This window comes from Bombyx mori, chromosome 8 (assembly GCF_030269925.1).
Source record: "Bombyx mori chromosome 8, ASM3026992v2".
Classification (NCBI taxonomy): domain Eukaryota; kingdom Metazoa; phylum Arthropoda; class Insecta; order Lepidoptera; family Bombycidae; genus Bombyx; species Bombyx mori.
In genome coordinates, this window is record NC_085114.1 from 7,685,088 (window position 1) to 7,757,176 (window position 72,089).

General features: G+C 39.3%; 1 protein-coding gene and 1 long non-coding RNA gene across 3 annotated transcripts; one reads left to right on the forward strand and one right to left on the reverse strand.

Annotated features, from left to right (window-relative positions):
• Positions 1–12,095: 12,095 nt before the first annotated feature.
• Positions 12,096–34,441, reverse strand: LOC119628826 (uncharacterized). Its single transcript, XM_062669582.1, has 3 exons — positions 34,330–34,441; positions 12,446–15,624; positions 12,096–12,230 (listed from the first exon to the last, which is right to left on the reverse strand). Exons 1-3 carry the CDS (start codon positions 34,439–34,441, stop codon positions 12,096–12,098), a joined length of 3,426 nt encoding a protein of 1,141 aa, XP_062525566.1.
• Positions 34,442–48,881: 14,440 nt separating this feature from the next.
• LOC134199253 (uncharacterized) lies at positions 48,882–64,672 on the forward strand. Of its 2 annotated transcripts, XR_009973670.1 has the most exons (4): positions 48,882–49,151; positions 49,497–49,599; positions 50,407–50,583; positions 64,611–64,672. It is a non-coding gene; the product is annotated as an uncharacterized LOC134199253 (long non-coding RNA). The 2 variants fall into 2 exon arrangements; XR_009973669.1 differs by lacking the exon at positions 64,611–64,672 and having other exon boundaries at positions 50,407–50,882.
• The last annotated feature ends 7,417 nt before the right edge of the window (positions 64,673–72,089 follow it).

Here is a 72,089-nt window from a genome sequence, read left to right on the forward strand (position 1 = left end):
TGAGGTACCTAAAAGCATCGTTAGTGGACCGGGAGGATCCGAAATGACGTGTTTTGGGCTTAAATTAATTTCTGCGTCGTTTTATAAATTAAATTTCTAGTAGGCTGAAAGCTAAACTAGAAAAATAATTAAAGTTTGCAAGACTATGATCATTACACTCTTAAACACTACACGTAATTAAGCCTAGTGAGTTTGTCTAAAACGTCATAGTTACACAGTTTTGAGAGACAATGTAGGGGAATAACACTTAAGTTTCAGCCATAATAGCTTACATAACTCAGCAGATCAGCTAATTAAAAACTGTCTAGAAACATTTCCAACGAAGCTTTTTACGCGTGAAGTTGAACAAAGCTCTGACAAACTTGATAAAAAATCTAATTTAGTTTTAAGTGTTCATAAAATATTGAAGTCTCGACCTGCTTGCGCGAGTTTCGCCTTGTCTTGGGATATTAAAAATTTCATATTCGGGTATATATTTAGTGAGTGCAAGACTTGAACAAAATAAAATTTATTAGATGCGCCACCGGAAAAAATATGTAAATTTAATAATAAAACCAGTCTACCGTCAGTCAGTACGCTAATTTTTAAGATACTTCCAGAGAATGTTCTGTTTTTTTAAATAAACAGATATTATATGACGTATATTCCTGGCAGCGCAGATTGTTCATTAATTTCTTGTTCGTTTTTCGGCTCGATGTAGCTGCATCCGTAGTTTTTTTACAAATGCAATACCCACATTACTCTCAAAGGCGGGTTGTATCACCGGATTGAATTCGTTTCCTGCTTTGAGGATTACAAAAATTGTCCTCTGACGACGGCACCGTATGAAAACGCTGGTTTTTAGATGGAAAAGATTTTTAGTTCTTATTATAATGTTTTCGACAAAATTGTTATAATAATTTACGTAGAATTCTAAACTATTTATTTTTTTGTATCTCCACTCTTACTGCTGTAAATAGGCTTACTTGATATATATGACTAAGGCTTACATCATAAAGTGAATTGTGTTGTTCACTTAAGAGATATAAAATTGAAGTTAACTCTTGTGATATCATTGTTCACTTCAAAAATCTTATTAATGATACAAAAAAAACCCGTGTGTGCAATTCACACGTGGTAGAAGTGAGATCTTAAAAATTTTTAGCTTCAAGATAATGAGACAAATGTAATATACATTTGTCTCATTATCTTGAAGCTAAAAATTTTTCGGGTAGAGGATAATTGTAGGTTTTAGTAAAGATCATAGTGATACAAAGCTTAGACAGATATTTATTCAGAATGTCTTAAGTGCGAATATTAGGCACGAAGCAGGGCACAAAGAGAACCACGAATATAACAAACACTGTATAATAGGAAGCATTTCATTTTCTTCTACTTTAAATCATATGAATTAAATTTTTTTTTTTATGATTGAAGGATTACTGGTGGCCCGGAGGCCTTTCCAGTTTCACCAGGACAGGTGGGCGAGCAAAGGCTCAGCCAGAAGGGGTGGGATTTGCTAACAGCTGCCCGAGCGCCTCCGAACGAGAGACCTAACAGCTCAAGAGCAGCTGCTTCGCGAATGAATCTACTACCGGATCGGAATCGCGACCCACTGAGAAGATCCGGCGAGAAACTCAGCAAGCTGATTCATGGGTTAGGATGAATTTATGTATCTGTATCATTTTACGGTAATTATTTCATTTCATCGGTTTTCGACAATGCTACAACAACGATGCTAAAGAAGTTTTCACTTCAAAAGCCTTGTTTAAAATAATTTTGCACCTACACAATTATCTAAGGATATTTGAATCAACATGCCATGTTGTGTCCATGACTAAAATATATTTTATAAATTAATTCTTTCAAGGTTAACAACGTTGTCGTGATGAGGAATTTCAGTGTTTGTAGAACTACAAATTCATAGGTTAAAATTTATTATTTACTAGATGACCCGGCAGACTTCGTAATGCTTCAATCTATAAATAAAAAACTTAAGCTTTTGTATAAAATAAACGTAAAACAAACAAAAGGAATCCGTCCGACGGGGACACATCAAAAGAAAAACAAAATTATTATTTTTATTTAATTCCGAGCATTTTCATATTTACCTTTTAAACCTTCTCTGGACTTCCACAAATAATTCAAGACCAAAATTAGCCAAATCGGTCCAGCCGTTCTCGAGTTTTAGCGAGACTAACGAACAGCAATTCATTTTTATATATTGAGATTATTTTGAAGCCTTTTCCCACTTGAACTGCAGGTCTGGGTCACGAAACGACTGAGAACGAGAATCTCAAGGAAAATTTGGAATATCTGTATACACTAGTGACAATTGAGTTCCTTTAGTTTTATTGTTGACGATTTATATTAAAACAAAGCGCTGTGCAATATGTATTAGAATTTGGCTATGACTTTAGTGACTCCTACGACTATGAGAATCATAAACTGTAGATGTTTCCGTAAAGTGGTTATTTTTAAAATGAGTAGTAATTACTTTGGGAGTGCTTAGACGACGAAAGGAAAGATCTTTCACCGAGCGGGTGATATTTGCTCGGTAGACCGACGGTCCAAATGTTGTTGTTCGGAACTTGTATATATGCAAGCTTATCTTGAAAATGTCGTAAGCGAGATTCAAGCATCTGTCAAATATCTTGTGTTCTGTGATTGCTACCGCCACAATCACTTAATTTTTCTGTTTTGATTGCTCTTATAATATAATCTGACAATACTGTGGTGCTTAAGAGGATAGCTTTAGTTTCTGTTTTGTTTGTGTACCTACATAATATTTTGTGTAATATTGTAAAGTCTCTTCGAACCGGTATCTCCCACGTCAATTTTGAATACTCATGCTCTTAGTTCTTAACTAGTGTCTTCATCACGCTCTGACACCTCGATTAAGAGACGGGAAATTATATATAGTTCTTTTAATAATGTTTGAAAAACATGTCTCTTGTAGTTTTTATATTTATTTTTTTATTGCTTAGATGGGTGGACGAGCTCACAACCCACCCGGTGTTAAGTGGTTTCTGAATCCTATAGACATCTACAACGTAAATGCGCCACCCAGCCTGAAATATAAGTTCTAAGGTCTCAAGTATAGTTATATAGCCCCACCCTTCAAACCGAAAAGCATTACTGTTTCACGGCAGAATAGGCAGGGTGGTGGTACCTACCCGTTCGGACTCACAAGAAGTCCTACCACCAGTAATTACGCAAATTATAATTTTGCGGGTTTGATTTTTATTACATGATACCGTGGAACTCAATCGTGAACGTTTGTCGAGTATTTACGTATTTCATTAGAAAAATTAGTACTCGCCTGGGATTCGAACACCGGCGCATCAATACGAATGCACCGGACGTCTTATCCTTTAGGCCACGACGACTTCAAAGTATGATGCAGTATGACGTAAGAGCCTGATATTTTTATTACATCCTGAAACAATATATTCTGCGGTTTGTATCTCATCAAAAATATCCGAAACTTACCACGTACTACACTTTTAAGGCCATGTTTTGTTAATTGCTTATATCTATAAAATTTTCATCAAATCTGTTCTTTATAGTTGATCATTTTGGATATATTACATTAAGAATGACCTAAATGTTGGTAGCTTTAAGACGCCCCACCGAACGTGGTCTCGCCTTGTCGCGGCGGTGGGGCTTAAGCGTGCACCCCGATACCGTGGAGCAGCGTTGTCTGCACAGGGGTGCCGTGAACAAAGAAGACTGCACACAGCGTTCCCTTTTCCCACCTTTGCTGGACAAAGGGTGCGTGAAGCGGGAGAGGGCTCCCTTCTGGAGACCTCTTGGATGCTAGGCCATGTCCCCGGCAGCCCTTTGGCTGTTAAAGGGGAAGGCCCTCCAGAGGAGGGTACCGGCACGCCGGCGTGGTCACGCCGTGGTCAGACGTGTGGGTCTGTCAGTAATGGTAGACCCCACGTGGATGAGAAGTGAACCGGAGGGCACTCCCTTCCGGTCGCTGGTTGCCATGTCCCCGGCTGCCTCTTGGCAGCTAAAGGGGAAGGCCCTCCAAAGGGGGGTACCGGTTTACCGGCGTGGCTTCGAAGAAGCATACCGTAATCCCTACCGAGTAGGGGACGGGGGTCGCTGCCTAGCAGGGGCCGCGAGGATGCGAACCTCTATAAAAAATGCCCTAATCCTAAGCCTGTGACGTGCCCGGTGATGGGATGAGTGGCTGGAGGGAGTCCAGTCGTGAGGGCCGTCCCAGGGGACCGACCCCTGGTTAAATATCAAAGGAAAAAATTAATGATGGCAAAGTTTGTAAAAAATTTACCCCAGGAGGGTACCACCTTAGGTGGAGAATCCCTCCGTGCTTCCACATTGGTGGAAGCATGCAGCCCCGCGTATTCTGGGGGGGGCAAAGCTTGCCATGACGAAGGGGGCTGTATGACGGGCAGCGGAAAACCCGTCGAACAGAGACACGCCAGCGCTGACTTGACGCACTCTGGGCTCGTCAGTGACAGCGAGGCGGCTGGCTCGAAAGAGACAACCGCCAAAAAGATAAGGCGGAAAAGGAAGACCCAGCGAGTTTCCTCACGCGAGGGGGGAGGGGAGCCAACGTCATCCTCTGGCGCAGATGCCCCGCCGGAGAAGGTACTGGTAGTCTCCGATGCGGCCTCTGCTGCGGAGGAGATGCCACCCCCGAAAGGAAGACCCGCCCGGAGGAGGGGCGCACCGTCACCGGCGCAGTCATCGGCGTCGATGTCTGTCGCCTCACTGGACGGGCGAACGACAGAGGAGGAAGAAGGCGGCCTTCAGGACCCTGCCTTGGTCATAGACAGGGCCATGAGGACCGTCAAATCATATGCGGCCAACGGCACTAAGACCAAAGCCGCTGGCCGTAAACTGCGAGAGGTGGTCTCGCAGGTCTCGAAGGTTCTGCCTTCGGTTGCTTCCGCCAATGACCAGGTGGTACAGCTGATGGCGGAAAATTCGAGGCTTCGAGTACTACTTCAAGCCCAACAGCAGCCTGATGATGAGGCTGCTGCTTCGAAGAGGACAGCGACAGCGACGGCGTCACCTGCGGTACCCCGGGCCACTGGGTTGCGGACTCCTCCGGCTCCTGTACCGATTGCGACGTCGTGTATCACTGGGGCCCCTCGGAGCCGCCGTTCCCCAGCGCTGACTGGCGACAGTTGGCCTGTGCTGCCACCACCGCGCGCGGCAGAGCAGCGTCCACGTCTCCCATCGCCGCGCACTAGGGAGATGACCGCTACCAAGAGGCAGCAGGCACTCGTGGGGCCACGGGAGCTGGCTGGAAACTTCAGCCTGGACGAGGTCATCACTCGCACCGTCCAGGTTGTATTGGAAAGGCTGGACGGCAGGCTGGCGGCCCTCGAGGCGCAACTCATTGCCCCGGCTGACGCACGGCGACCGGCACATGCAGCAGTGTTGGGTGCTCCAGCCGCCCACCCCGCCTCCGTACGGACTCCAGCCACTAGGTTGGGCCCGGGACGGGATAGAACAAAGCGGGGGGGCGGCGCCAACGCGAAACGCCCATCGCAAGCACCCCAGCCCCGTCCGCTGCCTCCGCCCCCATCCAACATGGACGAGGGGTGGAACGTGGTGGCCCGGCGGGGTGCCAAGAAGGTCCCACTGGCAGCTCCACAAGTGGGTGAAGCGCCGGCGGCCACGGCGGCTCAGGCTGCTCCCCAACAGGGTCGAGCGCCTGTAGCCGCCAAAAAGAAAAACAAGAAAACAAAGAAGCCACCGCGCGCGCCGCGGTCGGCGGCAGTGGTCCTAACGCTGCTGCCGGCTGCCAAAGCCAAGGGCATGACATACGGAGATGTCATTGCTCGGGCGCGCGCGGCAGTCGATCTGAATGAGATCGGGGCGGGGGAGGGTCTCCGCTCTAGGCAGACAGCCAATGGGGCCAAACTGCTAGAGTGTTCCGGTGCCGATAGTCCCGGCATCGCAGAGCGTCTGGCCGCAAGGCTCCGCGCGGTCCTGCCTGAAGAGGAGGTGCGGGTGCATAGGCCGGTCAAGATGGCCGAATTGAAAGTGACCGGCCTGGACGAATGCACCACCAGGGATGAGGTGGTGGCGGCCGTCGCTTCCCAAGGCAACTGTGCCCTGCAGAATATAACCGTAGGCGAGCTGCGTCCCGGTTATAGCGGGTCCAGCTCCGTGTGGGTACGTTGCCCGGTGGAGGCGGCCGTCGCCCTGGCTGCTCCTCCGCCTGGGAGACCTTTGGGGGATCCGGGTAGGTTGCGCGTGGGCTGGATAGCAGCCCACGTGCGCCTGCTAGAACCACGCGCCTGGCGGTGCCTAAAGTGCTTCAGCACTGGGCACTGCCTCGCCAGGTGCGTAAGTGCGGTTGACCGCAGCGGACTGTGTTTCCGCTGTGGTCAGCCTGGACACAAGGCGGCCGTGTGCTCGGCTGCGCCGCATTGCTTATTGTGTGCGGCGGCCGGACGCAGGGCTGACCACCGGACCGGGGGCAAGGCATGCCCCCCAGCCGGCAAAAACGCAATCAGAAATTGGCGCCGCCAAGCTAAGCGGCGCCAAAAGAAGCTGTCGGCCGGGGGAGCACCGGCCGGCACTTTGGCCCCCGCTGAGGCGTTCGCGCCCGATAGCGGGGACAATGGAGTAAGGGAGGGGGCGATGGATGTGGTCCAGTCTTAATGGATCACACCTATCGCTTCCTCCAAGGAAACTTGAACCACTCCGCCGGAGCTCAGGACATGCTGCTCCAGACTATGGCGGAGTGGTCAATTGACGTGGCTGTGGTCGCCGAGCCGTACTTCGTTCCCCCAGCAGACGACTGCTGGTTTGGGGACGTTGATGGCTTGGCGGCCATACATATAAGAAGATCCGCGATGATTCCCCCCCTGGCGATGGTGACCAGGGGTCCCGGGATCGTCGCGGTACAATTAGAAAATACCGTCGTGATCGGGGTGTACTTCTCTCCGAATCGGCCTACCGTCGAGTTCGAGCGGTTCCTGGACGGGCTAGAGGTGATCGCTCGTCACCTCTCTCCCCGTTCCGTGATACTGGCGGGGGACTTCAATGCGAAGTCTGTCTCTTGGGGTTCCCCATCTACGGACGCTCGTGGTAGGCTGTTGGAGGAGTGGGCGGTCGCGGCCGATCTCTGTATCGTTAACAGGGGCTCAGTCGCGACATGCGTGCGGTGGACAGGAGAGTCTATTGTGGACTTGACGTTCGCGAGCTCGTCCGTCGCACAGCGCATCCTCGGCTGGGGCGTGGTGGTGGGGGCGGAATCGTTGTCAGATCACCGGTATATCCGGTTCGATCTTTCCGCTCCCACGCCAACACCAGCCGCAGGCGCTCGCGGGGTTAACCCCCCGCGGAGTGCATCCCGGTCATTCCCTAGGTGGGCATTGAAGCTCCTGAAGAAGGAGCTCCTGGTGGAGGCCTCTATGGTGGCGGCGTGGACGCCCACGCGCCCACACCCTTTCGACGTGGAGGCCGAGGCCGAATGGTTCCGCGGCGCGATGCACCGCATATGCGATGCCTCGATGCCCCGGGTCGGCTCTCGGCATTGCGGACGGCGGCAGTCTCCCTGGTGGTCGCCTGAAATTGCGAGACTGCGCGCGGTCTCCATTCGGGCGAGCCGCCAATGCGCTAGACACCGCCGTCGCCGCCACCTGCGGCGCGACGACCCCGTCGCGTTTGCGGAGGAGGAAACCCGGCTGCACGGCGAATATCGCGCTGCGAAGGACGCCCTGCGGCTGGCCATCAGGCGGGCCAAGGAGCAGAACATGGAGAGACTCTTGGAGGCGCTCGAAGCGGATCCATGGGGGAGCCCGTACAGGTTAGTGCGCGGCAAGCTGCGCCCGTGGGCCCCCCCTATGACTGAGCGACTCCAGCCTCAACAGCTGCGGGACATCGTTTCGGCGTTGTTCCCGCAGGAGCGGGAGGGTTTTGTTCCCCCCGCTATGGGTGAGCCGTCGGACGCCATCGACGGTGAAGCCCCTGCTGAGGTGCCCCGTATTACTGGGGCAGAGCTCCGTGTGGCGGTTGTAAGGATGACTGCAAAGGACACGGCCCCCGGCCCGGACGGAGTCCATGGCCGGGTGCTGGCCTTGGCCCTCGATGCCCTAGGGGACCGGCTCCTGGAGCTATTTAATAGTTGCCTGGAGTCGGGACGGTTCCCGTTGCTCTGGCGGACGGGCAGACTTGTGTTGTTGCGGAAGGAGGGGCGCCCGGTGGATACAGCCGCCGGGTATCGTCCTATCGTACTGCTGGACGAGGCGGGAAAATTGCTGGAGCGTATTCTGGCTGCCCGCATCGTTCAGCACCTGGTCGGGGTTGGACCTGACCTGTCGGCGGAGCAGTTCGGCTTCCGGGAGGGCCGTTCGACCGTGGATGCAATACTTCGGGTGCGGGCCCTCTCGGACGAGGCTGTCTCACGGGGTGGGGTGGCGCTGGCGGTGTCTCTTGACATCGCCAACGCATTTAACACCCTGCCCTGGTCCGTGATAGGGGGGGCACTGGAGAGGCATGGAGTGCCCCTCTACCTCCGCCGGCTGGTTGGCTCCTATTTGGAGGCCAGGTCGGTCGAATGTACCGGGTACGGTGGGACCCTTCACCGTTTTCCGGTCGTGCGGGGTGTTCCGCAGGGGTCGGTTCTCGGACCCCTCTTGTGGAACATCGGGTACGACTGGGTGCTGAGGGGTGCCCTCCTCCCGGGCCTCCGCGTTATTTGTTACGCGGACGACACGTTGGTCGTGGCCCGGGGGGATGATTATAGAGAGTCTGCCCGTCTCGCCACAGCGGGGGTGGCCCTCGTTGTCGGGAGGATAAGGAGACTGGGCCTCGACGTGGCGCTCAGTAAATCCGAGGCCTTGTGGTTTCACGGGCCACGGAGAGCGCCACCTGTCGACGCCCACATCGTGGTTGGAGGCGTCCGAATAGGGGTCGGGGTGCAGTTGAGGTACCTCGGCCTCGTGTTGGACAGCCGGTGGGCTTTTCGTGCTCACTTTGCGGAGCTGGTCCCCCGATTGATGAGGACAGCCGGTTCTTTGAGCCGACTGCTCCCGAATATCGGGGGGCCGGATCAGGCTGTGCGCCGCCTCTACGCAGGGGTGGTGCGATCGATGGCCCTGTACGGTGCGCCTGTATGGGCTGAGCCACGCAACCGGGCCGCTATGGCTCGGTTCCTGCGCCGGCCGCAGCGCACCGTTGCTATCAGGGTCATCCGTGGATATCGCACCGTCTCCTTCGAGGCGGCGTGTGTGTTGGCGGGGACGCCGCCATGGGAGCTGGAGGCGGAGTCGCTCGCTGCCGACTATCGGTGGCGCAGCGAGCTTCGTGCTCTGGGCGTGGTGCGTCCCTCCAAAAGTGAGCTGCGGGCGCGGAAGGCCCATTCTCGGCGGTCCGTGCTCGAATCGTGGTCGAGGCGGTTGGCCAACCCCACGTGGGGTCTACGGACCGTTGAGGCGGTTTACCCAGTCTTTGATGACTGGGTGAATCGTGGCCGAGGACGCCTCACCTTCCGTCTGGTGCAGGTGCTGACTGGGCACGGATGCTTCGGAAAGTATCTGCACCGGATAGGAGCTGAGCCGACGACGAGGTGCCACCATTGTGGACACGACCTGGACACGGCGGAGCATACGCTCGCTGTCTGCCCCGCTTGGGAGGTGCAGCGCCGTGTCCTGGTCGCAAAGATAGGACCGGACTTGTCGCTGCCTGGCGTCGTGGCGTCGATGCTTGGCGGTGACGAGTCCTGGAAGGCTATGCTCGACTTCTGCGAGTGCACCATCTCGCAGAAGGAGGCGGCGGGGCGAGTGAGGCAAAGCTCTCCTCACTACGCAGAAACCCGCAGCCGCCGAGCAGGGGGTCGGGACCGGGGTCTCGTCCGTAACCCGGCCCCCTAAGAGCTTCGGGCTCCACCCGCTTTGTGCGGAGAGGAGCTTAGGCGTGGGGCGGCGTGGTAGGTCGCGTTCCCCCGACCGCTCCGGGGGAAGGTGTAGCGCGGCGCTATCAATCGGGCTCTTGGCCCGTCGACCGAGGGAACCGGCGGTCATGTTGCTGGCGGCCGCCGGTCCGGCGTCTGGGGGACGGCGGGATGGATGTAATGTGCTCTGCGTAAACCCTGTCCCGCCGTCTCAATAACTCCGACTGGGTTCCCACCCGGTCCGGGGTAGGGCGCCGGCTGTGAGCGGCAGGAGTTTTTAGTGAGGTTCGACTCCCACATACCCCACCTGCCGTGCGGGTGGGGATCCGGCGATTTTCTCCTGTGGAAAAAAAAAAAAAAAAGCTTTAAGACGTATAAAATAATTTTTAAAGTTAATTGTTGTAAAATCTTAATTTGTGATACGGTAGTTTAATATTTCAGACTGGAATATACGATTGCTTCACAGCAGAAATATACATTTGTATGGTTATAGACAATATAGACGCTTATAACTACACCTACGAACTTCCTACAAAATAGCCTTTTTTGTTTTCATTATTTCATAAAAATAATATAAAGTCATAGAGGTTAATATCATTTTTAATCATATACGGACAAACTATTTGTTTCATAATGATCTCGGGGTCAGACCTGGATATAAGGTCAACTTAATAGGTCGAATATAGCTGTATTTAAATTAATATAATTTTTATGTTAGAGCGTTTTTTAAAGTCTGCGCGCTTAGATACGACTAATCCTTTTATATATATATCTGTTATGGGTTTTAGTGCCTAGGGATACCTAGACTTCGCCCCCACACGTGTCACGTTCAAGTGGATGAGGGCATTCAATTTCTGATGTGTGGTGATCTACTTAAAACAACGTTAGTTATCTGTAATAAAAAAAAAATCCATAGTAAAAAGAAGTTGTTTTTTTTTAATATAATTTCTCAGAATAGATGCGTTATGGCGGGTTTCAAATATAATAATTTCGGTAATAAAAAAAAAGGTTCCAATAAATACGCTAGCACCTGAAACTGGTTAGTAAATAATGAGTAATTACTTATCATTACTTAAGTACAGATCACTTGAGAAAGATTCAATGTAAGTCATTCGTCGAAATCCGTCGCAAAATCTTATGTGCGCGAGATTAAGAACGAACAAGCACTCGATACAAATTATCCTTAGCATTAACGAGCCCTAATAAGTCTATTAGTTTTATACACGCGCCAAATTTTGTCATGGATTGGACAACAAAAAAATGTGTTGGATTGTTTAGAATCAGCAATTTTGAAAACAAGTTTATTGCAGACCACGTATATTTTTAAAGCGTATTTAAAACGACCATGATTGCAAGGTGAACTCTAAAGTTCACTATATAAGGTTCACATTATCTTAGTATAATGAAATTTTTTCCCTTAACATTACAAAGCCATTAGATAGATAAATAATCAAAATCGACAATATTCTTAAACTATGTGGTATTTATTAGCTTTTTTGCTAATCATCGAGGCTGTTTGTTAGATTGTCACTAACGAGTGTTAGATTGTCACTAAGATTTATATTATTTATTTAGTTTTATCATTGAATACCAGGCTGGTAAGGGTGTGGAAAAATTTATATAATTTATTATTATTTTGAATAGATAGGACTAAAACTCGTCATTAGTAAGTAAAAATAAATCGACTTTGAAACATGAGAAAAAGGTACTATACTAACCGCTATTATGGTAAGCATTTATCGGAAATTGGGCCATGGCTCGGCCTCATCCATGTGAACAAAAATACAGTGTGTTTATTAAAAATACGTTAGAATATAGGGTATCTGATTTTATTAAAATTTTAGGATAAATAGCGTAATTAGGGTGAAAATAAATAATAGTTTAAAAAAACTAACAAAATACGCTTTTATAGAATATCCAACTAAAAAATAGAAAATGAATGATGTAATTAAGGTTCAATTTGGTTTGCGTACTATCCGTAAAGAGAAACTGTGTGGTTGCAACGACATTTATTGTGCGACTGACTTAAATTTTGACAAGTAAAAATATCGTAATTAGCAAAGAGTATAAGGTTAGTAACAATATACCGCCCACCAAAGGACTACTAAGTTCTTTCTAAATCTATTGCACTAATTACAACCTCAAGGTGACTTCAAAACAATATTCTACAAAACGAAATAAAGGTTGCTTAAATACTAGACATCATAATACAATATGCTTAACTTGCGACTTAGTATAATATTGCTACAGTGACATTGGTAGAGAATCTTGACAAAATTACAAGATGACCTTTCACCGAGTGGAATCCACCGGCAAACGACATAATTTTGTTATTGATTTTGCCCTTAGGATCCAATATTTTGATCTGAGACAACATAGCATTAACTGAACCCCTCCATGTAGTGTCTTGATATGGGCATCAGCAACGATCAAGTGTACTAGGGTGTTGTTATTTCGAATAATAATTGGGTGTTTTCGGTCATCAGGTAAGTTAGTATGTTTAAGGCGACCGCCCACCCTGAGGATATGATTCTCATCCAGGTATGGGTTTAGCGATCGTAATTTACTTTTTCTTCTAACTTGTTTCTTATCTCTTAGCCGATCTATTTCTTCTTTGAATTCTTGTTGTACTAACTTAATGCATGTGATAAGCGCGTCTTCTAATTCTTGTGTAGTTATTTCCTTGCTCGTACTTAAATTACTTTTGTATCTTAGAAATCTTTTACAGTAAATAATAGTTTTTAGTAATTCTGGTAACGTATCAAAATCTTCAAACTGAGCGGTTAAAGGTTTTAGTTCTTCTGCATTGTGGTAAGTATTTAATTTTATTGTTTTCATTTCTAATTCTGTTTCTGTTATTCCTGGCTTACTGTATATTATTTCTTTTTTGCATAACCACTTGGGCCCTGTCCACCATAACTCTTTCTGTTTCAAGTCCGCCAGCAGCATGCCCCGCGACCCGATGTCTGCAGGATTCTCTTCCGAAGCTACATGGAACCATCGGTGTGTGTTTACATTTTCTACAATTTCTACGACCCGGTTCGCCACGAATGTCTTCCATCTATGAGGATCACCAGATAGCCATGCAAGAACAATTGATGAATCTGTCCATGCATAGATGTTAGAAGTAGGTATACGCATTGCATTTTCTATTTGCTTAAGTAACCTTGCTAATAACAGCGCCCCACATAACTCCAGGCGTGGTAGAGACACGGTACGGAGTGGTGCCACTCTAGTACGGGCAGCTAATAGATTGGTGAATACTGAACCATCTTCCCTCTTCACACGAATGTAAGCCACCGCGGCATAGGCTTTCATGGAAGCATCACTGAAACCATGAACCTCGATGTTTTCCATCTGTGTGCTTACTGTGTTTAGCCATCTTGGAATACCTATCTCTTTTACATGTTCAAAGTCTTCTCTAATTGTCAGCCAATCGTGTAACAGCGATTGGTTAATCTCGTCATCCCAGCCAATCGGTTCTAGCCATAGCCTTTGTATGAGTATCTTAGCCAAAATTAAGCTAGGGGCGATCCATCCCAGTGGGTCAAAAAGTCTTTGAATATCAGATAGTATGCCTCTCTTTGTAATACTGCTTGACTTTGCTGGTAAGTTAACCTTGTACTGAAACTGATCCGTGCCCAGGTTCCAGATCAAACCTAGAGCTTGTACTTTTCCATCCAATTTAAAATCCAACTGTGCTCGAGATGTCCTTTTGTTTGGTTCGATAGATTTCAAAAATTCAGCAGAATTGGATGACCATTTTGATAATACAAATCCACCTTTCTGTAGAATATTATCTACTTCTTGTGCTCTCTTTATGGTTTCAGGAGCACTGCTCTCCCCCGACATTAGATCGTCCATGTAAAAATCTTCTTTAATAATTCGAACAGCCATTGGATGATTTCGACCCTCATCGTCAGCTACCTGGTGAAGCGTTCTTACAGCCAGGTGAGGGGCCGCCGCTGTACCAAATGTAACACGAAGCATACGATATTCTTTAATCGGGTCTGAATCATTCTCTCTCCACAAAAGGCGTTGATATCGATCGGCGTCTTCTTCATAAAGTAATATTTGCAGGTACATCTTTTGTATATCACTTGCATAGCAAACACGATGTAATCTCGATCTCATAAGTATGTTCCTTAAGTCCTCTTGCAGTTGCGGACCTACAAGCAATTCATCGTTTAGAGAAACGCAGTTAGAGCCCTTCGCTGAAGCATCAAATACTACGCGTGTCTTAGAAGTTTCTCTGTCTGCGTGTACCACGGCGTGATGAGGTAAGTATACTGATTTTTTCTTGTTTATTTCATTCTTAGGTATTTCTTCCATGTAGTTAGCTTTTATGTATTCTTGCATGACCTTTGTATAATCTTCTTTCAGTTTAGTTTCTTTCTTAAATCTTCTTTCTAGTTGAAGTAACCTTTTTCTAGCTATTTCTTTCGTATTTCCTTCAGTCGAAATTGGATTATTTGTATTAAATGGCAGCCTTACTAGATATCTTCCTTCACTATTTCTCGTATGTGTTTTTTCATATATTGTTTCACATAGCTTTTCTTCCTTTGTTAATATTCTCTTTTTATCATTGTCAATTTCCCAGAGGGATTTCAACATATGATCTATATGGACTTGATGATGAAGGACCAGAAATGATTCATTTTCACGGTTATTATCGATTTCCCCGAAGAGGATCCACCCCAGGTTAGTTTCTTGGGCACACGGAGAACCTGGAGGGCCCTTAATAAGTGTTGGTTGCACAATCTGTGCATACTCTTTAACACCAAGAAGTAAGTCTATAGAACCTGGTTGGAAGTAGTCTGGATCTGCCAGGTTGAGTCCTTCTAGATGTGGCCAATGTGTGACAGTTACAGCTTTGGAGGGGATCTTCGTGGTCAACTGTTTACTCATAACATATGCTTGTATGTTGATTTCGAAGCTTGGATTCCAGCGGGAGCCAATCTTAAGTTGAACCATGTGATCAACGTTAGTCCTAGTAGATCCTACCCCGATGATACTTCCTCTTGCTGGTTGCCTGTTAAGTTTGAGCATTTGAGCCGCCTTCTCGCTTAAAAATGAAGCCTGCGAACCTTGGTCTACTAGCGCACGAAGAACAACGGTTTGGTTATGCTCGTTCCTCGCTAAAACCATCGCTGTGGCTAGTAGTGCTGTGCTTTGTTTAGTACTGTGATGTGACGCCACCATGCTATTTATAACCTCTTCTTTCTCTTCTACCCCGTGGTGAGATGCACTCGGTTGATTCCTTTCCTCAGTTTGTGCCGAGTCTTGATGGCGGTGGAGAAGAGTGTGATGTCGTCTTCTACATAGGCGACAGGACATTTGTAACTTACACTGGTAAGCAGAATGCCCAGGCACCAAACAGTTAAAACACAGATTTTTGGTCTTGACATAATCAGCTCTTTTTGTAGGTTGCAGTGTGGTAAAATTCTTACAATGACATAATGTATGCTTTTCTTTACAGAGCACGCAAGTTCTTTCATTTGGCTGTGACGTGGTAGCTGTGGCAGTGACTAAGTGTGAACGTTCTCTTACAGGTTTGTCACGGCTGCTACAAGTCCCTGACACGGACAATACAAGTTCTAAGGTACGGTATCTTGACTGCAGGAAATCTTTTAAATTCTCCCAAGTTGGTAGTTCGTCCTCTGATTTTGAATAAGCTGTCTGCTCCCATTCTTTGTGAGACTCCGGGTCCAACTTCTGTATCACAAGGAATATAATTATAGGATCCCAGGAGCTCGTAGCTATATTTAAATTTTCTAAATTATTCAAACAATCTGTCGTGACGTCTAATAAATTTTTTAATTGATTTGCAGACTGAGAACTAATTTTCTTCTGATTAAATAATTTCTTCAAAACTGAGTTAATTATTAATCTTTTATTTCCATACCTTGACTTCAAAATATTCCATGCTTTTTTATAATTGTTTTCCGTGACTTGAACAGGTTTTAATAATGTTTCTGCCTCGCAGCTGACTGTACTCTTAAGATAATGTAACTTTTGTACGTCACTTAAAGCCGGGTTCTTATCCACTAAGGAGGTAAATAGGTCTTGAAACGTAGGCCAATCTTCATAGTTTCCAGTGAATTTAGGTAATTCGATTCTCGGTAACCGAACAAGGTTTTCGGTATCCGCAATAATCTTAGAAATATTTGGTGAGGACGTTAAAGTACTCGGCGCGGCTGCTTGTGTGAAAGATTGCAAAAGATCTTTTAAATCGGCTAACAAGACGAGATACAAATCTTCGAACACGAAGTAATCTTCATTTTGAAAATATGGTAACTCTTGTCTTTGTTCTTTCGGTGTTATTTTTACCAATTGTAGATGCGTTTGCTTAAATGTAGTCCAATATTCTTCGATACATTTGATTCTTGCTTCTACATAACCTCTTGTCAATCTAGCTTTTGGACATTTCTTTAAATTAATTTGAGTTTTGTTTAAGAGCGCAGCGGTATCTTCTAAAACATTCAAAAGTTCATCCATAGTACCGTCCAACCAGAAAACGGAATAAAATTGTAATATTTATAAATTATTTGTCTTTAAATCACTGGAATGTGGTTTACGGCTTACTGGAAAACAATATTTTCACTGACCGGCGTCCATCTTCGATAGCTTGTACGTTCAAAAAAATCCGCTCGAATTTGACCAATATGAATGATGTAATTAAGGTTCAATTTGGTTTGCGTACTATCCGTAAAGAGAAACTGTGTGGTTGCAACGACATTTATTGTGCGACTGACTTAAATTTTGACAAGTAAAAATATCGTAATTAGCAAAGAGTATAAGGTTAGTAACAACAGAAAATAAATTTGAAATACAAATAGTGTAAGAAAAAAGGATTTTATTGTAAAAAAGCGTGGGGTGCTTTTCAGGATATTATCAAAATAGCTCTTCTACCCATATCTGTTCATAAAATATTTATAACTACTGATACCATGCACCCCACGCTTTTTTTACAATAAAATCATTTTTTTACCCTATTTTTAATTCAAATTTATTAAAATTTATTTTCAATATTTTTAGTTAGATTTTCTATAAAGCGTATTTTGTTAGTTTTTTAAACAATTTTTTTTTTCCATTTTTATTTAATATTAAATTATTATCGGTCCTCAATAAGTAAGTATACCAAATTTCGAGTTAATCCGACGTTTTAAAGGGGTCAAAATCATGTTCAAAGATTCCGTTACATACTAACATATTTTATATACGTCTGAAGCTAATAAAAACGTTTCAAAAGGGGAAGAACTGATTTAATATGTAGTAAGAAGATGCTCGTCTAGAACATACCCGTGAGTAGAGGGGAGCTTTCATTCGCCTTTACTAAACTTTTTCCTGAGGCACTGTCAAGTTCTACAAAATGATATTTCACCCTACAAATATATGTTCGACAACCCTAATTGGCACGTACAGCCGAGCCGCGTAATTCCATTAATGTCCAGAATACATCACGGTACACCTCCACTTTCCTAGATTTACTGCGAGCGCCAGACGAAAGGGCTAGGTCGACTCCGTAGGCTGCCTCGTTTATTAGCACGGTTATACGAGAGAAAAGATTTATTATGTTTTCTATAAGAATTTTCCTCCTTTCTGTGAAATGTGTATGTGAGGTCGTGACACTTCAGCTGAAATGTTGACAAGAATGTGGGTAACATAAATTACCTCCACGAAGATTTACTAAGAGATCCACTCGTGATAAACCTATTTGCGTTGAGATAAATTTATTATTGTAGCTGTGTAGAATTTAAGATGAAACATTATACAGAAATGTGGAAAAAATCTTTTTTCTTGATACGGATATTGTAATAATTCTATTTTTATTTTATTTCTAGTTACGTCATTGTTAATCATTCTATCTTATGTTAAATTAAGTACCTTTATATTTATTAAACATTTCAATTTACCGTATTGTAACCTCCATAAAGAGGACGGATAACAAATAATTCCAATAGGAAAATAGGGAAACCCTGGTTTGGCAATTGTTTTTTATGTGTAACTCACGACTTAACTATATAATAACTTTAATTTTAATGCTTGTTAAAACTTACAATTTGTTAATATTTTTAATATTTTTAACGTCAATGAGTTCTGCCCTTATTTATGAAATATAAATTATTTTACAATTTCACCCTATATTTTCTTTATATTTGTTATATAATATATAATATAAAGCACTAGTCTACGAAAAGTGCAATTATTAAATTGATTGATGTCTATACAAAATATAAAATATTCTTTAACAACAAAATATACTTAATTTAAGAAAGCATGCGTTCAATTTTACCTAAAAATAATCTAAATTGCTTTCAGATATCACATTTTAACAACGAACGATTTTAATATAAAAATAAAAACTAAAATAATATCGAATAACTCGACTATTAAAATCTTAGAGTGGATTTTCTTCAATGGAATTGTATTTCATTTTTATTATTATTATAGATAGGTAGCGAATGCCACCACCCAACTTCAGATACGTGTTTGAAGTATTTTTTCCATAACGGTTGTCAGGTATATTAAAGCAGGACGCCTGTTGACTTTGCAACAAAAACGAACCAACAATTTTGTAAATTCTGTAAGCGGATTATCGTTCTTCATTTATAAAAAACAATTTGATTCTGTATATAATAATATACATATATATACTTTATTGCTTTTGTAGGCAGACGAGCATACGGCCCACCTGATGGTAAGTGGTCACCGTCGCTCATGGACGTCAGCAATGCCAGGGGCAGAGCCAAGCCGCTGCCTACCATAAAGTACTCTCCGCAAGCCTCGTTTGAAGAAGGACATGTCATAGCGCTCGGAAAACACCGTGGAGGGGAGTTCATTCCAAGGTCGAATGGTACGTGGCAAAAAAGATCTTTGGATTGATTGATCTACATAACATAAGCGCACAAGAGACTTTTATACGATAAGTATTGAGACTTTAAGGCAATTTAAAATGTGATTTGATGTGAAATTGAGCATCAACATAGATGTAACAAGCGCACGCGAACGAAATAACGATCAGGGGAATACGCCCCTTATAGGATATGAAGTCGCCCTTCAGAACAAAAAAAATGAATTATTTTATAACATGTAGTTCACTTTGACGTCAAAAATGAAGGAAAGAACGGTGCTCGTTTAAAATAATTTCATTGAAGCATCGTATCTGCAGAGCAGAAAACGTATTTGGCATGAAATCTGTAGGTTCTTGAAATCGGATACCTTTATTATTATAAAGTTAAGGATTATTTACTAGATGGCACTACGTGGGAATGAGGCGTTCGCTCCTGGCCTTTTCATTTTTCATTATTATTATTATTATTATTATTATTATTTTAATTGTATTTTTTGACTTGTTTTTTCCTTTATTGTAAATATTTTTATTTATTAAAAAAAAAGGAAATATTTTGAGAAAAAACAAAAAACAAACAAAAAGCCCGCCGAGTTTGTTTCGCCGGTTCTTCTCAGGACTGTGGCTTTTTTTGGAACCGGTGGTAGAGTTAATATTGTTATTTTTATTTTGACATTCAACAAGTGTGTCATACTGACATCTAAGTTGAAATAAATGATTTTGAATTTGAATTTGAATTTATTCTAGAAAAAGTGTTTTACTAATTCTTTAATAACTTTTGCTTTTAATTTCTTTTTATATGACAATTTTTGAAGCAACCGTATTTCTAACATTGCTTAGAACCATAAATAAAAGCGTACAACAGATATCTGTTGTTTTAAATAGTTGATGTTGAAATTTATTTGTAGGAAAATTCGGAAAAAACAGAAAGCTATTTTCCATTTCATCTTTCACTAACTGTCAGTCGGGTAATCTTCTTATCCGTCCTTTTCTTTGTTTTGAAGTATTTCTAGGGTACGGTCTCGATAAAGGCTTTGTAGCCGGGGCTAAGGGTTGATAATCTATATCAGTTTGTGTGCGAGCAAAGGGATCGTTAAGATATCTTACATACATACGCAGATAATGTTCGAATGTTTTCATGGATTCGACCCAAACAGAGCAAAATTTAGTCTTATTGATTTCGTATTGCCATTTGCAATTTGTTCTTTTCACAGATTTCGCAGATAACAATGAATTGTACAATAACTTTATATAGAATACCTTTGACCTATGTGATAACGTAAAATCTGAGAAAAAGCTTCAATAAAATAGAGTAACTGTAGTAGTATCCTTAAAATCAAGTATTTTTTAGATAAACTAGAAATTTTCTAAAAACAATTTGGATTTTATATATTAAACATTATTTTTTGTGGTTCTAAATTCAAGCGTTCAAATTGTAATGGTTCCTCGAAAGTATAATTACGAAAGTTAATATTAAGCTGTGTTTTCAGAAAAAAAAAATTTGGTTATTTTGTGGATAAATTTCTTTTATGATATTCGAGACAGCTGAGTCTAATTTTGCTGGGTCTCGTATTCAAACTAGGCGCGTAAGTCCATTAATTTAGTGTTATTAGGAACTCAACTTCTGGCCAAAGTCCATAAACTCTATTAAAATGATTCCATAAGAAATATGTTCTAAAGTACAACGAAGAGGTTGTGCTTTACTGACTGAACAATTTGCAATGAGCAACTCCTCTTAGGCTGAACCCACCAAATGAGGTGATGCGAGAATAACCTCTCAAGGCTACTGGCGATTGGATAGAAAAAAAATACTAGAATAATATTATACAAACTGATATATAGAAATAACGTCAACTTTTTAAATGGATGTTTGTCAACCTAAACTTAGAAATAACTCAAAGTGCTGAATAAAAAGTTGCTCTTTTAGAATTATTTGACAATTCTTTAGAAAAAAAGGAATGTTGTGATAAGAAATTTAAAAATTCACATCCACAGTGCGATTCCAGAGGTCTTTTTGCCACGTACCATCCGGCTATGGAATGAGCTTCCCTCCACGGTGTTTCCCGAGGGCTATGATATGTCCTTCTTGACATGTCTATGAGGCTAGTGGAGAGTATTAAGCGGTAGGGAGCGGCTTGGCTCTGCCCCTGGTATTGCTGAAGTCCATGGGCGACGGTAACCACTCATCATCAGGTGGGCCGTAAGCTCGTCTGCCTACACGGGCAATAAAAAAATTTAAAAAGATTTTACTATATATTCGACTCCACCGGTACACCACATAGTGAAATGCAAGCAAAATATTAGTTAAAAAGTGATACATGTTGTTGTCTAATCACTTGGAGCAATTTTTCCAGGTAACCCTGTACAAAGATAAAACTTCTAATATAAAAAGCACAATATATAAAGAATGGAATTCAATACTGAAAATACGATGGTTACTACTTACATAACTATAAATATAACAAAAATATGTGTAATTTATATTTTATATAAATTATGAAATGAAACGTCCACTAAACATCGTACATGAATTATATAATGTATCCTATACTATACTACACAAGACTATCCGATATAAATTTAGATTATTAGTTGGACTAGAAATAATGTCTTTAGTAATTATTAGTATTCCAAAGCCGTAGGTAGCTCCACGATAGTATTGTCCATATCGTACATACCGTAGTTCGAGCTCTTCAACTCTTAACATAATATTTTTGCTTATAAGGAATAAAAACAGCGTCAGCTTCGATTCTTTGAATCAATATCCTTGAGTGATATCACGGTGCGTGGAAATGAAAATTCAAACACAATTTTTCTTTGAGGCATGTCGAATGAATCATGCCGTTGGTCCCCATCCCGTGATTTCCCTTAAGAGAAGGCATCAAGTTTGAAGTAAATCTGCGATATCTCCTGTAATGTCTCCCCTGGCGTGCCAACCGAACTCGCTGACCGTAAAATTGTAAAAACTACCATAAATCTTTGCCGTTTTACTGGTTTGTTTTACACTAAAGACAAAGTTAAGGGTTACGTATATTAAGCTTCTTTTTGAAGTATACCCGTAGTGATGTCAATTATAAATTTGAATCAAAAAAATGATATTACATATTTTATCTATTATTAAATATTCAAAAGGTAGATAAGATCCTATCACTCATGCATATCATCTAATGTACATCCTATACAATGTCTAATATTGAGAGAGGGGCGTTCTAAAAAGACTTGTATGGCCTGTGTGAAAGAGGATAGCCGTGAGAATGTGAGTGTAGAGAAAACGTATGGCCCTGAAAAACAAATAGAGGATATACTGCATAAAGCACCTATAGTGAGATAAGGCCAAGAAGAAGATTGTTTAATACTGAGAATATTTGCTAATCTTTTTTGTAGAGAATAATATAAGTGTAGAGAAGAAGTATGCTAGTCTTGCAAAACAAATAGAGGACATACTGCATAAAACACCTATAGTAAGAGAAGGCCAAGAAGTAGATTGTTTAATACTGAGAATATTTGCTAATCTTCTTTGAAGACAAACCCGTGGACGAGATGGGAGCTTATTCTTGAAATTAATCATTTACCAAATTAGACAGTAGGTTTTATAATACAAAATGCTTGCTTAGCTGCGCCTTTTCCCAAATAAATGGTGATGGGAAAAACATTAACAGGGAAAGCGGACAGAACAAACAATATTGTTGGTAAAATGTCGAAAATGCCATGCGCACTAGATTTGAATTATATATGTGTTGAACATATTCAATATTTTATCAAAAACTTAACACTCATTTCTAATTATTGCACTGAAACAGTCGAAAATAGCTCGGTTTTCATTTGAGAATGCCATAAAAATTATTAATTAGGCGCCGCGCTAATCTCTGTAATATTTAATTACATTGCAACCACGTCGCGTAGCGTTCGTCTGCTTAATTAAGCCTCATTATTGTTTTTAAAATTATGAAATACAATTTTTTTTACCGTAAAGCCAATCTAGTCCTCACTAATGGTAAAGTATAATAATGTTTGGCTAACTTATCCTTTGTGTATTTTGTCGAAGCAAGTTTTCTATTAATTTAGTTAGGTTTAAGTAAGGCTTGCGCCATTCCTGCTAATTTAGTTGTTATAGCTTCGTTAAGCTTTTGACGCAGCTACTTTTTCAATTTACGTTACTGTTAACTGTTAATTAACTTACTTTATATTACTCGGAAAAATATTATTTGCGATGTGACTTTAGTTTGGGAAAGAGTATGTTTTTTTTATATCGTTATGTAAATTGCCAATTATAATTGGAAATGAATTCAGAATTATATTGAGATTTTACAATGATAATTATTGAGTTTTTTTTAAATTTACTAATTAAAATAATTGTATGTTAGGCGTGACGTTAAAAGACCGTAAAAGAGCAGCAGACATTAGATGTACAACAAAGGTGGAAGATGTACTAAAGAAAATAAGACAGTTAAAATGGCGATGGACAGGACATATGACAAAGGAAAGCAGAATTAAATGGACTAAAATTATAACAGAATGGCAGCCACGTGATGGCAAAAGAAAAAGAGGTAGGAAAGCTAGAAGATGGACAGATAATATAAAAAGGATTGGAGGGACAATCTGGTCCAGAAAAGCTACCAATAGAGAAGAATGGAAGCAGCTGGAAGAGGCCTATGTGTCACAGGACACGCTGATCATTGAACCGGGAAACCCGATGTATTAGATTTAAGTTAAAACAATTTGCTACTGTGTGTAAATATCATTGTTTAGTATCAGCAATAAAGGCTTACAAAAAAAAAGTTACAATAATTGTACTTTGTAGGGTTTAAGATGATTAAAAAAGAGAAAACCTGTAGTAGACACGACTATAAGCCATAGTACAAATGAAAAGTAATTTTAATAGCACATCACCTGAATAGAAAGTTGATTATTTTAAACGAGAGCTAAGAAAATAGTTCAGAGATTATCTTCAAGTAACGCAAAAAAAACTCCGATGTCATCATTTGTTGGAATTAAAATTTCGTTTGTCGTAGAAGCTTCGTCAAAAGAAAAGACCAGTTTTAGGTTCACTAGATGTTTGATTTCGTATACAAGAAACATGACTTCTGCTTATCTTTAGAAAGATATAATAGATGTACCTACCTATCTTACCAATATTATAAAATGTAGACTTTAGATTTATTGATGAGATCTCAGGCGTTAGGATTATTGACGTGAATTAATGTAAGTCTAGTTCTTGGCCGCAAAGAAAAAGCGTCAATGCCGTTAGCAATTCTGTCGTCGTAATTGAAAGTTGCCCAATCACTTTGAATATTAGTTGAAAACTTTTTAATGAAACCAGGACTCAACCGAAAAATACTCCAAACCTCAAACACGCAAAGCTGTAGAACTACGAGACTGGAATAATGTTATGAACAGGCACGAAATCAGCTGCCATTTATTAGTCTAACCGCCCGTTTCGATGGTGATAAGTTGATGAACTAGAAAAAACTCTTTGGCTCATTGCTTGGAGTTCAGATGCGAATCGCTTGAATATCTTGAATATTCTCAATATCATTTGTGCGCTAGCATTAAATAGTTCACTTAGTTATAGCTAACATTCTTAAAAATTCACACATCTTCTCAGTTTCCAGTAATATGAATAATTAAATTACATACGACGTTCTGCGGAGAATTCGCCAGAATTTCTGGATGGTTGGTTGCCTTATCCTTCGATTTGGAAAAAAGTCGTAAGACAGAGCTTTGATGTTGACAGTACTGAAATTATTGAAACGTAAATTAATTCTATATTTTTTGTGTAAATTGTATGTATCTGTAAAATATATATTATACCACCTTTTATGAGTCGAAGATACGATTAAAACTAATTTTGTGGCTTGATTTAGCTTTTCTTATTTTTATTTCATTTAATGAATATTTTATTATTCAATATTAAATTTCCGTGGTTAAAGACCACTAAAATATACCATTCATTACTTTGATATCACTAAAAAAATGCGGGATTTAACTGTAAAAGTAGTTTGTAAAAGCAAATATACAACAATCATGTCGAGCATCTCTCTGGAATGACGGATAGTGACATTGGGTACAATAACACAGTCATCGTCCTCTTGATCTACCATACTTTGTTAAATATTTTGAAATTGCGGTATGGGTAAAGATGTTATTTTCTTGCATGTGTGTGATTTGCCGTACTCACAAGATAATCGTAACCAGGTGCCATTGAGAGTAGATTATATTTGTTTTTACAAGACACATCATGAAATCAACGTGTTCATCTCTAATCGAATGGAACTGGACCGCCGCTACATTATATTAATTTTAACGATCACCACTGATGATAATAATTTCTCGGCACATCGGACGTTAGCTATTGGTTACATTTTTTCGTGCCTTACAGCCTGTAAACAGTTTGGCTTTGGCGCAATACAGTTAGTTATACACATGCGGGAAAATGAATGAACTCAACAATACTATTAATCTTCCATCTTATTATGTACATCATTTCGTAAATAATCGCTCATAAAAGTAGATATGTATGTAAATAACTTAAACCAACAAACGTTTTTCTTAACTGAATCCTGAAACGATTGCTAATGTATGTAGGTTTTATTTTACTTCCGCCCCAATTTACTATGACTGATCTTTCAAGTACACCCCTGGTCTGGGGCAGAAAAAGTTTACGCTTTGAACCCTAGCCGGGTAAGTGTTTTGCATTTCGACCCACGCAGCCTGCATACCAATGCGTAAAGGATTGATGTTTGCACAAGACTATCAAAAAATATACCTTTTCTAGCCAAATACCTTTTAGTGACTCAGATAGTGAATAAAACGAACCGAATTGAACATGAATAAAACGTTTTATATGTTTCGTTAATTTACTTTGGATTTTTGTTCAGGTGAATTATTAGATATTTCTTGTATTATAATTTTCAATGCTTTGCCTATACAATATATAAAAAATAAACGTCCAAATTTAACAGCTTCAAGTCATATGTAGTAAAAGCAGATATGTATCTAGTGCCAATAGCAATTCACTCGGTTTGTTGCCGGACCTCCTCGGTGGGACGCGATTCCGATCCGGTCATAGATTCGAAAAGTATTGTTCATGTTAGGGCACATGTTAGCAAAGTCCCAGGCTGAGCCTCGCAAGCTCGCCTACAAACCCGGTGAAGCCAGAATGGCCCTTCGAGGGTACTTGTATGCAAAGAAAAAAAAAACACTAGAATTACTAGATTAAGAAACTAAACTAGATTAAGATTTAGTTTAAATATATACCAATATAATTTTGAATTTTTTTATATCTGTTACTCAATCCCATAAAAATAACTTTTCGAGTTGTCTTTCGTCCTGACAAAACCAATCAGTGTACTGAAATCAATTCGGGAATAAAGAAAACACTCAAGTGTCTAATATTTAAATCGAATAATTACGGCCTAAGATAGAAGCAAAAATTCTTTTTCCAATATATAACGAGGAAAAACGGCTATTATTAAAGCTCGAAGAAGCGAAAGTTTAAGCCAAGTTCTTTTATAGGAAGATTGGAAGCTTTACATATCTTTGAAAAAAAGTTTCAGGATTTCGTGTGATAAAATGTTTTGTGTGCGTGTAATCCTCAAATACTGTGTGATTTGTCTTTGCCGAGATAAAGAAAGTGTTTGGGATTCTCAAGCACACTTAAGTCCGGCTGCTTTAAGTCAAAGACTCAACTTTTAGAAGCAATGAGTCAGATTACAAAGGATTTTCTCAAATGCAATAGGAATGAGAAAATACACCAATTTTAACTTCTATTTTATTAAATTAATTATCGTGAGAACTAATCAAATTATTACATTGTGGTATCAAAAAGTCTTTGACTGGAATATAAAACTTCTATTTACTAGATTACGAAAAGAAACATAGAAATGTACGAGATTGTCATTCTTTGTAGCATCTAAAATCGGAGAAATTAGTACTTCAATAAGGAAACTTTTAATTCAAGTATAAATATTTCTAGGAAACCATTTCCGGCATATACTATTACAGATTTCTAGGAAACCTTTCAAGGAAATTAGTTCAGAAGCAAACCAGTCGTGCACTGCACCACATGCATATGAACGCAACTGGATAGATTTATTCTCTTCTCTTCTCTTCTTATTCTTAAATAGATTAATTGGATCCTCAAATACCGAAAATGTAAAATTTTAGGAAATGAAGATTTAAGGTTTTCTTCTTTATTTTATTATAGTATTCGGTTTTAATTGGATTTCTACTGCTATGAAAGCTATTGTAGTTCCATATTAATATCATGCAGGCATCGAAAATTTTAAAACGGCATACGTTTTTTTTTAGTTAAAAATTTCAAACTTGAATGAAACAATGGGTAGATTATTTATTTCTCAGAAACGTACGCCATCTTCAAACTCAGTCTTTGATGTCATTAATTATTACACAGGTCTTATGCTCGGTGAAAGCTCGAGAAATAATTAAGGCTTTTTCCATTTGCATTACAAATTTTAAGGTTTTTTATATATTGTCGGTACATTTTTTTGACAAATCACTCAACCTCCAGATTTAGGTTGTATTCATTATTTTTTAACCGTTCGCTTTTTCGTTTTTCGCTTATATGTTTTTTCGTTTTTTATAAATATTTTCTAACACAGTCTTCTTCAACTTGGCTCGAACACATTTACGCAATAAAAGTCTCCATTATCTAATCTCTTTGTTTGGCTTAATTAAAAAAGAATATATCTACACATTAGTAACCAAACTGCAATAATATATCTTATAAAGTAAGATCTTAACAAAATTCTATATTTTGTGCTTGCACTACTTAGAATCATAACAATTATCCACCCAACCTTGATGAATGAACTGTAGCCCTTGTTGGTCAATGTTTGCAGATATTGGCCCCATAAATAAACAAGAGATTGTGTTGTACATGTCGTTGTCATGTTCTATTCGAAGTGCCCCTGTCTAGTAAGACCGCCTTGTCCGTGAAGTTGACAAATGCCTCCGGCACGTTAGCTGTTTGTCTACGCCACTTAACATAAGGACCTGAGGCTATCTGATACACCTAGAGATGCAGTCGAATGCTTCGAGTGCGCATCACAAATATGTTTGCTTTCTTTGAAAAGAATCACTAAGCTTAGGATTTTTTTTTAAATCTCTCATCTTAGTTGGAAATATTTTTGTAGTATCAAAAAAAAAAATTATGCAATTACATTATTTTATTAAAATATGAACAATTTTAGTCTAAAATAGTTTAGAATTTTAGTCTAAAATAGTTTAGATTAAAATAGACTAATAGACTAACCAACTTGAAACTTCGCTTCAGACAATGATAAATTGACTTTGAATGCTTAATGATGATACGGTTTATGTCAGGCCAAAATATCCGTAGACATCCTGCCCAATTTTGCGGCAATGCAGTTATGTTATTTGTTTTAAGGGTAATAATTCGTACGCAATAAAATTTAGAATTTCATATCACGTGAGATAATTTGGGGTCAGCTAAATATTTTATCCATTTGCAAGCCACTTGGATTTTACATCCAGTCACCTGCCGATGTCAAGTTTCGTTGGGAATAGACCTTGAACTGTCGAATTAAGACAAGGTATAATAGAAAATGTTAAAATAAATAAGAAGCAGGAAGGCAAAGTATTTATAGTAGGTTGAGACTCATGCGATCTACAATATGCAACACCAAAAATAACACAGCTCAGACAATATTTCAATGACAACGTCTATATACGTCGTCTCAAGAGATCACGTTGTGACGAAACAAAGAATAGGTGTCATGTTAAAACTCAAGCGAAATGTATTATTCAGGTCCCGACTCACACAGACAATTCGGCTTTGTTCGAAAGCACCATGTAACTGAGTTCATACATATGAGCTGCGATATGGAATTGCTTTACCCGTACTATAGAAAGGTATGTGATGTAAACATAAATACCCAATTTTACGAGTTGAATTTAGTACTGGTTTGGTCCAAAGAGCGTCGTAAAAATGAATTGAATTAAAATTGATTCTGAATTCGGAACTATATTAATTGAATATTAATTTTATGTGAGTTAACCCAAGACTGATTGTTTTTGTGTACCTATAGCATAACCAACACACGAATTAGCACTTTTTATGTCTTTTTTTACAAAGTCACAGGTTATTTTGATTAATCATATGAATTGATAAAATTAAATTAGTGATTCCTATCGCTCTCAACAACTTAAAGCAAAATTTTTAATATTAGAGGTGTACGAATAAGGGATATTGATTTTTCAAATTTAACTGTTCATATTGTTATAACATATTGATACATCAAATATATGTTTATCAAGCAATTGTAGGATGCTATTGATGAAATATGTACAAATTATTGAATTATAAATTATGAATTATAAATTGACAAATAAATACGGAAAGCTTTCCGTTTACATGACATCATGTAAAAAAACAAACTTGATCTTTAGTATTTGAAAGTTAATATTTACAACTAAAAAATTATCGTGTGACTCTGTTTTTTGGTTTTCTTTTAGGATTCCTTAGGGCTGTACAAAAAGTTCTTAGCTACAAAATAGGAAAAGAAGGTATAAGAAGTTGTAGTAAATATATTTTTAAAGCTGTTAGTTGTTTTTTAAAACTGGGGTGAATTGAACTTGGTTTAACTCAACCTTAACTTAAACACGGGTTTGCGCGTTTACTGTGAAGAAGGACCTCTTTGTCATGGTGCCTCAATTCCAAGGAGTATTCCTGTAACCTTTCAAGAGTATTGGGATACTCTATCTACTATTTGGGTCGATATTTCGAGTGATGTCCAATTTCGGAGTAATTTGAAAGGTACAGTCAAGCTGGCGTTCAAAATGCTGGGAATCCTCAACAGAGCGAAACGGTACTTCCTAGACCTGGACAAATACTTTTACTTTTTAAAGCACAAGTCTGGCCTTGCGTGGAGTACTGCTCCCACCTCTGGGCCGGAGTTCCCAAATACTAGCTACTTCCATTTGACTTCTTACAGAAGAGGGACGTTCGGATAGTCAATAATCCCATTCTCACGGATCGTTTGGGACCTCTAGGTCTGCAGAGAGACTTTGCTTCTCTCTGTAATTTATACCATATGTTCCATGGGGAGTGCTCTGAGGAATTGTTTGAGATGATTTCATCACCTTGCTTTTACCATCGCACTATCCGCCACCGGAGTAGAGTTCATCCATGCGGAGCCACTGCGTTCAACTTCAAAAAAGATCTCTGGAAACAGTGCGTTTTCTTTTTTGTCACGTACCATCTGGATTTGGAGTGAGTTCCCCTCCACGGTGTTTTCCGGGCGCTGACATGCCCTTCTTCAAACGAGCTTGTGGAGAGTACTTAATAGTAGGCAGTGGCTTGGCTTCGCTCCAGGCATTGCTGAAGTCTATGGGCAACGGTAACTACTCACCATCAAGTGGGCCATATGCTCGTCCACCTACAAAGGCAATAAATAAAAAATGATGCACAAGATGGATGCACGAGAACTATGAAATGCAATATTATCAGTGAGATCAGCAAATATCGCATTTCCAATTTGTTACTCGGAATTTCGAAATGGGCTGGACATGACATGTTTTTCTTGCTTTCTCGCCGGTATTGCTGCAAAAAAAAACTTTCAGCATTTAATTATAATCTGAAAATACTTTATTTGTTTCTTCTTGTTCAATTGCCAATACAACGGAACGATAGTGAATTAATGCGTCTTCAGAAATTTAATTCTAAAATGATTTAATTGAGGTCCTTTACGGCTTAAAATCTCGAAAATAAAAGAGAGATCCCATTCTACGAAGCCCTTCATGCGGTCAATGATCGGAGGCGCTGGAGGGACATTACAAGAAGTAAAATCCTGTCAAAATTTGATGGCCACCCTCAGCAGTGAAGAAACGACGTGAGGAGATGGTTTCAAAATATTTGTGAACGTCTCTCTTTAATAGGTTTAGTGACTTATTCATATGATGCACCTTGGATACGTATTCAAGAAGCTTGCACGATTGAAAATGGCTTCCTTATTTTACACACATAAGTGAAATTTCAGCATGAAACTCAATTCCTATTCAAATAATACATTTTTATTAATATTATTAGAGACGATCAAAATATAATGATAAATTTTAAAGGTTAAAATGGAACCCTTTTTCTTGCTTAAATATTTAGCTATTTTATTTGCTTCTTAACCAGTCTCGACGTAAGACCAGTAGAGATAATATCTAATTCCGTATATCCGATTCGAACGCCAATAAGAGTTTTAATTAAAACACCACAAAGCAGTCCATTTTCTAAATGATTTCCGTCACACATTCGATCGAAATAAAACATCGAATAACGACAGTTTTTTGTTTCTGTAAAATTTTCAAACAAGTCCCAACTTCAATATTAGCCTGTGAATTATCGCGGTCTCGTCGGTGTCATTTGTGAACTTTGAGATCCGGCTCTCGTGGGCCGGTTCTTTACAAGTTCGTACCAGACTTTAACCAAACTCCTTTTTATAAAATGGTCAGTTTTTTGCAAGCAGCAGCTGCCGCATTTATTTTAATTGATTGAGTCAGCCCAAGAATGGGCACGTTAGCATTTTTAGATAAAATTTATCTCTTGTCTCACCTATATACCACTATATAATCAGTGGTCTATAGATCACTGATTTCATAGACTTTCAGTGATATAAGATTTACATGAAAATTTTTATTAGCATAAACTTAAGTAATTTTTGTTTTTTACATAAGAGAACAAAGTTGAAAACTTGTAAAAGAGAAAAAAATATTTAATTATACACGAGTTAATGTAAATGGTTTTGTATGCGCAAAAATATACATCCATGCATACACTATTGATCATAGAATTATATCAGAAATCGTTTTTAAGAAAAGTAATAAATAAAATTAGCATACAATCTATTACCAAATAACCAAACATGAAATAAATAAATAAAAACAGATTAAAGGTAATTATAACAAACTGAAATGAAAGAAAGAATTTGAATGAAACAGTTCAACGCATAGTTACGTATTAGGGAAGTTTTAATTGAGTTTTTGCGGCTCGCGTTCGTGACCTTTTGTGTCTAGTTTCTGACAACTTTGCAGAGATTATTTATAAAGTACATGACTAGTTTTATCTATTTCATGAGTTTTTTGGCTAATTATATTTTCTCAGTGTGTCGATTTTTATTGGAGTGAAATATTATAAACAATAAAGTATACTTAAATGATCTTATTTAATTCGATAAACGCCTATCACGGGTGTTCATACTGTTTTACCTACTTTTTCATCTTAGTTTATTATTATAACTACCTATTAGCTCCACTGTATAGCTATGCCAGTATTGATCAATTAAATTAATTTATTTAATCATGTCTGTGAAATTTAGTCAATCATATACAGAAGGATGATTTCAAAAAATGAGACATATGTATGAGCGAGCATATCGACGCTTGAAAGGCAAACATGACTAAGCGACAATAACTTCTTTGTACATAAATGATAGGCAATAACCATATTCGATGCGCAAAAAAAAAAACTTCTAGATCTATTAAAATAATTTCAATCCTACAGCTACTAGCTAGATTCGTTAAAATAAATTTTGTTTTCAGGTATTTCAACTTTAAATTAGTCTACTGTAAAATTCACGCATTGTCGCTTAGTCACGTTTGCCTTTCAAGCGTCGATATGCATATCATAAAATTAAGATCTCGACCTCAAATTTCAAGGTGCTAGCTTTATTCTTGTTATGATGTTTGTAGTCTTCGGTGAAAACTGAACACCATGTGCTTATATAGAGTAATAAAACACTATTATACGATTTAAACAGGAATAATTTAAAATCTCATCTATAAAGTGTTCGCCAGTAAATTTAGGAAAATAAACATTTAGTAATAACGGTTTGAGAAACTATCATGTTTCCGAAAGCAACTTGAAACAAAATTAAAATTCGGAAAAAATGTAGAAATTGAAACAACAGCAATGCCCGTCGGTTAATGAGAAACTCTTGAATGTTTATCAAATTACTCTCATCTTCTAAACGAAGAGCTATTTTTTTAAATCAAGGACCTTATCGACTGCCTTTAAAAAGTAAAAAGATTAAAGATCCTTCAGAACCTTTTTTTAATTGAAAGGCTTATTAGGCTTTGTTTAGGTTACTTTTCCTGATAATTAATTATTATAATAATTGTATAAATGTTGGTATTATGACAAAATGACAATTAAATATTTATTGGCAACACATTTCGAGCTAGTCACACTCAACGACCGGCTTAGCCTCTTGTGGTTACTGTCGCCAACGGATATATAACGGATATAATATAGGTTAGAAGTTGCCGAATATTAGCTACCTTATTCTGAAAAAAGGTACAACCCAATCATTTACGTAGAACCGCAATTTCAGGCAATGCAAAAGATCTAAAAGTTTTTTTGGTTTACAGAAAAATGTTTCCAATTAAATTTGATTTTTTTCATTAAAATTGGTGTTTATTTTGCGCATATTTTTAATCAAAGATATTCTTTATTTCACTTAATTAATTCCTTTTCGATAAATCACCTTTTGGCCTGTAACAAACAACAATCAATGTTTTGGAAATAAATTTCATTATGCCTTACTTATTTGGAAACTAATTATAGCATTTTATTTAGAACGAAGTGATACGCCAGATGCTATTCTTAGCTAATTTACATGTACTTGGATGCTTTATGAATTATTTGGCGGAAAACATTTAAAATTACCCAATCCAATTCAGCTCAGCTGTTCTGAAATATTGTGTTCAGAAGAAATTGTCAAAAATTCCGAATGAAACAGCACCCAACCGAGGTAGGCACCGTCAATTCGTGCTGACAGCGCCATGTCGGTAAGATTCTGGATATCCCGCTTAATCGAAATCTGTTTAGGTCAGAGAGTGCGGTGATCCGTAATCGGCTGATTCTTTCGAAAAAGACGTGTGGAGCATCGTCTTCATTGCCGTTCTCTTAAACTTTACCGTATCACACGGAAAAGGCCCGGATCATCGACTACAATTTGGGCATGTTTTACTGAACATCGCATTGAGGATGCGTAATGGTTGAAAGGCCATATTATAGACCAGTACTTCCCCGCTTCTTCCTTCTTGACTGCCACCTTATATTATACTTTCTAAAAACACGCGTTAACCAACAATTAGTATTTAATACTTCCTTTGGTTTTCGCGAGTTGTAAATACAATTAACACTTCTTTTACACAAACGACTTCTACGATGAAAGTATAGCATTGAGTATTCTAAATCAAAGCTGAAAAGTTAATTTACTAACTTCTAATGGTAGGACGTATAATGAGCGCACTCCACACTTTGGCATCTTCTGCATGGAAGCAATCATGTGTTCTAGTTTAAAAGGCGAGACTGCAGCTTTATAAAGCGATTGAGAATTTAACCTGACATTTCATGGTGGGTGACAGAGTTCACGTTGTTGTCTACGGCTCCGGTAACAAATTTATACAAGGTCGTATGTCCACATTAAACATTTTCCAGTGCCTCTTCAATCCTGAAGGTTGGCCGTTAGCTTCCTGTATTCATCCCTATCAGCAGCCAGCCGGAACAGCGGTTCGACGGAGGCAATACCGGTCCAGTCGCGGATATTCCGGAGCCACGACTTCTTTCTTGACTCAGCACGTCTCTTTCCGTCCATTTTGCCCATCATTATCAATTGCAGCAGCATGTATCTATCGTTCCTGAGCACGTGGCCGAGATATTCTATCTTGCGCTTTTTGATAGAAAGCCACATTTTCCGGGACATATGAACGCGCTGAGAAATGTAGCAATTAAATTCAGAATTAAAAAAACAAACCGGCTGTTCTTTTATTTTATGACGTAATCGAAAATTATGACAAAATCAAGTTAAATTTTAAGAAGGACGGCAACGAAACAATTCGCCCTCGATGTAAATTGCCTACTTGACCGTGCGGTAATTAGAATTTCTTTGATTTAGGTACGTCAAAAACACGGCCTATTCAATTACTGAGACTCGTTCAACTGTAAATGTAATGAACTCAGTTACTTAATATGAAATAAATAACTCGACGACGTAAAAAAAATATAAAATATAAAAGCACCTTTTGTCTGATCTCGAATGAAAAAGACGAGAATAAATAAATTCAATAATCTCCAAGTTGTTGAGACTTTGATGTTTGAGTGCGTGTTTACCGTTTACTTTTGAGTGTTTTTATTTAATGGTGCCAGTATTTTGGATAATAACAATTCAAGAACTAATGATATGATCTTGTGAAGTGAAATAAAAAAAAAACAATTATGATTATATAAATTACTCCAAGGGGAGCAGAAAAATATAACCATTTACAATAATAATTGGTCTTGTAAATGTCGGTACCTGTCGTTTTAAAGTCTAGAAAAAGTTTCTGCGCCTCAATTGGGTTTTTAATTTTTGAGAAAATGCAATGAACGTTGCTTACATAAAAATTATCAAACGTGATTTCTTTTCACACACTGCGAACCACCAACACGCGATGAATTGCTTTAATTTTCCTACGTAAAAGAAAAACTTGAATATGAAACTTAAATTTTACTTCTAAGGTGTAAATGTAGTCGTTTGGACGAAACAATTGATTTGTCTTACGCAGACAGAAAACAATAATACATGTACATTTTTTTTTTTCTAAGTATAAATAATTTTCGTTTTGTGTTATTTGAAGTCCTAATCAAATAACAAGGTCGTTTTCGGACAAACCTTTTGTCACATGAGAATATGAACTAATAGCAAGAAGGTTTATTATTATGGCGTTTTGTGCTAGAAACTGTAACAAAATAAGCCAAGGTGTTTCTAAATGCACCAGGAATTACTAGCTTTTTTTCCCCTACATATGCTGATAGCCTTGAGAGGCTATTTCAGCTTCACCCTAACGTGTGTAGGTGAGCTCACGGGGCTCAAACCGGAGTGTTGCTAACATTGACCCTAGCAAGAGTAGTGCTTCACAGAATCTACCACCGGATCGGAAACGCGACCCACTGAGAAGATCCGGCGAGAAACTCAGTGGGCTTAATTACTAGCACTACACGTCTTTCTCCTTGCAAAACCATTTTTGATACATCACGAATGCATGCAGGTACATATTACTGATAAGTGTTATTAAATTTTATTATCATTTTAAATGGATTGAAGAGAGTCGATCGTAAAATCTTAACGGTGTACTTCAAGTCGATAAATTTTTAATAAATTCTATACATAAAGAGTTCAACATCAAAACAACGGACATGTTACGTGACTTATCCACGGCGTTTCCTTTCGGAATGGCTCTCATAAAAAGTTCGTTGCCGATATAAATCTGACGTAAAACTTCGCAGAAAGAAGTGGGTATAATTGAAAAAGCTGATCTCTCATTAAAATCTTTCGCCTCCGTCCGCAGTAGAATTAAACACGGGGCATATCGCAGTCACGTCGCTGTTCCTACCCGTTTTTAATGAAAACGTCCAGGAATTACGACTGCGGCTTATAAAATATGTGGACGTTTATTTTGAAACATAAGTATACTGAACGTGGATATAAATAAAAAATATTTTCAATCATAATTCGAATTCTCACAGATTTCTGTTCACGATCTGTTGTATATAGGCGGGCTTCGGACAGCCTGCCAACCGAGAGGGCTGGTGGTCGTGGCGCCGACGACCGCCGGTCCGGCGTCCCGAGGGTGAGGGTGATGGGACTGATGTGCTCCGCACTAAACGCTTCACTTTCCCCCCTTTGCCTTTTCATGAGTTCTGCCTCATGCGAGGTTTGGACGTTGGTTGTTGAGCGACAGGAGGTTTTATTCTGTTCGACTCTGACATATCCCGCCCACCATCCCCAGTGAAGGGCGGAAGTCGTCCGGCAATTTCCTCCTGACCAAAAAAAAAGCTTAAACGAAATTAAAATTACTTTGAGCATAACGTGTATTAGTATGAAAAGGCCGATACCAATCGCTAAAGAGGCAGTAGGACGCAGTAAGAAAACATCGTTTCTATTTAATAGAAAAACACACGGTCGGAATTGAAAGTCTCTGGAAGTCGATTAATTAGTTTTTTTTATTGCTTAGATGGGTGAACGGGCTTACCTGTTGTTAAGTGGTTACTGGAGCCCATAGACATCTATAATGTAAATGCGCCACCCACCTTGACATATAAGTTCTAAGGTCTCAGTATAGTTACAGCGGCTGCCCCACCCTTCAAACCGAAACGCATTACTGCTTCACGGCAGAAAAAGGCATTACGCAAATTATAATTTTGCAGGTTTGATTTGTATTACACGATGTTATTCCTTCACCGTGGAAGTCAATCGTGAATATTTGTTGAGTACGTATTTCATTAGAAAAATTGGTATGCGCCTGGGATTCGAACACCGGTGCATCGCTCAACACGAATGCACCGGACGTCTTATCCTTTAGGCCACGATGACTTCAAAAAGTTAGATAAATGTATTGTAAAGTAGTCTAGTCTAAATCTAGTCAAGCTTCACTGTTGCTATTTCGAAAAGTGTATCTGTGCCATCTATTTACTGAAATCATTGAAACATTACCTCTGAAATAAAGCTTCTGTGAGCATCAAACACTTTGCAAAGTTTCAACGTGCTAGGAAAACCGCGAGGATAACAATCATATTGAAGTCGTAGCCTAAAGGATAAGATGCCCGGTGCATTCGTATCGAGTAATTCCGGACGTGAAGACAGTGCTGGTGTTCGAATCTCACAGGCAGATACTAATTTTTGTACTGAAATACGTACTTTTAACAAATATTGACGAATGACTTCCAGGGTGAAGCAAAAAAAAAATCGGTTACCTCTAAAGTCGGTTTACTGACGACAGTTGAACGTGACAACGTCATAAGAAAATACTGATGGAATGGTTTTCAATTATCGCAATTATCGTTGCTATAAACAATTGACACCACATTCACTTTTCACTGAACTTCATACTTGACGAAAACATGTAAATGTATTATTGTATAGCAGCTGTCCACGCGGATGCATCGCTCACTCAAGTAAGAGAGAGACAGATGTCGAACGCTGCCGAATGCGGAGGCCAATTGTGCCTCTTTGTCGCTCGTTGCGCGCTCTCGCTTGCATTTCAAGCCTTAAATGGAACGCCTCAAAGCGAGGTAACGCCGCATGAGTCATGTTTTTTCGTGCGTGCAGCCGTCTCCATCGAATTATAAGACGTTGTCACGTTAAAACAGGATACGCGGATTGCGTGCTGGGCTCGCACTGGATTTGCAATATATCGGCCAGCAGCTATGCTTTTACGTAATCATCGAACGCCAAAAGTCAGTCTGAGGGTCGAATTTTAGTGCACAGCAGAAACCGGAACGCATCATTGCTTTTTCGCAATGTTGACAGAATGGTAGAGGACTCACAATGATCTATTAGCAGTAAAAAGTTTTTAATAGAGTTCTAGCATCACAGACACTACTAAAATTTTCGTCAATAGAAAATGTCAATATTACGAATTTATAGCTCCGATAAAATAATTCAATTCATTCATTTTAATTTAGATTCAACGAAATATCATGGCTTTATTCGACCTAGAATCGACTAGAATTATTAGCCTGAAAACGTCTAATCGCCTAAGAATCCTTTGCGAATAAAAATGATTAAATTAATAAAATATATAAATATAAAATGCGATGACATTTTTTGTAGTTATTGATCACGCGGATCAGGTTGCACCTTACAAATATTGTGTTAGCTTTAATGTTATTATGGCGTGTTAAGAAAAACTTTTAAAGATTCGGTTCGCCGATAAATAATCGGTGTTAGTGCGATTTCTGTCGTGTTCTTCAACTTCAGCGTTGCATGCCAGCCGTTTTATGGAAAAAATACGAAAAGGTAATTATTGCCTTATTAATAACGTCAACTATATGACGTAATCAGTTATTGCATGCCATTTTTATATGCTTAAACAGTTGAGTTCAGTTTTATTTTGATTCTTTTAATTCATAATTACTTGTATATGTATATCCAAGCAATAAAAAAGTACCGAGAAATTTCCAAACATTACCATTACAAAATAAATAATGGTAATTGATCAGGCAACTGTTGTTTTTCTTTTATAACCAACGTATTTTGTGAAGATCAAAAACAATTTTAATAAACTTTAACATTTACGCTTCACAGCACACATGGCTCTTTAATTGGTGACCCGTTATAAATCGTTTAAATAAGGACAAACAATTGTACAAAATAAACCTAACTTTGGCAATAACAATGAAATATCGGCTTTGCCCACTGAAGTAATTTTAGCAGTTTATGTTAAATGAAAACGATACTGCATTTATAAATTGTCGGAGCGTACACATAATATATATAACCCAACTGTCCGTATGTAACATTCAAGAGCAAATAATAATTTTTTGAAAACAAAAATATTATATAGTCCGTTTTATTACATTTTAATTATGGGTTAAAATACCTGTTATATTTGTATATTTTCCACAATTTCTGTAAATTAAGCGGTTGTATGTCTGGAAGAGATCGCTTTTAGCGATAAGACCGCCTATTGTACAAATGTATCTGCTTTTTGAATGTTTTTTTGAACGTAAATGTGTGCAATAAAGTCTATTCTCTCTCTCTCTAAAAACGAAAAAAAAAGGATTAGTTCGCGATTTTTTTTATACATTGCTGGCAGAAAATTTATGTCTTCTCGTAAAGACAACGTCAACGTCAGCATCTTATAATGTGGGGTGATGTCTATCACAGTGGAATCTTTGCAAACCCGTTTGAAGATGGTCGAGTCACGCTCACAATACGCCCGGACAGCGTTCCGCGTGTTGATTTTCATGTTTTTTTTAATTTTTTTTATTGCCTTTGTAGGCAGACGAGCATACGGCCCACCTGATGGTAAGTGGTAACCGTCGCTCATGGACGTCAGTAATGCCAGGGGCAGAGCCAAGCCGGTGCCTACCGTAAAGTACTCTCCGCAAGCCTCGTTTGAAGAAGAACATGTCATAGCGCTCGGAAAACACCGTGGAGGGGAGTTCATTCCAAATTTGTAATGATGGAATAAAGACTTAATGAAATGAGAGAATAATACATATTTACTTTATAAATCCTATAAACGCGTGTGCTCCCTACCTAACAAATCGACTAACGTTCTAAACAAAGTTACACTTTCTGTTTGATTTAAGAACCCGGGCACAGTTAACGGAACTCCGGCTAGTTAACAAATCGTAACTCTCTGTGTGTAGCGAATTCAATTTGTTTCTATGTGAAATCGACTGATAAAGTTTGCGTTTACTACGGAATTGTACAACCTCGTTGACCTACGCCTCGTACGTCTTAAGCATTTTGAAATCTCATTTATTTTGGGTACCCTTTATTCTAATCGGTTAATTTGGAACAGTTTGAAAACGAATATGAGGGTTTGTTCTATAATATTTATTATATTACCAACCTCAACAATTATCTTCACATCGTGTTACCGTGTACGAGTAACCTATATATTTAATATAATCATAATGTATCTATAATATATATATATATATATATTAATACGTGAAGCAAAAACTTTGTATCCCTTTTTACGAAAATTGCGCGGACGGAGGAGTATGAAATTTTCCACACTTATAGAGAATATAGAGAAGAAGTGCACAATGCTAATATTTTTTTTAAAATAATGCATAAAAGATACATTAAATCAATAAAGAAAACATTACACGCACTACATACCATGTAGTTGACGCACACACGCATGCATACTATTTTTTGTCAAACTTTTGTTCTTGACGTCTGTTGTCAAATTGAGATTAAATATTGTTTGTCTTTGTTAATATTTTTTATAGTGTAGTCTTGGCGAAATTTGTGATTATAGAAGTATAAAATACAATCATAATAGTGTACAAACTTACAATTCCAATTAATTATAGTCGAATTTCGACTACTGCGGGACCTCTAGTATTTATAAATCTGTGAAAAGAGCGTTGAACCAAAAATATTTACCGTTACATACAATTCTTTATAAGAACTAAAGAACTATTATGTAATAATATATCTTTAAACTTTAATTATATTATTTTGACACATAATATTGCCAGGTAAAATAAACAAATCAGGTTGTCGTTACAGTTTTGCTCCAAAAAAAAATGCGGCATAGTTAGTTTTTAGTTTTTAAATCAGAGATTTCTTTCAAGCAATATAATAATATATATTATTTTTATCGCTAGAAAGCTATATTCCAGCCATCTGAGGAAGTGTGGTCCTGTCACTCTTACGCTCATAGCAGATCCAACAAAGGTATGAAAAAGTGCCCCGTGAATGGGATAAAAGGTGTCTCTTATCTGTCGGAAGATTCCAAATGTGAAAATCCTCTACGATTCAAAAACTTTTTTCACGTCTCAAGCATAGAAAAGTGTTTGGGATGCGCTGAATGTGTCTGGTCTTTGAAGCAATAGGCTTAAGTAGCATTGCGATAAGAAAAACTGCTGCTTTATCATTTTCGAGCTAAATAGGAGGGTCGCTATGTTGAAAATTGAGATTTTTCTTGTCCTTTCACGATATATGAGAAAGTTCTTTATGACATACGGAACAAAGCGCAATTTTGATTAGAAGAAAATGTTTTGAAATAAAATAAAACCAACTCAAGAACATACCGAAGTCCAAAAGCCATTAACGAAACCCCTATACAAATATAATTTTCTTGTCCGAATCATAGCAGTCAACGTTTGATTAATTAAAGTGAAGTACACACAGAAGTGTAGTGAACTTTGATCGTTTTTGTCCTTATTAACATCGATCGCGTGATCGGTAGCGTGTATATTAACAGACATTATAAAATTTCCCAATAATATCCCCGGCGCAACATTAGCCGCCGTCCGCCACACGAAAACAGAATTAATAACGATCCAACTTTGCGGTTAATTCACCACGCCATCTGCTCGAAATGTCGGGAGAAAAATTTTACATTCCATTCCTCCCATGTAATCCGTAAATATGACGTCATTAAGGCGCCGACGATGCAAACTGGCTTTATTAAATCCTGAACTTTTTCTTTGCGTTTCGTTGCATAGGGTTGGGTGTATTCATCAATGTGTCCATTAAATGGGACTGTATGTGTCGCCGGCTGGGGAATCATCCTTTCATTATAGAAATACTATGACAGAGCACCGTATTTAACTTACTGATATTTGGGCATGTATGTAGAGCTGCTTTTCGTTATAATTTTATAGGTTCGATCGTATGGGTATTGATCTACGGGTATAATAATATTATAGTCATCAATTCATTTTATAAGTTACCTAAATAGTAAATTCTCAAAAAGGCATGGAGCTGTACTCAAAATTAAGTAATTTTATTATTTATTTTTATTTTTATTGCATAGATGGATGAACAAACTCACGAACCACCTGGTATTAATTGGATACCGTATCCCATAGACATTACAAAGCAATGCCGCCCACTCACCTTGAAACATGAGTTCTAAGGTCTCAGTTTTTACAGTTGAACGGCTATTTCACCCTTCGAACCGTAACATATTAATGCTTCACGGTAGAAATAGGCAGGGTGGTTGCGGACTCTCAAGACGCCCTAACACCAGTAATTACTTGAATTAAAATTTTTAGCGGGTTTGATTTTTATTACACGATCTTATTTTTTCACCGTGGAATTCATTCGTTAACATTTCTTAAGTACTAATAATATTTAGAAAAATTGGTGCCAGCCTGCGGGATTTGAACACAGGCGCAGTCGAATCGTTCGTACGAGTAATTCAGGTATCTTTATTCTTTACGCCGCGATGATTTCGAATGGTAATGATTTTTTTAAATATTTATTTGGGTTTTTAGCATAAATATCATCAGCGGCATTATTTAGTGAGGGTTCAGTTAAAAATTTTTTGTACATTGACGCCTTTGGGCTGGTGAATTACTGTCTGTCGAAACAAATGCTTACAATGGCTAATTGAGGCCGTTAACGCAAAAGTGGCCTAAGCTTACCATAGTTAGTATGGAGGCAATTAGGTTTGAATTTTCATGAATTTGAATTTGAGTAAGCAAAAAATAATACGCGCAAAAATAATATTTACAAAGCTATCTATTATATGTATATGGGTGAAACTATGGATAGGCCGGTTTTGCATCAAAATTTATTATATTTTAAATGAATTCGAATATACGTCATATAAGCATGAATATAAAAAAAACATGGGTTAGGATACTTTTGCGCTGATGGCCTCAATTATGGACCATTCTAGTACTATTAAAAAAAAATACTTGGATTGCAAAGGAGAAGTCAATTCTGTCCGCTCATAGTAAAAAATTATTGTAATGTATATATGTAAAAATGATAAGTAATATAAAATGATTTAATACATATAATTTGATAGCACTAAGCAAACGTAGCTACGTAAATAAGCCGGAAGAAGCATTTCTAATCAAATAAGCGAATCTCAAATATCTACGAACAGAGAAAAATACTCTTATTATTATGAAATTTAATAACATCAACGTGAAGGAATCCAGGAAATATGATAACGTTGTAAATACAAAGAAAATAAATCTCTCAGCACGGATTGTTTCACATAAAGAAAATTGGTTCCACGCAATTTCAGTAATGCACGAGTTGGCTAGCCCGAGCCTGAATTCCCGAGGATTTTGATTGAGGGCTGTATGTAATGCAACCAGACGTGGACAGAGGTGTCGGGATTAAGTTTAATCAGGGTATACTAATAGCTATCTTTATTATCTTGTGTTATCGGATTAAGTGTATGATTTGGATGTTTCACAAATCCAGCAAGCTAAAATTAAAATGATAAAATCATTTCCAATCTCATAGATCATTTGGAACGTGTATATTTACGGAAGGACTTCGGTTCTCTTTGTTTTTGGTACTACTATACACTGGTGGTAGGACCTCTTGAGAGTCCGCACGGGTAGGTACCACCATCCTGCCTATTTCTGCCGTCAAACAGTAATGCGTTTCGGTTTGAAGGGTGGGGCTGCCGTTGTAACTATACTTGAGACCTTAGAACTTATATCTCAAGGTGCGCGGCGGCATTTACGTCGTAGATGTCTATGGGCTCCAGTAACCACTTACAACGGCTGCCCCACCCTTCAAACCGAAACGCATTACTGCTTCACAGCGGAAATAGGCACGGTGGTGGTACCCACCCGTGCGGACTCACAAGAGGTCCTACCACCAGTAATATGGGAAGTGCTTTGAGGAATTAGTTGAAATGATCCCGCCGTCTGTGCCATGTGCTTTTACCATCACATTGCCCACCACTGGAGCAGGGTTCATACTACTTAGACCCACTGCTTTTATCCAAGGGGGTAATTCCAGAGATCTTTTTTACCACGGACTATCCGACTTTGGAATTAATTTCCCTCCTCGGTTTTTCATACGCACTACTTCTTTCTTCAAACAAGGTCAGAGTACCCAGCTGTGGACATCGGCTTAGCTGTGCAACGATAACAGCTCATCATCAGCTATGTCGTATTCTTGTCTACCTACAATGGCAATAAAATATTTGTAATTTACAGACTAATAAAATCCGTATATCAACTAATATTAGTTGGTAACGAAACAGTTTTGCCTAAAATCCCCGAATCATCAGATAAATAGTACCTATTATGTGTAACAACTAAAGTAATAAAGTAATGTTAATTTGCAGTGTTTCGACTCATGGACTACTGAAGATTGAATGCTTGAATCCTAAATTAGCATTAGCAGCTATGAGAACTTATAGGCTCAGGCAACCATTTAATACCAGGTCCCATATAAGTAATAAATAAAGAAAATAGTTTACCAAGGCCACTAGAATTAAGAATATATCGCCTTATAGCACATAATTGACTCATCTCCCACAAAATAGAAAAATCATATTATGATTGTCCAAGCGAGGTTAATCGAATCTCTAAATTAAATTTCCTCTAATCAAACACGAAGAGGGTTATGACTTCTATTTGATATCACTAATTTCACAGCTCTGCGCTGCCGCCGCAATAAATTACTGCAGAGGAAATGAGCTTGGCACGCCGGAAAGAGGAAAAAATGCTAATAAAATTGTACCTTGCCCGTTAATCTTAACCCTCGCCCTCACAAAGGCAGTTTTGTTCAGATTTCAGATGCCTAGGTAACCGGGAAATTAATATATTCTAAGAGGAGCCGAGACACGTGCTTCGACGAAATTTAATTAACGGGAGCATGCTTGTGGGCTTTTTATCGGTGTCTTTATCTCTAAGGATAGGTAAGGTAGGTATCCAAAACAAACATAACATAGGTGACCGATTTAGCCTTTCCAAAAATATATATTATGCTTAATTTTTCAGAGGTCTTGATTTTTGAGGAGCACACTTTTATTAGGTTGGTATGTATCTATAAAATGGAATAATTGAACTTGATTTTCAACCCACCCGTTTTTACGAAAAAAATGCTGTTTTTTTTAATGAATCTTTTATTTGTAAAATTGTTTATTATCTTTATTTTAGATCAAATACTTATTTTAATCCATTGTTGTTTGCTGCTTACATTTGTTGTTGCTTATTTTAATCCATTATTTTTATAAGCAGAGTTTGCTTGTCATGATTGCGTTCCATCTTTTCTGAGAAGAGCATCATCATATTTTTATTTTGTTTTCATATCGATATATACTTTTTAGTTAGAAATGTAACAGCAATGAAAAATTACCAATACGAAAGTCACAAAGTTAAGTCAAAAATATGTTTCCGTTCAATGCGTAAGATATATAACTGAACGGTAACGAAATAATACTGAGCATAAGCTTAAGTCGCGAGATCAAAGATTAATAAAAACGAAAGAGATGCAAACTTGGCAAATAATTTCACATTTACAATTATATGCTACATAGCTTTGATTTTTCATTTGAACCATTCAAGTACGTAAAGGACTGCACATTCACGGTTCATGGCACATAATCTCATTTGAAAAGCTAAACTACTTTTTTTAAAGTGAATTGTACCGTAGTGGACGAACTCCATTTCGTGACTGAGTTTCTAGTTTAATTAAATAGAAACAAGCGGATTGTGGGTCTTTTCGTCCCAGAAATTTAATAGACGACTTTTTTTATTTTAATTGGAAGGAAGGTTTTGAAACATTTTCTGTCGAATCTTGAAATGAATTTAAATAACGAATGGAGTAACTGTAGCGTATTGATTTGAGACACGTAAAAATCCGATGAAAGTGTGGGCTTTAGCCTAAAAAACTATTCCAACTACGAACGGTTTCGTAGATGAGTTCACGGGGCTTACCCTGGGACGACTTGATAACACTAGCTCTAGCAAGACCAGTGCTTCACTGAATCTACCACTGGATCGGAATGACGACCCATTGAGAAGATCCGGCGAGAAAGTCAGTGGGTCGTGTCTATGTGCTAGGTTTCACTTCCAGCTGTTGGAGTGCCTAAAAGCACCGAGATTGAATCGGGAGGATCCGATAGAATGCGCTTGGGGGCTTCTCGTTGCTTCGTCGTGTGTGTCCGGTATTCAATTAAGAGTGGTAACGATAAAAGGCTTATCGTGTCGCACCGCTTTTTCGATGAAGCGTTCTGACGCAGTCTTTAGGCCCTTACATATCTCGATGTCGTGAACGTCATTAAATTTTGACAATTAATAAACATATTCTTGCATTTAGATTATTAGATGTGTTTAAACATAATTATGAAGTGCCACGAACAAAAGAACAATTTATTTACGTATTAGATTACCAAACTTAGTTTAACTAAGACATTCAAGACTTCTACATCCTCGTTCATATGCATATAAGATGGCTCGCGGTTATTATTTGAGATTCTCTTACCGTGAAGCTAAAATTACATTGACAGATTGGATTCTGTCGATGCCAATACATAGATATAGTCAATATATGAATAAATACTTATAGATAAATATAAACATAATAAAATTGTAGAATTCGATATATCTGTACATGAATTATAAGTAAAAATAGAAACAGAGAAATATATTTATCTTCTTAGATAGGTAGCGATTTTTAGAAATATTTTATGTTTGTCTGTGTGTTCGGGCACATTTCTGGAATTGGCTTACGAGCAGTTTTCATAGATAGACAGATATTGATTTCGAACAGAATATGAAATTTTTTTCTTAAAAATCGGAAGTCGAATTTACATAGCAAATAATTTTATTTAATACGATAGTAACTCTGCTAAGTTTACACGTTTAAATAATTGCAACGGTTTTGGTGAAGCTCGGTATGAACGTAGTTTGGGTTCGTGGGAAAGAATATAGGCCACCTTTCGTCGTACTTCCCAGAACGAGTTTCCATCTACTGGATATAAAGCGTCATCTACGCATACAAAGCTGCGAGTGACAAGCTGATTCACAAATTTTCGGTCAAAGCCGGGAAAACCTTAGGAAATGCTCTATTCACGTTCCACAGCATCAAATATTAAAGCTAACTTTAAAACCTTGCGGAATACCAAACTTAGCCGCCAACCACTGTTTATTTTTATTCCAAATCAGTTTCTGGACGACGTTCGGTTTTTCGGGAAATTCAGCGGTAAATCCGACCCTGGCTTTGGCTGTCGAGCCGTCCCGATGTCAATTAGCTAACAGGTAGCAGAACAGCGGGTGTCAAGTCATGGTAATTAACTAAGAGATACACCGAGTCCGAATGCGGTCTTGTACATACATATGCAACGACAATAGATTCTTGTAAAAAAAAATACATTCACTAAGATTTAGTATGTTGTTTTTGGAAACTGAATTAAAGTAATCTTAAAACATTCATCGATATTAATCCTAAGATTTGAGTAAGATTTGTACTTTTTGCAGATTTTAGTGGATGTGTTTTTTTTTTAAACTTGAGATAATAATTGGACATGGATATCATTTGAAACTTTTTTAAATTGTGCTTTATAAGTACTGATCAGGTTTTTGGCAAGTGCTCAGAGATGCTGTTCTATTTCGTCTAGCTATAGACAAACTAACTGAGTTTCTCGCCGGATCTTCGTAATGGATTGCGATTCCGATACAACGGTAGGTTCTGCGAAGCACTGCTCTCGCTAGGGCTACTGTTAGCAAATTCTTTTTGGTTAAGCCTACGAGCTCCCCTACCCGTCCACGCGTAGCTGGTATAGCCTCTTAGGCTACCAGCGAATAAGGAAGGAAAATAGCTATAGACATTTTATGTACTGACTGAAGAATTCACTAATTTTCCGACTTTCTTTGTTTTAATTTACAAATATTATATTTTGTAAAAAGAATGCACTGAGTTTCTTGCCGATTCTTATTGAATCGGTGATATGACTATGTAAAAGCGTTTGTGAAGGTGTATTTTAATGAAATATTATTTATCTTTTTAAAACCCTTTGTGGATGAAGGTTGCGTTTAAGCTAGTAATACTTATTTTAGACACCGCGATAATCAATCACATTATGGGAATAAAGCACCGATTTGTCAAGATTGTTTTTTTTTTCACTGGACTTTGTCTAAACATAATATTTATATTACACATAATGTTAAGAATGGGGTTTGTGGCCTAACTTCTCTATTTTTTGTGTCAGCGCAGTAAAAATAAAATTGAGTGTTTAACTTCAGTCCGATTCAAATTATTTCTGTACACGAGTCACTTCATGTAACCGTCTGAATTTAAAATAAAGTTATTCAATCAAAAAGTAAGAACACACAATTACAAAACGGAATCGTGAAACAGTCTGACGCAGATAGTTCGGCCATAGAAATTAATCAGTAACTATGAAGCTCTAAGCTCCAATAGTTTAAATTGATCTCTAGGTTCAGTAAAATAATGTTTTCCTTCATAGAATCGAACTTAATTCCTAAGAAGCCGCTCAACAAGAAATATTGGTATTGAACCAATTCCGAGAGGTTACTGATGAAATTTGCTATATTTTATTTTATTGTTATATTTAATATTTAACTTCACAAATATTTAAGGTCGCTTATAATTTTTCGGAAAATAATAAACGTATTTCATCTCCTAATAGCATATTAAGGGATGCAACGCGTTCAAGAGATTTCTTTATAAGGATACTGTCAGATTTGAGTGGTTTTATTGAAAAATGTTGGATTTAAATACAAGATTTTAGAGCAAATCTTACATGAAAGTTTTACTGGGTATTATATTTTTGAATTATATTCTGTGTATCTAAAAATGCTATTATACAGTTATAATAATACCTTTTTAGAAAATACGGGTATGCGACCTCTTAAAACTGTTGTTTGACTTGACATATTTCTTTCGTTGAGTTCAATAACTCTAATATTTTTTGTCCTCATGTAAAAAAGCTATTGAAAACCACTGTTCTAGTGAATTGAAGTCAACCTGCTAAAAAGCTGCGATCTTATTACCAAAGCTGCTTCAAGATGCTGCGACAAGCTGTTTCATGACGCGACAAGCTTTTCGACGCACGTTCAGGCACGTTTTAGGCGGCGGCTCGGTTCTGCCCCTGACATTGCTGAAGTCCATGGGCGACGGTAACCACTCACCATCAGGTGGGCTGTATGCTCATCTGCCTACAAGGGTAATAAAAAAAACGTTCGTTTTTTACGAAATCGATATTTGAACACTGCGTTTCAGTGATAAGTAGATATTAAACGAAAAGTCTCATTATTTCTTGAACATGAAAGCTCCCAATTAAAGTATTCCGATATCCTTACATTGAATTAATTCCCCCTTCAACTTTTTTTTCTTTAATCCGAAACACAATATTTTTAGGGGAAGGGTAACAAACAGAAAAAAAATGTAACGAAGTACCATTGAACCCTCTCTGTTGCTCTGTCGATCTCTGAATCTAATCAGAGTTGAGAATATTATGAAGAGAAAGGAAAAAAGGAATATTAAATTTGCTAAATATATTCTTTTGCAGATTATAACAGTAAAATTCACAACTCGTAACCTCTGCCGACTAACAACTTGCCACATCTTGCTATATGCCTCCCACGGATAACAGCAATGCAAGACAGAACAAGGTAAATACCCTAAAATGCTATCTTACATTCTAAAAAGCAAAAATTGGACCGTTGATCTATGATGCGCCATCGAAAAAAGACCTTCTCTTTGTAATTCTTTACTACGCTATCCATTCATAATAATTTTAGGTTTATGATATTTTCTGTCTAATTCTCCCCATATTTTTTTTTTATTCTGTACTTGTGGTAGGTAGAAATAATATTTAGTACTACCATTTCACCTATATTCACTGCAAACGAATTCTTCTTTTTAATTTGAATAGTATGATAGTCATTATCTCACTAGACTAGCCTCGAAATTCAGAATGAACAGATACAAACTTTCACCACGAAAAGGAAGATTGAGCATTTATATGTCGTACACAAATAAACACAGTCTTTTGTTTAAAATACTCAATTCGTATTTATCTAACCTCACACGGTAATAATCGTTCACGGTACATTCTCGGAATTGCTCCCCAGACCTGAACGATATTTCCGTCACACGGAACTGAGAGTCCAATAAATTTGTACCCACGGCTTCCGAAAAACATTGACGCCAACTCGGGTAGCACCTGCTAAAATTTTTATGCAAGGTGTATGTTGTTGACAAATTCACTGTTTTAAAATATTTACATACGGTCCGTTATTTGTGTGCAATGGAAATCACAGAAACAAATACAGTTTAAACAATACAGTTTAAATCAATTTGTTGAAAATCTTGAAAGACTTAATGATGAAAAAAGATGTACTGTATTCCCATAAAACATGGGAATAAGCTTAGAGAAAATTAAATTTACAAAACTAAAAGCTATCTATCTATTTTAGATGTTCGATAGATGGAAAATTTATCACATAAAATTATAATTTCTTTCTGCGGTTCTAATTCCGTAAGCTATGACCACTTTTGCCGCCCTTAGTATCCTAATCATCACTTGGATCAAGTTTGGATTCACGTCGGGGGATGATGGTTAGAGTGGACTTAAATATAACCGATATTACAAGGTAAATCGTGCTCAAATTAAGTAATTATTCCAACCAATTGCTTATATTAATGTAAGTGTAAGTAATGTGAATGCATTTGTTTAATTTTTTATCTATTCTCTTGCACTATTTTCAAAGTGGAATATACGTGGTAAATATGGGAATGATCGTGGTACAATGCAATTCAACAATATGCAATTTACAATTTACCCTAAGGTAAATCATAGATTTTTCTTGTTTGATTTTTATATATGATATTAAGTTTTAATGTGGATGTCCTTCGTGAGAACGCGTTGATTATATATTTATTTACAAATAAATGTTTTTTTTTATTGCTTAGATGGGTGGATGAGCTCACAGCCCACTTGGTGTTCAGTGGTGTTGCAGCCCATAGACATTTACAACGCAAATGCGCCACCCACCTTGAGATATAGGTTTTAAGGTCTCAGTATAGTTACATGTACAATGTATCGACTTGAATAAATTAACAGTACTCGCTTGGTACGAGTACATTCGCTTTTATATCTGGAAAACGTATAACGTTTCGTACACGCTACAAATAAATCTAAAATAGAACATTTGTAACTACTGATAGATATTCAAGAGAGATTCACCCCGGGAGTGGGTCACTGAGCAATCAACTTTGTATAAGTTTTAGTAGTAGTTTCGCTGACCCAAGAAATCTACGTAAACTATCTGTGCCATTTTTCTGAACGCTTAGGAATTTATCTAAACCAAAGTTTGTGTACTTACTATTTGTAAAGGGAACTTTTTGAAATGAAATGATAATTTACGTTTTACCATTGAATTGAATTGTTGGAGACAATAATGACGTTTATTTAATCTAGTTTCGTGAAGTATTTCCACAATGCAAAATTTTGTTTAGAATAATATTGTATTATGCAATGATGATGCAATTTGAACTGTAATGAACAATCCGGTAATTACTGAACACCAAGCAAGGAGCAAAAATTTATCGTCATCATCTTTATTATCATAACCCTTAGTCCTTCACTGCTGGTACCTCTCAAAATTGTAATATTTGTATCATATTCATCTAGTTCAGATAAGAAACGTTAATGGGCCAAAATAGAAACAACTGAGAACACTGGGTTTCTCCAAAAAAAATAACGTTCAATATTTTCCTGTATTTTATATTAAAAAGATTACTAATATTTTATAAGTAATTTGCTATTTCTTGCGCCACACGATTTTTATATTATGATATTCAGATTGGGTTCATATAATATCTATATCCTATATAACTATGAGTTACCCACAAAGTACGTACTGTAAATTGTACGGAGCATGTTGGTAAGACAATACCATTTTGCCTCCTTGAAATGCGAAACGTAGGGAAAAATCATACTTCGATCGAATTTTGAGCTAATTTAATATCATTTTGTGTTTATTAAATATATTTTATAAGCACCAAAATTTATTTTATTGCGTAAATTAAGAGAACGAGCTCGCCTGTTGTGTGATTACGGGAGCTCATAATATATATGTACAATCTATCTATCTACCTAGTCAGGTCATAAATTCTGTCACATGTTTAATGTAAAATGATTGAAACAAGTTTATTCATTATGCAACCATTCATATACCAAAATGAACTTAACAAAACATAGATTCTTATGACACTAAAGTTTACTCAAAATGACCTCCGTGATTTTGAATACAGGCCTTCAATCTGCGCGGCCAGTCGTCTATCGCAGCACGAACGAAGTCCATGTCAATATCGGCGGCTGCCTTAATCAAGGATGTCTTGAGTGACTCCAAATTGGGATGAAGCTTTGAGCACGCCTTTTCCTCCAAGTGATGCCATATCTTGTAATCTAACGGATTCAAATCTGGACTGGAGGAGGGCCAGTCTTCGTGCCGGATGAAGTCGATTTCACGCGCCGCCAGCCAGTCTTGTGTGCTCTTCGCTCTATGAGCTGGCGCCGAATCTTGTTGGAATACCCAGTGCCTGTTATTGAACATGGTATGAGAAACAGGTTCCACAAGTTTCGTCAGGACTGTATTTTGATACACAACTGCATTCGTTTTTACACCTTTCTCACAAAAATGTACCTCTGTTAAGCCCCAATAAGAAACTCCCAACCATACCATGAGCGAGGATGGAAAATGACCTCGTTGGACACGGGGAATACGGTTGCTCGCTTCTTCACTACTGTGTGCGTACACCTTATCATTTTGTTTGTTGTAGCTCTCTTTTACGGTAAAATTTTTTTCATCCGAAAAAAGATTTTCCAGATATTTTTTTCCCGCGTACCGCTTCAACAAAGCGCGGCATCTCTTCAGTCTCAGGTCCATTAGACGAGCATTCAAACGACGTCCTGTTTTTCTTCGATATGCCCGAAGCCCTAAGTCTTCATTTAACACCCTTTTCACCGTGGTTCTGCTTAACCCCATCTGAAGAGCCAACAGTTTCTGCTTACGTTTGGGATTTCTTTGAATTCGCGCCTTCACAGCTTTTATCACTGCTGGAGTCCTAGCAGACCGAGGGCGACCACTTCTTGACCTGTCATCTACACTAGAGTCTTCATTGTATCGTTTGATGGTACGATAAACGAATCTTTTGGTTATATTCAAATTTTTCAGTATGTTAAAAATTTGAATTGGCGCGTAACCGCAACGATGCAACGCAATAACTGCAACACGGTCTTCTTTAAGCGTCCACTCCATATTTAAAAATGAGTAAAATTCTAAAAGTATACATTTTTAATTTTATGAACAATTCGAAATTCGAATTCAATAAACTTTTTTGTGGCCAGCATTCTAAAAGAAAAGTTTTTACTGTGTGACAATACTTATGACCTGACTAGTTATATATAAAATGAATTGCTGTTCGTTAGTCTCGCTAAAACTCGAGAACGGCTGGACCGATTTGACAAATTTTAGTCTTGAATTATTTGTGGAAGTCCAGAGAAGGTTTAATAGGTAGATAAATATGAAAAAATACTCGAAATTAAATTAAAAATAACAATTTTGTTTTTCTTTTGTCCCCCGTCGGACGGATTCCTTGTTTGTTTTAAGTTTATTTTATACAAAAGTTTAGGTCTTTTATTTATCGATTGAGACACTACGAAGTCTGTCGGGTCAGCTAGTATTAAATAAATGTAGCCTCTTACCTTGATATTTGAGATCGAAGTTTTTTTATAACGACTGCCTTACCATCCACAACAAAACACATTATTATTTACACTTATTCAAATAAACGGTCACTACCTGTAACTGTTGTACAACAATCAATATACGTTATGAATGAGAATCAGTTTTTGTTGCCACAGTAAGCTATGTAATATCGCGTGCAAAACCTTTTATTAATTGTATCAGGCCTTTAACTGGGTCATCGCAAAATTGCGAATAACTATGTCATGTAAGAAGGTTGAACTCCAGACGCGAAGAATGTAACATAAACATTGCTTAAGCTAACAACTTGGGACCGTCTTAATAGAATTCTGGCTGTGTGGTTACCTTCACTTACAAAGATACTTTAGTTAGTTTGACATTGTTAACCGACGTGATTTATTTTGTTATTTATTTATTATTTTTCGTCATATAGTATGTATAAGAGAAGTAGTTTTTCGTATGGTATTTCCATAGATTTTTGCGACTCGTATGTACCTATGTAAAATTATTCCTTAAGTTTAATCTCGCGTTTATTTTTTTTATTTTATTATTTAAGATATTTAAATAATTTCATTTTAAGACGATAAGGTAGTCCTTAGCGCCTTATTGAATGCTATGACGAATAGCACTTCAGTCATTCATTACAACAAAAAGTTTATTCGAATAAATAATGAATAAAACATTAAGCTGTGAAGTGATTTTAATTACTTTTTTAAATACCTAAGATAAACGAGCCATCGGCCCCTCCAGTGTTCGAATCTTATAAGCTTAAACCAATATTTCAACAATAATACATGTTCGACCGATTTCCCCGGCTGGGTACTGCTATACTTTTTTTAAATCCTTCCCAGCTATTTTTTCATGGCACCTCGTTCTAAAGCTAACCTTTGCAATACAATATGACACATGTCTCGAATTTGGGGGCGGCTTCTTAAGAGTTTTTGATGATTAAATTGTTGCTGAATAAACAACATTGACTGTGTCATTCAACCGTGATGATGAAAAAAGTACAGTACCTATTCGAAACGCTAGAAATAATATAATGACGATTAAAAAAAACCACGATATTAAACCGTAAAAGTAGTTTTAATTATGTTTCTTTCTTGCGAAAACCGAAAAGATATATTAAAAAAAAATCTAAAATAATAAGAAAATATAAGTATAAAAACTTTAACCCTAAACCCGCTGCATTACTCAGAATTATTCACTTGACTGACGACAAAATGATTAAATTTATTAATCCCGCTAATAATAATATCTTCAGGCGTAACGATATTCACTAAATAATATCGTACTGAACTTTTTTGACTTTTCCAATTTTTGAGACGTTGATCAGTACAAAAAAATGTCAATTTTATTATCAAATGAAAGACGAAGAATACTTCAAACGTGACGAATTTAAGGATCCTAGTCGCATACGGCACTTTACTTTTTAATGGAACATTGACCTGTTTTGGCAACTTTAGAGTTAATTTAGAATACTACAAATGAACAATAAATTAATCGGAAAATTTCATTATGGTAGCTGAAAATAACTAAAGCCATTGATGATGTCTACTAAAGATCGTATCTATAAACTACCATTACCTTATTCCACACAATACACAATTATCTAATGTACTTAGCTTAATATGTGTGTTCATAAAGGCACTTTCTTGATCAAACCAGCTTCTAATCAGGTCAATCATTTTACATTGATTAATTTGAATGTAGGTAATTAAATCATCAAAGACCTTAATACGAATATTGAATGAATATGATTGGTATAATCATTATTAGTGTTAGTATTTTTATTGCTTATGTAAGCAGACGACCTTACGGCCTATCTGACGGTAAATGGTTACTGTCGCTCGTGGACGTCAGCAATGCTAGGAGTAAGGCCAACACTAATGAGATTTTTCAGTACTTTCGATTACTTTTCACTACTTCACTAGCGGTACTCATCCCGGTCCCGGTCGGCGGTGTATTGCGTTCCGACCCGGCAGGCTGGTTCTGGCCCAGCGGGGTATCCCGGAACACCAGCGGCATCGCCCGGGCGGCCTGGTAGGGCCGCCTAACCGCGGAGGCCGACGTCGTTGGTCGTCGACTATCGCCTCGACGACCCGTCGGTCGGGCGTCCTCGGGGTGGCACCGCGTTTCTGGTTGTAGTGTTGACCGCGGGAACCCCTCTACTCTAACCGGGTTCTGACGGAGATCGGACGTCGGGTGTAAGAGTGCAGGGGAGTTTTTTAGTGGGTGGGCCCTAAAATTCCTTGGGCCCGCGGTCTGCTCCCAACACCTGCAGATCATCAAATCCCACATACACCATATCACTATGATAAAGTATACACACAGTAATTAAGATCTCATTAAGCCCATGGCACACAAATTAAGATGCATATAAATACATTTTTACGTTATTTAGGGCTGACCTTTCATTATCAGATGAAAGTTATTCAAACTTTAAAACACAACACACAAAAAGCAAAAGAACATAGCTGACGAATGTTTAACTAATCGAGTAATTTATATATTTTAGTGATAAAGAAATTTTGAGGCTGCTCAAGTACGACTACTTATGCTACTTCCAAATATTATAATGTTTTAGCATCTAAGCTACAGAAGAAGCTATTTAACAGAATATTACTGTAGATAAATTTTAATAATACATAAATACTTGCAGGCTAAAATCCTTCCTACCACCGCCGGTAGTGAGGTGAGCCTGAATTTCGTTAATGGCATTATAAGAGAATACTTGTGATCAAACAAAGGTATTTCAAATCATGTTGATCAGTAATAAGCTAAAAACACCTTTTAGATAAGGACAATACAATACATAATCTAATAATGGCTGAAATCCTCGATGATCCATAGTGATTGCTAGGATCGGAGGTGTATCTGATCAAATATCAATTCAAACGGTAATCTAGCGATTAATGTGCATCTGCATTGTACTATAACGCTATCAGACTCGACGTCGACCTCGAAATAATATGTTCCAGGAATCATAATCGCCGGAGTGACTGAATGATCAATTGAAATCACTATATTTCACTACATATGAATATGTTTTTTTAGGTTTTAAATCGTGTGCATGTCTTTTACAATTAACCTTTCTTCTTTTCTTACTTTTGTTGTGCGATACACAATTTTTCGTATTTTTTATAAATATAACTCAACGATAACGAACTACTTTAAGTTTTTTTTAAATATACATTGATTCATTAGAAATATGTATTATCCGTAAAAAGCAAACTTAGAAACAAAATTCCGCAAAAGATCTCTGTTACCTAAAGCATTGGCTATCTGAAGTCCAGAAATTATGCAAAAGTAAACTTTTCCAAATAACTTCAAATAATATAATACTATGTGAAAAACAGGGCTACAGTTTCCGATTCAATTACATTAATTCAGTGTGAAACAATGACAACAGCGATCTTAGAATTTTCAAATAACATCAAGAAGTGACAAAACGAGACCATTAGAATGTTTAAAGCGAGCCAAATTCCATTAATTTTAACAAAAGCCTTCTTTGATCACGAGTAAATAAGACTTTGACTTTGCTGATGTTCACAATGGGAATTTAAATTTAACAAGAACCTCTCGACAAACTAAAGCAGATAAGGAAATATTTACATGATCACCAATGGAGATTAATTTCGTAACTAACGCACAATGGGTATCGATTTTTTTTAAATCCAATGTTTGTATAAAAATCAAGGAGTGTGGGTACTGTTTTTCTGTTTATCACTCTCAAAGTTTGTATATGTAAACTAATAACAATGAAATAATGGGAACATTACCTAATTATTTATACAATTGGAATAAGTCTTCTGAAAGCCAACTTGGAGGTAAATTTTATCTAGCTGATATACTTTAACAAGAAGGGATAATATCTCTCTGTCAGCCATCGCAATCTATTTAGACAGGAACAAATATCGGCAAATGCTTCTTGTAATGTTGCGTTGATCTCAAAATATATCAGCTTTCGTTCACAATTTCGTGTGGAGTTGAAAATGTCTAGAGTTAAAAATTTGTGCAGACATTATTATTGAATTACATTTCATTTGAAATAATATAATAGGAGTTATTGATCTTTAATGATATATTCTAGGAACTTGGTTCAATCTCTGTTGATTATGCTCTTTATTAGAAACATAGCATCAATGTCGAGTTTTATATAAAATAGACAGCTAGAGCTAGAACCATGTAAACTATACGAGTGTCTGCTCTACAATCTTCTCAGAAACATCGTCTTATTTAAAGAGTGCCGCCTCGTGAAGCATATTCTCTTAAAGTTTATCCAACCCAAACTGTTAAACATAAAAGTCTTCTTCTAAAAAAGCTCTAAAAAGCTCTAAAAAAGCATTCTTCGACGTCTTCAAAGAGTACTCGCCCCGCTATTATTCGGTGTCTACATAAACGACGTCCTGCGATAGTCCCAGACTCATTGGCTCTGTTCGCCGTTGACACGGCCGTCTACTACTCTAGTAGTTTTTTTATTGCCCTTGTAGGCAGACGAGCATAGGGCCCACCGGATAGTGAGTGGTAACCGTCGCCCATCAGCGTCAGCAATGCCAGGGGCAGAGCTAAGCCGCTGCCTACCGTTAAGTACTGTCCACAAGCCTCGTTTGAAGAAGGACAACAGTAACTGATAGCGCTCGGGAAACACCGTAGAGGGGAGCTCATTCCGAAACCGGATGGTAAGTGGTGGTGCGGTGGTGAAAACGAGGTGATGGGACATTCCAAATAATTCCTCATGGAACATACGCTACAAAATACAAAGAGAACCAAAGTCCCTCCGCAGACCCAGAGGTTCCAAACGATCCGTGAGAATGGGATTAACGACTATTCGAACAGCCCTCTTCCGTGTGGAGTCAAAATATGGAAGTAGCTAGAGCCGGGGCTCTCAAGCCAAGCCCTGGCTTATTTGATTTGTTGAAGCCTTTTTTGGCAAAATCTTGTCCTGCGTAGACACGTCATTACGAAAATTCTTTTTGTAAGGGATACTTTTAAATTTGATTAATGAAAGGGTACGTCGGAATGGTGAAGAGTATGTAATTTTTGAGCAAGGACTGCAAGGTTCGATGATTCCAACCTTTGATGTCCGAAATGCGGACGGATCGGACCAGTCATGTGTGCCTTTACAATTAATAGGTTTTCGATTTACAAAGAGTTTTCCATCGACCGAAGCTTTTAAGTGTTCAATTATACAACGTGGTTAACTTTAGTAGCTTCACTTTAATTCAAAAAGTTTGGCTTTCAGTTAAATGAATTATGAAATGATTTATTAAATAAGTATTGTGAAATGATTTCTTTGTTTAAGGGGTTAATATATTGTTAAGGCAGGAAAGCTTTTTTTGCGACGAACCATCGAGGCAATCCACCAGGTGATTTCGGACTTGGTGAATCGCGACCGAGGACGTCTCACCTTCCGGGCGACGCAGATGCTCACGGGACACGGCTGTTTTGGCCACTACTTGCACCTCGTCCTTTCGGGTGAAAGGAGCCGACGCTGAAGTGTCACCATTGCAGTGGATGTAACGAGGACACGGCGGAGCACACGCTCGCGATCTGTCCGTAGATTAGTGCCACATTTTGTTGCAAAAAAAGGACCGGGTTTGTGGCTTCCGACCGTCGTGGCTAAGATGCATGTTCATCCAGCTCCGGCTTCTGTGAAGAGGCAGTCTCCTAATGGTGATAGTGGAGGATGGGACGGCGCGTCGTCGGCTGCAGTCCGCATTGACGTCATCGCTGTAGTCGCTGACCATACTGTGGAAGAGCAAGCCGGTCGGCGGTGTATCGCATTCCGACCCGGCAGGCTGGTTCTGAGCCAACGGGCTATCCCAGAACACCAGCGGCATCGCTCGGGCGGCCTGGTAGGGCTGCCGTTCCGCGGACACCGGCGTCATAGGTCGTCGACTACCACCTCAACGACCCGTTGTTCGGCATCCTGATCGGGTTCTAACCTCGGGCGGAGATCAGACGTCGGGTGTAAGAGTGCAGGGGAATCGTTTAGTGCGGTAGGGCGCTAAAAACATCCTTGGGCCCGCAGTTCGCAGTCGCGGAACAATCCCACATACCCCGCGCGCCCACCAGGCGCAGCGACCTAGTAGGAGTTCCAGCCCTCGGCCCAAAAAAAAAGGATGGCTTCTTTGATATATTTCATAAATATAGTGTCTAACAATAACCTTTGCGTGCTAGCTAAAATAAGACTGGAAGTTTTGAACTAAGCCATGTAGTTTTAATAATCAAACACTTTTAGGCCCTATTAGAGAAAGTTACCGTCTATGAGTCCTTTTCGGCTTAAATGCAAGCCGCAATATGGTAGTGGGTGCCAGCATTTACTTTCAGGTGTTTTAATACTACCTACGTAAGCTGTAAGTCGACAGACAATTTGCACCGACTGCAAAATAATAAAAATAAGGGTTCATAAAGGTACATAAAATCTGTTCAGCTGAATAACTTCACGATTACAATTTTTGAAACCACTTAATTGTTCTATAGACAACTAAACGCATTTTAAAAATTACTTGAAAGAATGTTTGGAAAGATAAATATCAAATTTGTAAAACCAATAACAAAGTTTATTTAAAAGCAAAAAAAAAAGAAACTATGAAAACCACAATTGAATCAATTTTATTGATAAACAGCCACAAACTGGGACACCGGTCGCGAAGCGCATCCGCCAACTATGAACTTTTACTTAAAACATGTATGCAGCACTCACAATACTGGTTCTATTTTTATTAGCATTGTTTATTGGAATAGTTTCTCATGTTATGAGATAGTTCAACAGTTACCCCAGTTAAATCGCATCTTCTCGTGCATGCTTAATTAGAGAATTCGTATTTAGTTTAAGAATTTCTCTTTTTTATTAACTTCCAGGACACTTAATATGTTTATACTGTAACTTAGAATCACGTACATGCGTTCGGATTAAGGGATCTTCCATTCACGTTCATCACAGTGAATAATAGCCAGCTCTGTTGTATTGTACGTTGTCTGCCTTGCACTGTGGGCCGGCCGGGTGAGCCGCAAATGTAGGCTTGAAATAGCCGTAAGCTTTGGTGGAAACTCATGCCTATAAACTATGGAAATTGAAAACAATGCGCAAAGCCTAATGCATGGGCCTACAAAACAGTTGCACAGTGTGAGTGGTATAATTTATTACGTTATTGAGTGGAATGTTAACAGAAAAATTATTTGGCGTATTATCTTCTTTAGGAGGTCTGTAGATAGATTCTTTTTTTGCTGTAGCAAATTCTCTTACAAATTGTGTACCTACCTACAATCCAACATGTTTATTTTAAATTAAAGTAAACTATATCATCAGTTTTTAAAAAGTGGCTCTTTCTGAAAGAAATCGGCGAAACAAACGTAGCATCATCATCATCATGCTTTCCTATTACCCTCTACTGGGGTGTAGGGCTCGAATCAAATTTTTCCATTTATATCGGTCTTGGGCAGTCTGTTCTAGCTCCTCCCACGTCATGCCCAAGACCCCTAGCTCCTGCTACACCGAGCGACGCCAAGTTGTTCTGGGGCGGCCTCTCTTCCTTTTACCAGACACTTTCCAGGTCAGTGCTCTCTTTGATAGGTGTGTATCGGGCTCTCTCAAAGTGTGACCAATCCAATGCCACTTCCGCGTAAGGATCTCCTTCTCCATTGGTGTCTGCTTAGTGATCCTCCACAGCTCTTTGTTAGTGATCTTCTCAGGCCAAAAGATTTTCAAAACAAACGTAGCAATGATGCCTATTTTTATCTACATTTTTTTATCACTAAAAAGTAAGATCATTAATTATAAACCTAAATTGCAAAACTATAATAATATAAAGAAAATGAAAAGGGCGGGACCGAGCTTCACGTTCCCACGAAGATTCATAGTCATCTAGTGGATAGCTTTAAGCTGTATTAACCGATTTCAGAAATTAAGGAGGTGGCTCTCAATTCGCACCGTATACTTATTTATCTCAAATACCTTTTATTTCTCGGCTGTAACACAAAACATCTGCAAACGACTTTCTATCATGCACACAAGATGTAAGTGTACTATTTATTTTTTAATGTATTCGAGTAAAATATGTTTAAATTTGAATTTGGTTTTAATTTTTATTAATAATTTTTTATGCCTTTGTACACAAACGTTATTTTAGTAATATATGAAATATATGAACAGGTAGTAGGTAATTGATCATTTTAGGAAGCTTATTGAAAACGTGCAAAGTCTTCTATAAGATTTTTTTTTTTTTAAGTGATCACTTTCGCTCATACTGTAGTTATCAGCATATGTCAAAGGCATAGATCAATTAGCTATCCGCTGCGGAGAACTTGTTAGCAATCTATGTCATAGTGACAGAGATACAACGTGAAGGGTAGTTCATACTGCTACAATTTCGGGTGTCGCCGTGTTAAATAAAATACGACGGAATCATCATGCAATGAGCACTCTCCGAGAACTCAGTATGGGACTTAGAAAATACAGGAAACGAAAGTCTACGTAAACCACAAAGATCTCAAATGATAACAGATCATCAGCTGTGAGTCAGAAAGAATATCAATACACTGGATGCCTTTAAAGACATTGTCCTAAATTTGATAATCTTTGATGTTAATACAATAATAATTTTAGCAATACATCTAACAATAAATCTTGCTATTGTCCCGAACTGCAAGATCGTGCTTGACACTATTGATTCACAAACATCTTAGTTTGGTCGTTTAAATAGCATTTTGTAAACACAAATTTAATCTGAAAGCGACATCTAAATTTTTATTCAGATTAATTTTTAATTAGATTTAATTAGATTTTTAATTAGATTTTAAGATTAATTTTATTCAGATTAATTAAGTTTACTTTGGAAACTATATCTTATAAAAATCCTTTTTTTTTATATCGGCATTGTCCATTAGAAATCATAGTTTCCCATCGTTAGCGTCAAAAGGTATCTCTAAACGGTCCTGTTAACGAGTGCACAAGAAGGGCCGCGGTACGCCAGGAATGGCGACATCTGGTGAAGCGCACCACCACTCTTGGGACAGTGGTCGTGGTCATCACCCATGACCACTCTGCCAAGAGTGAATACGACTGAAAAGAAGAATCATTAGCTTTAAGAATTGATTCTCGGAGAGTCTCATCAAACTCTAACGTCGTATGATGACATTAGATGAACAAGTCCAGTAATGTATCCGTTTCACAATACGCATCCTTAGCGTTCTGTGTACAAGCACTAGAGCATTACACAAACAGCACTCGATTTCGTTATTGGCTGGCTTGCCAGATCGAATCAGTTGCAACTTGCGTGGTACATATGTACATACATCGGTACCAACGGAATACGTATTTGGAGTGCTTCGGACAAAGGAAATTGCTTAAATAATTCGGTTTTGGTTATTGTTTTTTGAAGAGCTGACGTAGTTTGCGATTTATTTATCGAATAATTTAGTTCCCTATTTACTCTATGAGACAACGTACACATATTTCTTTTTTAGAAAATGCTTATTAATTATCTTATTGATATATTAATGTTTTAAAAATGAATAAATGCTAAATATTTATTGAGCACTTGGTTGGCAAGCAAAAAGCTGGTTGGCAAGCTTGTCCGGGTCCAATGGGTAATTTTTTAATGGTTTAGATGCCCTCAAACCGAAACGCATTACTGCTTCACGGCAGAAATAGGCGGGGCGGTGGTACCTACCCGTGCGGTCTCACATGAGGTCCTACCTTTTTATTACACGATGTTATTCCTTCACCGTGGAAGTCAATCGTGAACATTTGTTAAGTACGTATTTCATTAGAAAAATTGGTAACCGCCTGCGGGATTCGAACACCGTTTCATAGCTAGCTACGAATGCACCGGACGTCTTATTCTTTAGGCCACGACGACTTCAAAATAGCATTTATTCCACTTCTTAAGCTGCAACGCATGCCTAACTACTTCGTGGCACAAAAAGGACAGAATGATGCAACCTAGCCTAGCCGATAAGCAATACGCTCTACTATTACCATTATTGAAAAGACTATTCATTTGTAAAGATTGGATTCATTACGTAGATGGTGGTAGTATTGGTTGAGTTAAACCTCTCAGCTTTGAACAGTTTGCGTAGCCCAGACCGATCACAAATGAGAAACACCTGTCAGTACCTACACAGTTTTTATGTTTGACGCCAAAGTAGCGTATTTAAGGTATCTGTAAGTATTTATAAAAAAAATAACGTTCCGTTCGGGGAATTTTTGATGTTTTGTTCCGAAAACTAAGCGTCTACAAGTAGTCGTTTGTAGTCCAACAAACAAAAACGAACACCGTATTCACTAAATGATTATTTGTTCTTGATAAGGAGGCAACGGAGACGAGAAATATCTTTTAACATCTAGAGCGGATGCTTCGTTGGACATCCAGCACTGTATATACGGAGTATTTATTTTAACGTCCTGTCTATAACATCCGGGAAACAATCGCTTGCTACGATCTGCGTTCTTATTTATGTTGTTTTGTAAGCGCAGATTGTTTAGATTGTCTTGAGTTATGATATAAGTAATCTTAAAATCAAAATAAATTTCTGTACCTACCTAATCTTTATTCTTAGATATTATTATAATTATAATTATAATTAGGAATTCTCTTATAAAGAGGAAAGATTTGTTTGTTTGTTTGTATCGAATAGGCTCCGAAACTACTGAACCAATTTGAATAATTCTTTCACTGTTTGGAAGCTACGCTATTGCCGAGTGACATAGGCTATAATCTTTTTGAAAAAAATTAGGGATACTCCAATAATGTAACCCACCAATTTGAAGAATTCTTTCACTGTTTGGAAGCTACGCTATTGCCGAGTGGCATAGGTTATACTCTTTTTGAAAAAAATTAGGGATACTCCAATAATGTAAAAAAATAAAACACCGTCATATATCGTTGAAATTTTTGTTAAAGACCCGAGCGGAGCCGGAGCGGGCAGCTTGTTCTTACATATGCAGAAAAGGTTCACACCTGTGTATGTGTAATTAGGATTTTGAAGTATGTAGATCTTGAAATGTTTTAGTCGAAATTTCGTCCTTCAGATCTGATTTTCGATTTTCGCAATAAATTAGCTGGTAGTATTTGTGAGCCTAGCCAGAAAGAAATAGAAAAAATTAATACTGGTAATGGTAGTAAGTTTTCGTCGAAAGTTTGTTACGGTAGCAAATCTTGCAACTATCTTCTGATAGATAAGCGATCATACGATTATAATTTATTTATTTATTTATTGCTTAGACGTATGGACAAGCTACCCACTTGGTGTTAAGTGGTTACCAAAGCGCGTTAGACCTCAACAGCGTAAATGCCGCCACCCATTTTGAGACCTTGAGTCTGTTTTTACAGCACAACGGCAGAAATAGATAGGGTGGTTGCATCTAACCGCGTGGACTCATAAGACCTCTTATCACCAGTAATGTCCTCATCTAAAATTCCCTGGTAAAATTCGATTTATGGCAATGGCGATAATTTTCATTACAATCACAGTCACGACGTGAGACAATAATTCGCAAATGCCCGTGATAAAATTCGCGTGCGTAATTTACGCGGCGGGACACTGGAAGCTCTGGCGTTAAGTGACATCCGTCGAGATGTCAATTAGGCAGTCCTTACACAATCTTTTACCCACCCATGTATGCAACACGTGGAGCATATTATTATGTAGTATATTTCGCAAGAAAGGAACGAATAACCAAGTTAACTAAACTTGAGACCTTAGAACTTATATCTCAAGGTGGGTGGCGCATTTACGTTGTGAATGTCTATGGGCTCCAGTAACCACTTAACATCAGGTGGGTAGCTTTTCCATACATCTAAGCAATAAATAAATAAAAAGATTATAATAGTATGATCGCTTATCTATCAGAAGATAGCTACAAGATTTGCTACCGTAACAACCTTTCGACGAGCGTGTGGGAGCGCGTCCACCCATCTAAGCAATTAAAAAAAAAAAAAAAAAACGTTATGTATTCTGTATCTAGGTTGACGAGTTAATTGGTTGAAATCACGGAGTTGGTAGAAATCACAATGCGAACGTGAATACTATCATAATGAAAAGCATTTTATTTTAATTCAATTTAATTAAAAGTATTTTAGTAAATCGGCTTGATGGACTATCAAATATCAAGACAGGAGCTGTACTCATTCCGATAGAGGCACCCGTCACGTGCGGACGTGCTCATCGTCCACTCGATCGCCCGGTCTTTGTTCGCCCGGCTTTTGTTAGCCCGGCCATTGTTCGCGCGGCCTGTGTTTGTGGTACATCTGCCGACTAAGTGCTCTTTCTGGAAGTTTTTATTTGTTTTGTTTCCTTTTGTTGTTTCTGTGTTCGTGGTACATCTGCCGACAAAGTGGTTTCCTGCAAGTATTTATTTGTTTTGTTTCTTTTCGTAATTTCTGTTTTGTTGTGCTTTTTCTTTGTCCTGTAGTAATCGCGCCGCATTGCCACCTGTGTTCAATAGAACCGCTCAGGTCCGAGAAGTTGGGGCCTCGCCGCAAGGCGAGTGTTTTCAAGACCCGGGGCCGCCCCACCTGGGTACTCAGCGATCATGGACGCTGTATTCGCGGAATTCCTCCGACTTCGCCACCCACAGCTCGCCTCGGAGTTTTTGGCCTTCAAGGCCAATCACACTGCGAGCCCTCTCGAGGACTCCGCCGCGCTCGCTGCTCCTGCGTCGCCTGTACCTGCGTGCAGAGCTTCTGCATTGAGCACCGCAGCCTCTGTCGTGCCTGCCGCTCCCGTGTCGCCTATACTGGCGAGAAAAGCTGCTGCGTCGTCCGCCGTGACCATCGTTTCAGCTGAGCGATCATCCGCGGCCTCCGTCGCGCCCTCTAAAACACCTACACTTGCTCGTAGGTCGCCTGCACCCGCCTCCTCGTGCTCCGACTCTGACTCGGACATGGAGGTTGACCTCGCCCCCGCCTCATCGACGGATGGATTCACCCTGGTACAGAAGGGTAAGAAGCGTGCCGCGGAGTCTCGAGCTCCCGCGGCCGCTAAAATTAGCAAAGCCGTGAACGCGTCGCGCCCCCGCCCTCAGACTCCCGTTGCGCCCCCAGCCCGTGCCACTCCGTCGCCGCGTCCGGTGGCACAAAATAAAACCCAGACCCCTCCCCCGGTTATCCTTCAGGAGAAGGCAGCTTGGGATCGAGTTTGCCTGGCCCTTAAGGCCAAAAATATAAATTTCACGAATGCCCGTAACCTCGCGAACGGCATTCAAATTAAGGTTCAAACACCCGACGACCATAGGGCCCTCTCTTCTTACCTCCGTAAGGAGCGTATAAGTTTCCATACGTATACGCTCCAGGAGGAGCGCGAACTCCGCGTTGTAATACGCGGAATCCCTAAAGAGTTAGATGTAGAGCTCGTAAAAGCCGACCTGTTAGAACAAGGCCTACCAGTGAATTCTGTGCACCGTATGCACACCGGTCGCGGTAGGGAGCCATATAATATGGTTCTAGTCGCTCTCCAGCCTACCCCCGAGGGTAAGAAAATCTTTAACACACAGACCGTCTGTAGGCTCTCTGGTATCGCTGTCGAAGCCCCCCATAAAAAAGGCACTCCTAGCCAGTGCCATAACTGTCAATTGTACGGGCACTCTTCCCGTAACTGTCACGCGCGCCCCCGATGTGTTAAGTGTTTGGGCGATCACGCCACGGCCCTCTGCGCTCGCGACCAAAAAACCGCGACGGAACCGCCTAGCTGCGTCCTGTGTCGAACACAGGGTCACCCCGCGAATTACCGTGGTTGCCCCCGAGCCCCTAAAATAAATCGCCGCGTCGCCCGCCAAAACCGCCTCCGAGCTTCTGGCCCAGACATCAAAGCCTCGGCACCCTCTGCGTCGCAGGCTAAGCCAGCGTTCGTTCCGGCGGCGGTGCCCAGTGTCTCGGCCTGGGCAAAACCGCTGCCGTACACGAACACGGCTACAACTCCCTCCTCCGCGATTCGTCCCGCCCCCGCGACTCGTCCCTCTCCCGCGACTTGCCCTCCGACCGCGTCCGACAATCTCGCTTTAGCGATCGACTTCTTTCAGTCGATCAACTTTGAGCGCGTTAACGCTTTGGGCGACGCCATTCGCGCTGCCTCCACTGCACAACACTTTATCGCCGTTGTGCAGGAATACGCCGACGTATACGCGTCATTAAATACGTACGTCCTCCCCTCACTCCGCCGGTAATCAATGGCGTATATAAGTAGAATAAAGCCCCTATCCGTAACGATAGGATTTTTTAACGCTTACGGTCTCGCAAATCAACGTGATCAGGTTTCTGACTTTTTGCGTGACCACCAAATTGATATCTTTTTAGTGCAGGAGACCCTACTTAAGCCCGCGCGCCGTGACCCTAAAATCGCGAACTATAACATGGTCAGGAACGACAGGCTCTCTGCCCGTGGTGGTGGTACCGTCATTTACTATAGAAGAGCCCTGCATTGCGTCCCGCTCGATCCTCCCGCGCTCGCTAATATCGAAGCATCAGTGTGCCGAATCTCACTGACGGGACACGCGCCGATCGTTATCGCGTCCGTTTATCTTCCACCGGATAAGATCGTTCTAAGCAGTGATATCGAGGCGCTGCTCGGTATGGGGAGCTCTGTCATTCTGGCGGGCGACCTAAATTGTAAACACATCAGGTGGAACTCACACACCACAACCCCGAATGGCAGGCGGCTTGACGCGTTAGTCGATGATCTCGCCTTCGATATCGTCGCTCCGCTAACCCCGACTCACTACCCGCTAAATATCGCGCATCGCCCGGATATACTCGACATAGCGTTATTAAAAAACGTAACTCTGCGCTTACACTCGATCGAAGTAGTTTCAGAGTTAGATTCAGACCACCGTCCCGTCGTTATGAAGCTCGGTCGCGCTCCCGATTCCGTTCCCGTCACGAGGACTGTGGTGGATTGGCACACGCTGGGCATCAGCCTGGCTGAATCTGATCCACCATCGCTTCCGTTTAGTCCGGACTCTATCCCGTCTCCTCAGGATACCGCTGAAGCCATAGACATCGTAACGTCACACATCACCTCGACATTAGATAGGTCATCGAAGCAAGTTGTAGCGGAGGACTTCCTTCACCGCTTCAAATTGCCCGACGATATTAGGGAACTCCTTAGAGCTAAGAACGCCTCGATCCGTGCGTACGATAGGTATCCTACCGCGGAAAATCGTATTCGAATGCGTGCCCTACAACGCGACGTAAAGTCTCGCATCACCGAAGTCCGAGATGCCAGATGGTCTGATTTCTTAGAAGGACTCGCGCCCTCTCAAAGGTCTTACTACCGCTTAGCTCGTACTCTCAAATCGGATACGGTAGTAACTATGCCCCCCCTCGTAGGCCCCTCAGGCCGACTCGCGGCGTTCGATGATGACGAAAAAGCAGAGCTGCTGGCCGATACATTGCAAACCCAGTGCACGCCCAGCACTCAATCCGTGGACCCTGTTCATGTAGAATTAGTAGACAGTGAGGTAGAACGCAGAGCCTCCTTGCCACCCTCTGATGCGTTACCACCCGTCACCCCGATGGAAGTTAAAGACTTGATCAAAGACCTACGTCCTCGCAAGGCTCCCGGTTCCGACGGTATATCCAACCGCGTTATTAAACTTCTACCCGTCCAACTCATCGTGATGTTGGCATCTATTTTCAATGCCGCTATGGCGAACTGTATCTTTCCCGCGGTGTGGAAAGAAGCGGACGTTATCGGCATACATAAACCCGGTAAACCAAAAAATCATCCGACGAGCTACCGCCCGATTAGCCTCCTCATGTCTCTAGGCAAACTGTATGAGCGTCTGCTCTACAAACGCCTCAGAGACTTCGTCTCATCCAAGGGCATTCTTATCGATGAACAATTCGGATTCCGTACAAATCACTCATGCGTTCAACAGGTGCACCGCCTCACGGAGCACATTCTTGTGGGGCTTAATCGACCAAAACCGTTATACACGGGAGCTCTCTTCTTCGACGTCGCAAAAGCGTTCGACAAAGTCTGGCACAATGGTTTGATTTTCAAACTATTCAACATGGGCGTGCCGGATAGTCTCGTGCTCATCATACGGGACTTCTTGTCGAACCGCTCTTTTCGATATCGAGTCGAGGGAACCCGCTCCTCCCCACGACCTCTCACAGCTGGAGTCCCGCAAGGCTCTGTCCTCTCACCCCTCCTATTTAGCTTATTCGTCAACGATATTCCCCGGTCGCCGCCGACCCATTTAGCTTTATTCGCCGACGACACGACTGTTTACTATTCTAGTAGAAATAAGTCCCTAATCGCGAAGAAGCTTCAGAGCGCAGCCCTAGCCCTAGGACAGTGGTTCCGAAAATGGCGCATAGACATCAACCCAGCGAAAAGTACTGCGGTGCTATTTCAGAGGGGAAGCTCCACACGGATTTCCTCCCGGATTAGGAGGAGGAATCTCACACCCCCGATTACTCTCTTTAGACAACCCATACCCTGGGCCAGGAAGGTCAAGTACCTGGGCGTTACCCTGGATGCATCGATGACATTCCGCCCGCATATAAAATCAGTCCGTGACCGTGCCGCGTTTATTCTCGGTAGACTCTACCCCATGATCTGTAAGCGGAGTAAAATGTCCCTTCGGAACAAGGTGACACTTTACAAAACTTGCATAAGGCCCGTCATGACTTACGCGAGTGTGGTGTTCGCTCACGCGGCCCGCACACACATAGACACCCTCCAATCCCTACAATCCCGCTTTTGCAGGTTAGCTGTCGGGGCTCCGTGGTTCGTGAGGAACGTTGACCTACACGACGACCTGGGCCTCGAATCAATTCGGAAATACATGAAGTCAGCGTCGGAACGATACTTCGATAAGGCTATGCGTCATGATAATCGCCTTATCGTTGCCGCCGCTGACTACTCCCCGAATCCTGATCATGCAGGAGCCAGTCACCGTCGACGCCCTAGACACGTCCTTACGGATCCATCAGATCCAATAACCTTTGCATTAGATGCCTTCAGCTCTAATACTAGGGGCAGGCTTAGGGACCCCGGTAACCGTACTCGTCGAACTCGACAAAGAGGTCGACGTGCAACCTAACCCATGCATCAGCCCGCTGAGTTTCTCGCCGGATCTTCTCAGCGGGTCGCGATTCCGATCCGGTAGTAGATTCATTCGCGAAACAATTGCTCTTGAGTTGTTAGGTCTCCTTCGGAGGCGCTCGGGCAGTTGTTAGCAAATCCCACCCCTCTTGGCTGAGCCTTTGCTCGCCCACCTGTCCTGGTGAAACTGGAAAGGCCTTCGGGCCAGCAGTAAACTTTCAATCATAAAAAAAAAAAAAAAAAAAAAAAAAAAGGAGCTGTACATTTATGTAACGTAGATGGACAGTGTCTTCAGTAGTGAAATATAAGTCTTGATGCGTCTCTGAAAATATCAGCCTATGGTGATGTCAAAATTTGACTACTGTAATCCGCTGTGAGAATTGAGATTAAAGTTTCAATTGTGTTTTATAATAACTATTTCACTCTTCAAATAACGCATGAATTAGCGGTAGATATAGACAAGATGATCGGATCGTAAAAACTATAATAATCTATATATAATGAATTGCTGTTAGTTAGTCTCGCTAAAACTCGAGAGTGGCTGGGCTGATTTGGCTAATTTTGGTCTTGAATTATTTATTTGTGGAAGTCCAGATTTTAGATAAATATGAAAATGCTCGGAATGAAATAAAAATAACAATTTTGTTTTCCCTTTGATGTGTCCTCCGTCGGACGGATTCCTTTTGTTTGTTTTAAGTTTATTTTATACAAAAGTTTAGGTTTTTTATTTATCGATTGAGGCACTACGAAGTCTGCCGGGTCAACTAGTTGTTATTAAATATTCTAGGTAAATAAAAAAATAAAGTACGTGCCAGCATTGTAGATATTTTAAATGGAAATTATTGTTAGTTTGAAAGATTCGCGATCAAGAAAATACAACTTTAATTTGGATAGTATATCTATAGGTATATATTTATAAGCAAGCGGTTCTAGTAATTACTGCTAAATGAAAAGTTTTAATGTGAAATTTTAAATTTATTACTGTTAGTTTTATCACCCCAACCACACGTATAAAACTTATCTTAAGAGCGCATTAATATTAAATAATATGCTCGTATGTTACTTGAGCAAGTTGGTAAGTATATAAATATTTAAATAACGTCCAAGTGCAAATAAAGGCGATGTTTGAGTTTCGAACAGTTTACATTAAAAACTTGTCACGGCTACCATTAGACGGTCTTACACAAAACTTCAGAAATTATACCTCTGGGCAACGATAATTTCCTTTCTAATGCTCAAGTTTGGAACTTCTCAAAAAGTTTCCGAAACTTTTGGTGAAATTCCTTTTTATTTCTTATAAATCTAAAAGAAAATAGAATTTATGGCATCTA

Coding starts and splice junctions, on each gene's coding strand:
- LOC119628826 (XM_062669582.1), bottom strand. CDS start 34,441: ATGTGGCTTTCTATCAAAAAGCGCAAGATAGAATATCTCGGCCACGTG. Junction 15,625..34,329: donor CAAAATGGACGGAAAGAGAC/GTGCTGAGTCAA, acceptor ATTTAAATATAG/CTACGAGCTCCTGGGATCCT. Junction 12,231..12,445: donor GGCTAAGAGATAAGAAACAA/GTTAGAAGAAAA, acceptor ATGTTGTCTCAG/ATCAAAATATTGGATCCTAA.